The sequence below is a fragment of the Miscanthus floridulus genome, chromosome 17 (genome assembly GCF_019320115.1).
Source record: "Miscanthus floridulus cultivar M001 chromosome 17, ASM1932011v1, whole genome shotgun sequence".
NCBI lineage: Eukaryota > Viridiplantae > Streptophyta > Magnoliopsida > Poales > Poaceae > Miscanthus > Miscanthus floridulus.
This window is the reverse complement of record NC_089596.1, coordinates 2,837,226-2,894,250: the sequence shown is the minus strand read 5'-3', so window position 1 is coordinate 2,894,250 and position 57,025 is coordinate 2,837,226. Positions and strand designations below refer to the sequence as shown.

Here is a 57,025-nt window from a genome sequence, read left to right as displayed (position 1 = left end):
ATGAGTTTCCTTAGGATTAACTTGAAATCTTGCACACATACACACACTAAACATGATGTCGGGCCTAGATGCGGTCAAATACAACAAGCTACCAATCATAGAGCGGTAGAGAGTTTGATCAACCGGGTTACCTCCCTCATCTAGGTCGAGATGTCTATTGATTGGCATTGGAGTCTTGATTGGCTTACATTCATCTATCTTGAATCTTTTGAGAAGATCATTAGTATATTTCTCTTGAGAGATAAAAATCCCTTCTCTCATTTGCTTAACTTGAAAACCAAGAAAGAATGTAAGCTCTCCAATCATTGACATCTCGAACTCTTTCGACATCAATTCACCAAACTCTTTGCATGAATCTTCATTTGATGATCCAAAGATGATATCATCAACATACACTTGACAAATGAAGATATGCCCATCAAGCTTCTTGGTGAATAGTGTGGTGTCGACCTTCCTAATGGTGAAGCCCTTCTCAATGAGGAAGTCCCAAAGGCGCTCATACCAAGCTCTTAGGGCTTGCTTAAGCCCATATAATGCCTTGGACAACCTATAAACATGATTAGGATATCTAGGGTCTTCAAACCCAGGAGGTTGATCAACATAGACTAGTTCATTAATAAAGCCATTTAAAAATGCACTTTTCATATCCATTTGATAAACTTTTATTTCATGATGTGATGTATATGCAAGGAGGATACGAATGGCTTCTAATCTTGCAACCGGGGCAAAGGTCTCTCCAAAATCCAAACCTTTAACTTAAGAGAACCCCTTTGCAACTAGTCTTGCCTTGTTCCTCACAACAATACATTGATCATCTTGCTTGTTTCGGAACACCCACTTTGTTCCAATGACTCTTGCACCTTTTGACCGCTCTTCAAGAGTCCAAACTTCATTGCAGGTGAAGTTGTTCAACTCTTCATGCATGTCATTGATCCAATCCAGATGTTGAAGAGCTTCCTCTATCTTAGTAGGCTCAAAGCAAGAGATAAAAGAGTGATGAGCAATAAATGAAGTAAGTTTTTGAGATCGAGTCATTACACCCTTTGATGGACTTCCTATGATAAGATCTTGTGGATGATCTTGAAGTAGGGGTGTATTTCTTCTATTGACCACTTGAGGGGGAGGTTGTGGAGTATCAATATCTTGTGCTTGTACCACCATTTGTTTATGGGAGACATGAGTATCTTCATTTTCTACTCTCCCAACTTTTTCATCATCTTGTGGCACACTTGATGAAGAAGGTAGATCAATCACTTGTACATCATCTTTAGGCTTGATGTCTCCAACCATAATGTTCTTCATAGCCTCTCTCAATGGTTCATCACCTACATCATCAAGATTCTCATATGCTCCTTGGGAGTCGTTAGATTCGTCAAATTCCATATCATATGTTTCTTCAACCAAGCCGGTGGCATGATTAAATACTCTATATGCTTTGGACTTTGATGAGTAACCAACAAGAAAACCTAATATCACAACGTCTTTGAAACTTCCCTAGGTGTTGTCGCTTCTTGTAGATGTAGCATTTGCAACCAAACACCCTAAAGAAGGAGACGTCCGGCTTCTTCCCATTGAGCAACTCATAAGGTGTCTTGCCAAGAAACTTTTGAAGGAATAGGACAGTTGGATGCATAGCATGTGGTGTTGATTGCTTCTGCCCATAGAGCTTCGGGGGTGTTGTACTCATCAAGCATTGTTCTTGCAAGAGTGATCAATGTCCTGGTTCTTCCTCTCAGCTACACCATTTTGTTGAGGAGTGTATGTTGCGGAGACTTCATGTTTGATTCCAACTTCATCACAATAAGCTTCTATGTTTGTGTTGTCAAACTCTTTCCTATTGTCACTTCTTATCTTCTTGAGCTTCACTTCAAATTCATTTTGTGCTCTCTTGGCAAACTTCTTGAAGCAAGATGCAACTTTGGATTTGTCATGAAGGAAGAATACTCATGTATACCTTGAATAATCATCAACAATCACAAGACAATAAAGATTTTCTTCCAAACCCTTATATGTTGTTGGTCCAAATAAATCCATGTGGAGGAGTTTTAGCACTCTTGCGGTTGACATGAAAGCTTTTGTTGGATGGATATTTGCAACTTACTTGCCGGCTTGACATGCACTACAAAGCTTGTCCTTCTCAAACTTCACATCCTTCAACCCTCTCACCAAATCATTCTTCATAAGCTTCTTGAGTGAGCTCATCCCAACATGAGCAAGTCTTCTATGCCATAGCCACCCAAGTGTTGTTTTGGTGAATAGGCATGTCTTCAAGTTTGCATCTTTAGAGGTGAAGTCCACTAGATATAGGTTGTTGTATCTAAATCCTTTGAATATCACATGATCATCATCCTTCTTGGATACAACAACCTCCTTCTCGATAAATAAGCATTGGAAGCCAAGATCACACAATTGTCCAACGGATAGCAAGTTAAAACTCAATGAAGCAACATATAGCACATTGGAGATGGAATGATCATTTGATATTGCCACTTTGCCCAATCCTTTGACCTTGCCCTTTGAGTTATCTCCAAATGTAATTCTTTCTTGCCCATCTACTTCTTCATCAAGTGAGGTGAACATACAAGGATCACTGGTCATATGTTGTGTGCAACCACTATCAATAACCCAATGACTTCCACCGGTCTTGTAGTTCACCTACACATAAGAGATCAAGCTTTAGGAACCCAAACTTGTTGAGGGCCCTTCACCTTCTCAACAAGTGACTTTGCAACCCAAATTTTCTTAGGCCTATTCTTATTTGGAGGTCCTAAGAACATCACTTTCATCTTTCCACTAGAATCCTTTCTAAGTATGTAGTGAGCATTGAAGGCAAATGGTCTAGCATGCTTGGGCAAGGGTTGTGGTGGTAGAGTTTGGCACTCATGAGCAAAGTGGCCTTCTTGTCCACACTCAAAGCATCTCTTTGGCTTTGGCTTTGATTGTTGTTATTGAGCTTGAGCCTTCTTCTCTTTGTTTGCCATGTACCCAATGCCACTTCTATCCATCTTTATGACGGTGTTCATTAGAAGCTCACTTTGAAGATACTTGCCTCTAGTGAACTTGCTCAATCCAATTTTGAGATGCTCTTTCTCCAACTTGAGCTTCTTATGTTCTTCCTTGAGAGCATCATTGTTCTTTTCTTCCTTGAGCTTCTTGTTCTCATCTTTGAACTTCTCATTCTCAAGGATCAAACCATCATCATGAACAATAGTTTCTAGCACAATAGACTTGGTGGTTTTGAGTTCTTCAAGATCTTTCTTGAGCTTTGCATTGTCATTCTTGAGCTTGACAAACTCATCATAGTCATCGGCTTCAACCACTTGCTTGCCCTTGTTATTAGAACTTTGCTCAATGCTCTCAATAATCAAGTCATCATATGATGTAGCTCTATCAATCTTAACAACATCATTAGTAGCATCATGTGGCTCATTGGATAAGAATTTCTGAGCAATAACAAGAGTATCATGATTCACCTTAAGAGTGGTATATTCTTCTCTTAGCTTGTTGTGGCTAGTGATGAGCTCATTATGTGTCCTCTCAAGTTTATCATGTTTATCTTTAAGCTCTTTCTTAGAAGATTTGAGCTCCTTGAGTTTAGATGTTATAGCATCATTTGCTTCTCTAAGCTCAACACCAGCCTTTTCGGCTATATCACATTTTTCTAAAAGTGCATCATTTTTAGCCTCTAGCTTTTCATTTTTAGCTCTAGTCTTTATAATGATCTTAGTGTATTGTTTTAGCAATCTAGCAAGATCATCATAAGTAGGTGATTCATATTCATCATCATCACTATCTCTATCATTATCACTAGCATGCTCATCATCACTACTATCATCATTGTTTGATACCTTACGATCACCCTTGGCCATAAGGCATAGGTGTGTAGAGGATGATGGCGGTGATGGCGATGAAGATGATGAGTCAATAGCAATGGCGGCCACCTTCTCGTTATCACTTTCATCATCGGATGATCCACTAGATGAATCAATGTCCGTGAGCCAATCACCGATGATGTAAGCCTTTCCACTCTTCTTCTTCTTGTGGAAGTCCTTCTTCTTGCCATCTCTCTTCTTGTATGGCTTGTTCTTTTTCTTCTCATCTTCATCTTCATTGCTTGAGTCATCTTTCTTGCCCTTGTTCTTGTTCTTGAACTTGTCTTTCTTGGGCTTAGTGCATTGGTGTGCTAGATGACCAAGTTCTCCACAATTGAAGCAATCCATCTCGGAGATTGCCTTCCTTCTAGAGCTAGTGAAGAACTTCTTCTTCTTGCCATCAAACTTGATGCCACTCTTGTTGAGCTTCTTTAGCATTTTGGTAGTCTTCTTCACCATGAGAGCAAGACTTTCATCATCAACTTCATCTTCACTTGAGCTCTCATACTCAAGTCTTGCTTTGCCCTTCTCTTGGCTAGCTTTGAATGCTAAATCCTTATCTTTCTTCTTGGTAGAGGATGAGCCATCTTGTGGCATGATGTGTATGTACATCTCATGAGCATTGATCTTTCCTAAGATTTGTGTCGGTGTAGTGGTGGAAAGATCACCTTGATGTAGCATGGTCACAATATGCTCATATTTTTCAATGGGGAGGACACTCAAGATCTTTCTTACAACATTGGATGGATGCATTTGAGTAAGTCCAAGCCCATTGACTTCCTCTACAAGAACATTCAAACATGAATATATTTCATTAGCACATTCTTTATGAAGCATTTCAAAAGAGTTGAGCTTTTTCATGACAAGATGATAGCGTTCCTTACGCTCACTCTTAGTTCCCTCATGGTGCGCACAAATGTTCGACCATAGTGCATGGGCGTCTTTGTGGTTCCTCACCCGATTAAACACATCTTTGCAAAGGCCTCTAAAGATGGTGTTTTGAGCCTTTGCATTCCACTTCTCATAATTAACCTCATCGCCTTATAGGTTACTAGCATCCAGAGATTTTGGAAAGCCTTGTGAGGTGGCTCTAAGTATACCAACATCTAGAGCCTCTAGATACGCCTCCATGCGAATTTTCCAATAAGGAAAGTCATCTCCCTCAAAGATAGGAGGAGGTCCATCCCCATGAGACATCTTGCTCTAGGCGGTTAAGCCTAAAAATGTGAGCACAAGGCTCTGATACCAATTAAAAGGATCAAGATACCCAAGAGGGGGGTGAATTGGGCTAATTCTAAATTTCTTTGCAATAATTAAATCCTATGGTTAGCCCAATTAACCCCTTGTGCCTAGAAAGTGTTCCTAATTGTTCTACCGCACAAAAGACTTGCAACCTAAGTTCCAATCCTACTCTAGCATGGCAATTCTAAGAATGTAAAAACATAAATTGAATTGCTCAAAGTAAATAGAGAGGAAGGAATGCGGTGATGTTTTGCCGAGGTATCGGAGAGTCGCCACTCCCCACTAGTCCTCGTTGGAGCACCCGCGCAAGGGTGTAGCTCCCCCTTGATTCATGCAAGGATCAAGTGCTCTCTACGGGTTGATTCTTCGACACTCCGTCGCGGTGAATCACCCACAACCGCTCACAACTTGAGTTGGGTCACCCACAAGCTCCGCCGGGTGATCACCGAACTCCCAATCACCACCAAGCCGTCTAGGTGATAGCGATCACCAAGAGTAACAAGCACGAACTCTCACTTGACCACGATAAGCCTAATGAGAAGGTGGATGCACACTTTGCTACTCTTGATCTTCACTAATGAGGGCTCTCTTTGGGATTCTTAAATCTCAATCACCTCACTAGGACCTTGCTCTTCTTAGCACTCTCTAAGGTGTTTCTCAGCTGTTGGAAAGAGCAAAAGTACCCCCACACACGAGTGGAGGTTGTATTTATAACACTGGCTAAAAAACGAACCGTTATGTGCCTCTACGGGGTGATCGGACGCTCTGGTCATGTTGACTAAACGCTCCAGTCAGTATACCCTGAACTCCAGTGTTTATAGTGTGACCGGACGCTGGCCAGCGTTCGGTCAGCACTGACCGGACATGTTCGGTCGTGATTTTCCCTCTCTGGAACCTTACTGGAGTCGACCAGACGCTGGCCCTCAGCGTCCGGTACAATGACCTAGCAGCATCCGGTCACTTCCAAACGCTTTCACCTTGGTCAAATGAACTGACCGGACCCTAAGCCAGTGTCCGGTCACACCAGAGCCAGCGTCCGGTCAGTATTTGGCCCTCCATTCACTTCCAACTCTCGAACATATATGAATGAAGTTTGCTCCAATGGATCATAGGGCTGTTGTGGAGCTACCTAGTGCTAGTTTTAATAAGTGTACACCACACCTAACTCACTAGACTCACCTAGGTCAAGCTACCCATTCAAACCCCCATTAATAGTACAGCCAAAGGAAAAACAAAGTCCTAAACTACTATAAGTGTCTCTCCAACTCCAATTGACACTTAGAACTAGTCCATCCTTAACCTTGTCGTCCATCCTTTGAAAACCGAAACGATTTCCATCGTAGAGGCATGACAACCATGATTGCACAATCGATCTCCATTACCGTGACCTAACTCAATTGTTTCTGCAAAACACACGTTAGTCACAGTAATCACGTATTGTCATTAATCACCGAAACCCAACTAGGGGCCTAGATGCTTTCAGCCGGATCCGTCCTCCTGCGCCTGTGGCCACGGCCATGGACTATCATGTCGTGGTTCTACCACACTTGTGGCGCCGTCGAGGAGAGAGACGACGAAAAGAGGACGCATATCTGGGTTCCCTCTCTCCTTCTACACAAAATAGGTGCTCACTTTGCCTATTCTGTTGGACGGTGTTTTTTCACTGTACCGAACCCAAAATGGGTTTGGGTAGCGGTATGCGTGGTTTGTTGGAGACAGTCTCAGGGCATCACTATGCAAATATGCATGCTCGCTGCACCGCGCTAGCGCACTACTGTACACTACTCCCTGCTCCTAGTGCAACCCAACTATAGAATGTAGGGATGGAATTTCCATTTTGGCCCCGTTCGCTTCGTTGAAAAAAAACAAGCCGAAACACTATTCCAGCTTATTTGTTGTGAGAGAAAAACACTGTTCTGGCTGAAAAACAAGCTAAAAAGACGGATTATAAGAGAAGCGAACAGGGCCAAATCTTTGGTTGCAGCGTTAATACGTCCACATTCATGGCAACTGATAATTCTGCCTCTAGTTTCTTTAACTTTATGATCTTGCCACTCCGATTTTAAAATGAAGGGAGACTTCACCTCTATTCTATGATACCAAAATAAAGGAAAATTTTACCTCTATTATGTGAAGTCTTCTTATCTTTGTTCATTTTTGAACAAAAGGACAAGTTTACGCATGTGATTTTGCCTCTATTTTATTTTACTCTTTGTGTTTTTATCCCTATTTTTAGGTTAACGCTTTGCCAAATTTGATACGGATTAGACAATTCAATCAATGCAAAACTTGACAAATTTTAGACAAAAGCCGACAACATTTTAACTAAAAATCCATATAAACACAAATTAATACCACACATAGCATTGGCATCATACAGCGCATTCAACATAAAAATAACATTTTTATCACACCTAGCATTAGTGTCAACATACCAGGTCACATTAGTAGTTGAACTTGGGAATTGTGAACCCCTTGGTAGCACACCACATATTCTTGCCATAAAGCTATGCATGTCAACACCCTTTCCTGGTAAAGTTCTACCCTGCCACCACGACTTTGGATCATCATCTAGCAAGCTAAAAAATTAAAGGACCAAACTCTAACAACTACTTTTTAACTCCATGTGATTTGGCCTACAAATCACATCAGCGAATTAAAGAGGTTAATAAGCATCTAGAGACTGCTGCTATTTCACGCTAATAAAGCACCCATCACAAAGATTGAAGTACCTGGCCTCTTCCATGGTTAGTGCCTCGTATGTTTCCATGCCCATCGGCCATGAGGGACCGACTGCTTGCTTGCCTACTGTGCTCGGCCGGCCACCACACGCCCGCCAAATGCACCCGGCCGCCTACCCCGCCTCCCATGCGCGGCCGGCTGACGGCCCTTGGGCCATTTGCCCGCTCACCTCCCATGCCCAGCCTCTATACCCCGCTCCCGCCGCTGCCTCCAAATCATGCTAGGGTTTCATGGTTTAGGAAGGAGCAAGAATGACTGGACATAAGTTTTTTAAAAAGAATGATTGAACGTGTGAATCACTACTACAATCCACTTGTTTCCCTAGAGTTCCAATTCCTAGGGAAACGGCCAAAAACCGTAGGGAAACCATTTCCCTAGGGTGTTTCGTAGGAAACGTTTCCTAGGGCATGTTTTGACGGGAAATAGGTTAGTGCCCTACGGTTTCCTAGGAAACCGTAGGGGCTCTTTGTTTCCCTAGGAAACACGTTTGTAGGGAAATCTACTAACACCACCATGATCCATCCTACCAATAAAGGTGCTTTCTCTAGGACTTTAAATAATCCATAGGGAACTAATCCTACATGAAAAGTTGCTATCCCTAGGAACAAGATCTGTAGGGAAATTTTATTGCATGGTGAATTGTAATTTGTATGCATATTTGTATTTGAATTTAAATACAAAATTCAAATTCTACCACATGGACACGATCCAATGAGCATCGATTACGTGCATTCATTAACACATATATTGCAGTATCATAATAAAATTATGACGTTCACTAATACATTACAGCTACTAGGCCTCAAAACAATCAAACACTTGATCCAAAAGGAGTTCTTGTCCAATCCATGGATTTTATGGCAACAAAACATAACTGCATGTTGTCCAAGCCATGTTTTAGCAACAAAAGAATGGAAATTCATCCTGCGGCGGAGAGTAGGTACCACCACCACTTGTAGTTGTTGTATTTTCATGGCCACATGTGGTAGAACAACCTGAAATAACACGCTTACGGGGGTGCTCGTCACCCACTAGATAATAAGCACCCTGAAAGCAAGCTACAGTGGGTGGTATCCGTCGGGCACACCCCAAGGGAGAACCCAAAAGATCCCCATTTTTTCCAAGGATCCAATAATGAGAACGAATTATAATACTTGTCCATTTCATACCTCAGAGTTTCTTAAAATTATATTATTACAATACCAAATGTCAGAGTGCGGAATGATAAACAACAGAATTTAAAAAACATCTAACGATAAAAATGAGGATTCGTCTGAGCCCACTAGAAGAATCCTCCACACAACGGTACTTGTCAAGCATCACCTACAACATGGGTAAATAAACCCTGAGTACACAATGTACTCGTAAGACTTATCCGACTAGTGGGAATAATTTCCAGACTCCAAGGGATATGAGAAGCTTTATGGTTTGCTGGTTTTCTTTTAGCAGAAAGCAATACTAATAGTGAGTCCTTATTTATGTTATTATTATCAGCCATATTAAGTTATTATCTAGCCAGTCTATATAAGCACTTGTTCTACTTTCAAGCAAGAGTTGAGCAATCAGTTCCATTTCTTCTCCTTTCAACTTTTAGTTCTTACTACGATGCTAGAGTTAAGACAAGTCATACCGACTTGGCGGTGATTCATGAACCAATGTGCCTAGCTGGGTGCCCCAAAAACACACGCCCTGCTTGTACCCCAGGCACAAGTAGGACTAACCCATCACCCCCCTGTCCTGGGTGTCCAAGTCCCCATCCAAACTTGGACTCCAAGCCCCCACTCCTGAGTCCTAGACTCAGTGCGATGCAAGGACCTCCACCATCCCCGCCTCCAATCAGTCGGTCTAGAAAGAGCCGAATCCACGACAAGAGAGCAACAAGTCTTCCCTATGCCCATAACCAAGTATGCGCTCAGGACAATAGATCTATGACTTGCCTAGTGTCCATTGCAATGATCGGTCCTTAACTAACACAAATAGGGAAAAAATGTAACCGAGTTATGACCTGTTGGCCACAGGACACAACCCCTTACACCCACTAGTACCCCAAACCATATCCCTACCCGGTCACCATTTCCTTTTCCACCATTTTATCATGAGTGGTCATATTTATCACCTAATTGCGAGTAACGATAGGTTACTCACGCTACCAGTATCCTAAGCATAGCAACTACTCGACCTATACTAGTAGGACTCATGGATAGATATATTCATGCATGTAGTTTCCATAAAATGCCTATAACTTAAATGTCCAGTGATCATAAAATGGCTCTGGGGCTCCCTCCTGCACGAGGATCTCCTCCTCATACTCCTCAATGACTTCATCGCACTCCTGTTCATCGATAGGCATGAATTCTACCAGCTCATGATCTACATGCATGAAATGATGATGCTATGCTTAGTAACATAACAACAACAACTCTTAAAATAAAAGTACATCTGTTTAACTACTAAGCTAGTGCTACCAACCACGGTGCTACGTTATCTATTGCTACCAATAACAAGTATGAAGTATGGCATACATTATTATAGCAACTACCAGTATTCTTACTCCTAATGTTGATTTACACAATATATATGATAAAGCAAGGATAATAGCTACTCTATTTATCATCCTACTCTAGGGCTACCAAATTTACAGCAAGTACATAATAATCTAGTGAGCCTACTATAAAATTTTCATAGCCATATCTATCACCAATCTACCACAAAAATTCCTACAATTTTTAATCCACATAATATTAAGCTCTCTAGTTTGAATTTATGACCCCACCATCGTCATAGCTAACTATAATCTAACTATACTAACAAGTAGATGGTATTTTTGCAAACCTAACAAATTGGCCTCACTATTTATGGACAACTACACAATTTACTACAATTTATCAAAGTTTAGCTAGAAATTATATTGAATAAATGTTGGTAATTCACTGGAGAATTGAAAAACAATTTCACCGCGTGACCCGCGAGTGACGGCTCGGCCCACCCTAGCTTCCCGCCAGTGCGCACATGTAGCAATCGGTGCGGCCCACTCAGCGTCGCGCGACGCGGCCCAACACAGGCTCCCTCCCCAACGGTGGACCTCTCCCTGCGACAGCGGACGCGTTCCTGTGAGCCAAAACACAAACAGTGTGAACCAGCTCACGGATAGGCAACAAAGACTCACCCCGAGTCTACCGGTCATGGTGGATTGATCGGTGATTGCCCGAGTGAACCTAGCCATGCGCACACGGCAGACCTTGCGACGGCGGCGATGGCGCGATAGCGGCGATAGCACTGGGCAGGCCATAGCAGGGCAAACTAGGGTGCGCACGTGGTAGAGTGAAGTAGGGCAAAGGTTTAGTGCCAAGGAAATGGACAGCGGTGGACGTGGGTTAGGGGAATTGCACGGCGCTGATGTGGGTCTTAAAATGACCGACGGCGATGGAACCGTCAAATTTAGGCTTGGCAACGGCCGACAGTAGCAGTGGACACTTTTGGCGTGTGGCTAAGTATTCACTCCATCCCTAGGCGCACGCAATCTCACTGCTTTGGTCGATGTAGCGTGTTGTCTCGGCGTGGTTCGGCGATAGAGGAACAGGGGAAAGTAGGCATGTTGGCTCGGTGTTGTCGCCGTAGAGGCTAGCAGGACAGGGGAGACAGTGGCGTAGCGTGGTAGTGGACATGGATGCGTTGGTGAAGTACGTAGCTGTCCCACACACGTGTAGCCATGGTGGGTCAACGGGAGCAGTGCCACGTGGTTTGATGGATGGTGCGCAGCGCGACCGAGGTGCCGTGCGACGTAATGGCGAGGTAGGGCAGCTAGGTCCACCAACGCGGTATGCGTACGTGCACGGGGTGCGTGGTACCATGTAGCAGCGATGGCATGAACTACAGCATGGGACCCGGTGACAAGTCTAGCCCGAGCATGGGTAGGGCGCAGGCAGCGTCGACGGTGCGAGCTACGCGTGGTGGCAGGTGACCGTGTCTAGCAGCGCAAGGGCCATGTGTGTGGGCGTGCTTGCACAGGCGCGGTGGTGAGGACACAGCTGGTGTGGTAGCGCACAGGGTAGGCCAGCAATGATGCTTGGCCAAGCAGAGGCGGTGACCACGGCCAGCGTTGGCTCCATTCACATTATGTGACATGCACGCTTTTTAAAGCTATTGAAAAATCCTACCCGATGATCCCGTAGCTAAACCGGCTCTTCTATCATCAAGAGGATACATAGGGCTATCAAACTAAGCCAAAACATCATGCCACTTCTAAACCCGATCGTTCTACAAAAATTGCCAAACATGGCTTCGTTGGCCCATTTATAGACTTACGCGAAATGACTAAACCTCGAACGGTTTCGCATTGAATTCCATTTCAGAGCTATTTGATATACTAGCTAGCGAACTTTGTCCTCGACCGCACGTATTTCATCACCGCCTACGAAGTTCAGGCTACCAACTTTACTATGTTCTGCCGATATGTTTCGTAGCATTTTTGTTCGATAAAAATTCACTTAGAACCCTAAACGATACAAAGAGACATGAAATGTAACATTTGTTTCTTGTCTCAAATGAACGTTTCACGTTCTGAATATCGATGTATACCCTATATTACACGCATTTACACACAAGTTGATGCTCATGTAGGGTTTAGCAAAAACTATACAATGTAACACCGAGAGTGTTACAAATCTACCCCCTAAAACAAAATCTCGACCTGAGATTTTAGGTGCCTAGTGTGAGAAGGAGATAGAAAATACATTTCAGTGCAGCAACTAACTATCGAAACCACAGAGGAGGTGGGGGTAATGCTTCAATAGGTAACTCTCTTGCTCCCACGTGGCCTCATCCTCTAAATGCTTTTGCCATTGCACTTTGTAGAACTTTACCACCCTATTCCACATCACTCTTACTTTCTCATCTAGGATTTTTGCAGGGTGCTCAACATAAGTCAAATCTGGTTGGAGTGGAAGCCTTTCAATTTCCACAGCTTCATCTAGAACCCGCAAACATTTCTTCAACTATGATACATGGAACACATTATGTATCACAGATAAAATATCGGGAAGCTATAGACGATACGCAACTGGGCTACACTGCTTCAAGACTTTGTAAGGACCCACGTATCGGGGAGCTAGCTTGCCATGGATACCAAACTGATGCACCCCTCTCATAGGAGACACCTTGAGGTACACATAATCCCCAACTTCAAACTCCAAAGGCCTTCTACGCTTGTCTGCCTAGGCTTTCTATCAGTTCTGAGCTGCCTTCAAATGACTTTGAATAAGGATGACTTGCTCATGAGCCTCCTTAATGAATTCTAGCCCAAAGTATCCACGGTCTCCCACTTCAACCCAATTGAGTGGTGTCCTACACTTTCTTCCATATAGAGCCTCAAATGGTGCCATGCAGATGCTTTATTGGTAGCTATTATTGTAAGAAAATTTAGCTAACTTCAGGCATCCATCCCACTTTTCAAAAAAAGAAATGGCACAAGCTCTCAACATGTCTTCAAGCACTTGATTGACCCTTTCAGTTTGGCCATCGGTCTAGGGGTGATAAGCTGAACTACGGAGGAGACTAGTTCCAAGACACTCCTAGAGTTGCTCCTAGAAGCGAGAGACAAAAACTGATCCCCTATCAAAGATGATAGTGAGGGGAACTCCATGTAGAGTCATAATCCTGTCCAAGTATAACTCAGCATACTATCTGGCAGAATATTTAGAATTCACTGGAAGGAAATGAGTGGACTTGGTGAGGTGATCCACAATGACCTAGATAGAGTTATAGCCCTTGGTTATGCGGGGTAAACCTACAATGAAATCCATGGAAATATCTTCCCACTTCCAAATAGGAATGAGCAAGGGCTGTAAATATCCTAGGGTGCGCATATGATCTACTTTAACCCTACCACAAATGTCGCACTCTGCGATGTGCCGAGTGATGTCCTGCTTTATGTTGGATCACTAGTACAAGTGGCATAGATCATGATACATCTTGTTGCTGCCAGGATGAATAGATAGCTTTGAATGGTGCACTTCATTCAAAATCTTTCTTCTCAGCTCCTCACTGAATGGAACCACCAGCCTATCCTTGTATCTTACTACACCATGCTCATCAAGCCACGCCCTTCGATAATCAATTTTTTGATGTGGGGAATTTCTTCGGAGTCTTCCTTTTGCTCCCGAATAATCTGCTCCAGCAATTTTAAGGTCAATGCAATGTGAGCCAACACCTCTATGTGGTCGAGAGACAAAGGTGTTTCCTCAACCTGGTGTGACTTTTGGCTCAACGCATCAGCCACTACATTGGCCTTTCTTGGGTGATAATGGACTTCCAAGTTGTAATCCTTTATCAATTCTAACCATCTCCTTTACCTCATATTTAGCTCTGACTGAGTGAAAATATACTTGAGTCTCTTGTGATCCATAAAGATATGCACTTTGTTACCCAACAGATAGTGCCTCGAAATCTTTGAAGCATGGACCATAGCAGCCAGGTCTAAGTCATGGGTGGGGTAATACACCTCATGCTTTTTTAGTTGGCACGAAGCATAAGCTACCACATGCCCATCTTGCATAAGCACACACCCTAGCCCCATCTTCGAGGCATCATAATATACATCAAAGGGTTGGTCAATATCTGGTTAGGTCAACATAGGAGCAGTGGTTAGAAATGTCTTTAGAGCTTGGAAAGCTTCTTCACAGGCGGGGATCCAATCAAACTTTGCTTCTTTTTGGAGCAGCTTGGTCATTGGCTGGGCTATCTTAGAGAAATCCAGGATGAAACACCGATAGTACCCAGCTAGACCAAGGAACTGACGAATCTAGTGCACAGACTTGGGGGACTTCTAATCCAACACATCTTGCACCTTGCTGGGATCTACCGAAATGCCATCAGGTGTCAACACATGCCTCAAAAACTACACTCGATCTAGCCAAAATTTGCACTTGCTGAATTTAGCATACAACTTGTGCTCCCTTAGTCAAGCCAGTACTATCCGTAGGTGTTGGCCATGCTCTTCATCATTCTTGGAATATATCAGGATATCATAAATGAATACCACAAACTTGTCTAGCTCCGGCATAAAGATTGAATTCATCATGTACATGAAGAATGTAGGAGCATTAGTGAGATCAAAAGACATTACTAGGTACTCATACAGCCCATACCTAGTAGAAAAAGCTCTCTTTGGTATATCATGTGGTCTGATCTTAATCTGATGATAGCCTGATCGGAGGTCAATCTTCGAGAACACCTTGGCATCGACTAATTGGTCGAACAAAGTATCTATGTGGAGCAAAGGGTACTTGTTCTTAACTATTATGTCATTACGAGGATGGTAATCCACACACATCGATAGAGTATCATCCTTCTTCTTCACAAAAATGGCTGGGCAACCTCATGGTGAAGAACTAGGATGGATGAAACATTTTTCCATCAACTCTTTCAGCTACTTCTTCATCTCAGCCAATTCTTCATCTCAGCCAATTCCCTTGGAGCCATGTGGTACGGGCGTATGGAGATAGGAGCAGTACCAGGCTCTAGCTTAATGGAGAATTCTACCTCTCTATCTGGTGGCAACCCAAGAAGATCTTTAGGAAAAATGTCCGGGAACTCATATACCACAGGGATGGGGGTAAGATCAAGAGACGCTTCTGCATGGGCAGCAACATGTAAGACTGGATCTGAGGGTACTAGAAGAGACATCCTATCCTTAGAAGAAGGAAGCCGTAACTTGACACTTCTCCGCTTCATATCCAAGACTACCCCATACACCCGCAACTAGTTCATTCCAAGAATAGCATCAATGCCTTGCCCAAGCATTTCCATGAACTGTAGGTGGTAAGTGTGGGTGGCTAATATCATGCTTACTATGTCCGTTCGGGTATTGATGAACATTTGCAAACCTGCAGTATGGATTCTATAAGCATACGGTATAGCCATAAGTGGTAAGTTGTGCTAGTCTACAAATCCCATGTTCATAAAGGAATGTGATGCTCTAGAATCAAACAACACATAAGCTAGATGGGAATCGATGGTAAACATACCAGCCATCACCGGTTCCTGCAGCAATATCTACTCAGCATCTGTGAAATGCACCTATCCAGGTCTGTTGGGCACTTTCTTCTTGATTACGGTCCTCCTGACAAGCCTGGAGTTCACCGATGGTTGAGCAGACTGAGCTGACTGATTCTAGGGACATGCTCAGGCATAGTGGCCATCTTTGCCACACTTGAAGCAAGCACCAGGCTTGTTCCCAAATCCCTGGTGAGGTGGAACCTATTATCCCTGAGGCTGCTGAGGCTGCACCTGCTGAGTGGGTGCACGATACTATGTGGAAGAAGTCTACTAGGGATGCCGAAATGAAGGCCCACCTAATGATTGATAGGGCCCCCACCGGACAACTTGTACCTTCTGAGTATGAGGGTGGTTGGAAGACCCCGTAGCCACCCGCTTCCTCTTCCACTCTGCCTAGGAATCCCGCTACAAGCCCTCCATGGCAATGGCAACATTCATTAGTGCCCTGAAGGTCTGATAGTTCACTGTGTACAGCTTCTCCTAAAGGATATAAGAGAGGCCACGAAAGAAGTGGCCCTTCTTCTTCTCATCAGTGTCCACATGAATGCTAGCATACTAGGACAAGTGATTGAACTTATTAAGATAATCCATCATTGTCATACTCCCCTAGCGTAGCTCTAACAACTCAGTCAGCTTCCGGTTGATGACACCAGCAGGAATATAGAACTCTCTGAATGCTGTGGTGAACTCCTGCTAGGTTGCCGGATGATCTGGCTGCTGCATGGCATGGAAGGTATCCCACCATGCACTTATGGACCCCAATAGCTGTTGCGCTGCAAAGCGCACTTTCTGCTCGTCGGCTACATTGAGCAACAGAAACTTATGCTCTAGAATGTGAAGCCAGTGCTCCACATCTAGAGGCTCATCTGTTGGCGTGAAGGTGGGTGGGTGGGTCTTGAGGAACTCCTGGTAAGAGGAGGGTCCCTCAGGATGGCAGGCACCACCCCCGTTCCCACCATTGCCCCCATGGCCTCAGTGGGTGAAGCCAGCAACAGCTTGTGCCATTATCTCCATGGCACGGGCTGACTCTCAACAAGCAACCAATAGCTCTGCCATCATCTCTGCGTGAGTCATTGGAGGCAGCGGTGGTGGTGGAGGAGGAGCCAGAAGGGGAGCTCCATGGCTCTCCCCATTGTGCTCATGGCCCTAGTCGCTCTCGCCTTGGCCCTCGCCAAGACCGTGAGCCGCCCCAGCACTGGTCCTCTCACATCCGGACCTTAGATTCATCTATAAGAGATAGGAACCATCCATGTAAAACAACCTTCTCGGTCAGGAGCAAGGGATTAGACAAATGACAACACATTTAATTAAAGCATTCTTTTAATTAAGCCTATCACTTTACTAATCCAATTATATGTGTAGGGGGGTTTTAGTTTAAGCAAAATGCTACTATCATGATGCATGTATCGTCCTATACGTTCACTCAAGCCAGAATATAGCGGCATTTATAAAAAAATTTGGCACATCGCACACTCACTTTCCGTATGCTAGACGATTCCTTATGCAACATAGGTTAGTGTACCTGTAGAAAACTGATTAGATAAAACCAGTGTCGCTATCATAGATAGACCATATTGCTATGGCTTATACTTATTTACATAATGTAATCGCATCCTACTTTTCACAAAACTTTTGTTGGTCAAATTTTTAAGTTTTGAAAAAGAGTGATGAACTCGTAACCATTATTGGCTCTAGTACCATATGTGGCAGAACCGCCTAAAATAACACGCTTACGGGGGTGCTCATCTCTCACCAGACACTAAGCACCCTGAAAGCAAGCTACAACGAGCGGTATCCGTCGGGCACACCCCAAGGGAGAACCTGAAAGATCCACATTTTTCTCAAGGATCCAATAATGAGAACGAATTACAATACTTGTCCATTTCATACATCAGAGTTTCTTAAAATTACATTATTACAACACCAAATGTCAGAGTGCAGAATGATAAACAGCGGAATTTGAAATAAACGTCTAACTATAAAAACAAGGATACATCTGAGTCCACCAGAAGAATCCTCCACACAATGGTACTTGTCAAGCATCACCTACAACAAGGGTAAATAAACCCTGAGTACACAATGTACTCACAAGACTTATCTGACTAGTGGGAATAATTTTCTGACTCCAAAGGATATGAGAAGATTTATTGTTTGCTGGTTTTCTTTTAGCAGAAAGCAATACTAATAGTGAGTCCTTATTTATGTTATTATTATCAGCCGTATTAAGTTATTATCTAGCCAGTCTATATAAGCACATATTCTACTTTCAAGCAAGAGTTGAGCAATCAGTTCCATTTCTTCTCCTTTCAACTTTTAGTTCTTACTACGATGCTAGAGTTAAGACAAGTCGTACCAACTCGCCTGTGATTCGTGAACCAATGTGCCCAGCTGGGTGCCCTAAAAACACACACTCTGCTTGTACCCTAGGCACAAGCAAGACTAACCCATCACCCTCCTATCCTAGGTGTCCAGGTCCCCGTCCAAACTTGGACTCCAAGCCCTCACTCCTAAGTCCCAGACTTAGTGCAGTGCAAGGACCTCCACTATCTCCACCTCAAATCAGTCGATCCAGAAAGAGCCAGATCCACGACAAGAGAACAACAACTCTTCCCTACGCCTATACCTAAGTATGCGCTCGGGATAATAGATCTGTGACTTGCCTAGCGTCTATTGTAATGATCGGTCCTTAACTGACACAAACAGATGAAAAAGTGTAACCTGAGCTATGCCCTGTTGGCCGTAGGACACAACCCCTTACACCCACCAGTACCCCAAACCATATCCCTACCCGGTCACCATTTCTTTTCCACTATTTTATCATGAGTGATCATATTTATCACCTAATTGCGAGTAACGATAGGTTACTCACGCTACTGGTATCCTGAGCATAGCAACTACTCGACCTATACTAGTAGGACTCATGGATAGATATATTCATGCATGTAGTTTTTATAAAATGCCTATAACTTAAATGCACATATATATATATAGGGGTTATGCATCGGGCTTGCCTTGGGCAGGCGATGGGTCAGTAAGGTTAGCACCAAACGGCTCTGGGGCTCCCTCCTGCATGAGGATCTCCTCCTCGTACTCCTCAATGACTTCGTCGCACTCCTATTTGTCAACGGACACGAATTCTACCAGCTCGTGATCTACATGCATAAAATGATGATGCCATGCTTAGTAACATAACAACAACAACTCTTAAAATAAAAGTACATCTGTTTAACTACTAAGCTAGTGCTACCAACCACAGTGCTACGTTATCTATTGCTACCAATAACAAGTATGAAGTATGGCATATATTATTATAGCAACTACCGGTATTCTTACTCCTAATGTTGATTTACGCTATATATATGATAAAGCAAGGATAATAGCTACTCTATTTATTATCCTACTCTAGGGCTACCAAATTTACAGCAAGTACATAATAATCTAGTGAGCCTACTGTAAAATTTTCATAGCCATATCTATCACCAATCTACCACAAAAATTCCTACAATTTTTAATCCACATAATATTAAGCTCTCTAGTTTGAATTTATGACCACACCATTGTCATAGCTAACTGTAATCTAACTGTACTAACAAGTAGATGGTATTTTTACAAACCTAACAAAATTGGTCTCACTATTTATGGACAACTACACAATTTACTACAATTTATCAAAGTTCAGCTAGAAATTATATTGAATAAACGTTGGTAATTCACTGGAGAATTAAAAAATGATTTCACCGCATGGCCCGCGAGCGATGGCTCGGCCCACCCTGGCTTCCGGCCCGTGCGCACACGCAGCAACCGGCGCGGCCCACTCGGCGTCGCACGATGCGGCCCAACGTAGGCGGCCCACAGCGGAGCCGCGTGCAGCTGGCTTTTTAGCGAAAACCCCCTGTTCTCTACCATATTCGCACAACCCACTTGAGTACTATTTCACCGAGTCATAGATTTTTCATCTACCACCCTCCCCTTTCCCTTCTTCACCATGGCCACATCCTCCGGCACCCATGCGCGCACCGACGCGACGACACAGGCAATGGGCGGCTACGCTGGCCATACCTGACCCTCCAATTCCTATCTAAGGAGCCAATGCTCTCCTTGATGTCAACGCGATGTGGTTGGAGGCGATACGGTGAACAGGGATGCTATCCGAGCTCCCTCCAGCAGTGGACCTCTCCCTACGACGGCGGACGCGTTCCCATGAGCCAAAACATAGATAGCGTGAACCATCTCACGGATAGGCAATAGATACTCACCCCGAGTCTACTGGTCATGGTGGATTGACCGGTGACTGCCCGAGTGAACCTGGCCACGCACACCCGGTAGACCTTGTGACAGCGGCAATGGCGCGACAGCGGCGGCAGCGCTGGGCAGGCCGTAGCAGGGTGAACTGGGGCACGCACATGGTAGAGTGAAGCAGGGCAAAGGTTCAGTGCCAAGGAAATGGATAGCGATGGATGTGGGCTAGGGGAATTGCATGACGCTGCTGCGGGTCTTAAAATGACCGACGATGATGGAACCGTCAAATTTAGGCTTGGCAACGGCTGGCAGTAGCAATGGACACTTTTGGCGTGTGGCTAAGTATTCACTCCATCCCTAGGCGCACGCAATCTCACTTCTTTGGCCGACGCTGTGTGCTGTCTCAGCACAGCCCGGGGATAGAGGAATAGGGGAAAGTAGGCACGTCGGCTCGACATTGTCGCTGGAAAGGCTGGCAGGTTAGGGGAGACAGTGGCGTAGCGTGGCAGTGGACACGGACGCGCTAGCGAAGTAGACAGTCGTCCCATGCGCGTGCAGCCGAGTTGGGCCAATGGGAGAAGTGCCACGTGGTTCGATGGACGGTGCGCAGCGTGACCGGGGTGCCATGCGACGCGACGGCGAGGCAGGGCAGCTAGGTCCACCGGCGTGGTGCGCGCACATGGGCGGGGTGCGTGGTACCATGTAGCAGCGATGACGTGAGCTCCAGCATGGGACCCGGTGGCAAGTCCGGTCTGAGCGTGGGCAGGACGCGGGCAGCAGCGACGGTGCGAGCTGCGCGCCAGCGCGTGGTGGTAGGCGGCCGTGGCCAGCAGCGCAAGGGCCACAGGCGCGACGGTGAGGATGCGGCTGATGCAGCAGCGCGTGCAGGGCAGGCTAGCAACGGTGCCCGGCTGAGCAGAGGCGGTGACCATGGCCAGCGCTAGCTCCGTTCACATTATGTGACATGCACGCTTGTTAAAGCTATTGAAAAATCCTACCCGATGATCCCATAGCTAAACCATCTCTTCTATCCTCAAGAGGGTACATAGAGCTATCGAACTAAGCCAAAACATCATGCCACTTCTTAACCCAATCGTTCTACAAAAATTGCCGAACATGGCTTCGTCGACCCATTTACATACTTACGCGAAATGACTAAACCTCGAACGGTTTTGCATTGAATTCCATTTTCGAGCTATTTGATATACTAGCTAGCGAACTTCGTCCTCGACCGCACGTATTTCATCACTGCCTACGAAGTTCGGGCTACCAACTTTACTACGTTCCGCCGATACACTCCGTAGCATTTCTGTTCGATAAAAATTCACTTAGAACCCTAAATGATACAAAGAGACATGAAATGTAACTTTTGTTTCTTGTTTCAAATGAACGCTTCATGTTCCGAATATCAATGTATACCCTATATTACATGCATTTACACACAAGTTGATGCTCATGCAGGGTTTAGCAAAAACTGTACAACGTAACACCGAGAGTGTTACACCACGGAATCTTCCCAAAGTAATTCTACTCAATGTTTCATCAGGAGTTTGTATTCCAATGGAAGAGCCACCAGTACAAGCCTATTCAGTTAAACAAGGAAAATAATTAAATAAGTAGAAGTGTGAGGAAAAATTATAACAAGTTTGAATATATATTGCACTGAAAGGTAATACCAAAGTTCTAGGTCCTGTACATGTGAGGTACAACTGATATTACTAAGCCAAATATAGGCTAGTTATGCAGCTGACATTACTAAGCCAAACATAATAAACTAGTTGAAATGTACTACTTGTGTGAATGACATTACAGCTGACACTACTAAGCCATATCTGACTAGCAAACACAATGTTCTACCGGAGAAATAATGCACATACCAAGCAGGTGAAACTCTACAGGACTACTAGATAGAAACCTCAAGTCCTAGTGCACATACAAAGATAAAAAAATAAGCATGCTAATCATCAAACTTACATTGTTGGGAGAGGGATTTGAAGATGGTGGATCGGCATATATACAGGAGGCGCGGGTCGGGGAGGCAGAGGAGGAGGAACTAATGTTGCAGGCATACCAGTGTGCTGAACAACACTCTGCATTTCAACAATCCAATCCAATGTATACTAATTAAAAAGTTGTTCATGGGCACTACTAAGATGAATAAGGATGCACGTGAGATGTCGCCTCCATAAACTTTTGGATGTTCTCATTGTGAGCATGCACCATTCTACCCCATTCCAACATATTTTGGGCATATTCCTTGGCCACATGACTATCATGAGCTTCCTTACTTGATCGTTCCTCTTCCTCTTGGCGTTGACGTCTAGCAGCCACTGCACAGGCATGACTTCTCCTTAAGTCAGGGAGGACATCTTTGTCATTGATCATTCCATTAAATGTGGACCATTTTCCATGTGGGCGACCACAAGAGCATTCATAAAGAGCTCTAGCATCCACTAGAGAATGCAACCAATCAAAATCTGGTCCATTTAACTCAATGGCCTCGGCTTTGTATTTATCCTGTACCATATAAATTAATGTGTGAATAGTTGCTAAAGGATTAAGAAGGATCAGTAGAAAAGTGGATTTTTTGCTTCAAATAAAAAAAAATTGTATACATGGCATCTACTGGCGGATCAACCTATTATGTACGTATGTATGATGTGAACAAAATATTAACAGCAACCAAACAAAACATTAACTGCAATATTAGGATCTTCATCTCGCACTTACCAAGCATGCAGTTGCTTCTTCAGTGTTTAGTGAAGTAATATCTTCAGGATTTGAACCTCTATGTGTATGGACCCATGCCTCGATATTAGATATTGGTCTTCCTAATTTCTTTGACTATAACAAAAAGAATCTAAATTTAATAGTGTTGCTGTAAAAAAAATACCAATAGAACTTTAGTAATTGGACACTAACCAATTTTTGCCTTATTGCTGCAATAGAGTTAGATCCTCCCTTGTGAGGTTTAAATTTGTGGCTATAGCGATTTGCCTGGTCTAGAAAAGCATTTGTATTTCGCACCCATTCCAAGGAATGACAACCATTGTCATTCCAGCCTTCATACATCCAACTATGGTCTTCTACTGACATGGCTCACGTTGGGACAGTAAACTGAAACAATAGGTTTATAAATTATTGCCCATGTGATGAAGTGCAAATATGTACTAAAACTACCAAGCAAAGAAGTCTATGCAAAACACATACTGCTTACTAGTAACAAAGATAGGGAGATGCTCCAAGTCCAAACGAACACTAAGAAAAAATCTAGATTACATCTGAGGATTTACAGTAGTATCTGAACTCAATAGTTAAGTCATTAAAAATAAAAACAATTATAAACAGTTAGACACATGAGAGGACTAAGTATTCACCTATTAGGTTGCAGCACAAAATTATTGCTAAGCTTCTGAATTTCTAATTTTTAAGAAATGAACAGAACCTGAAATCAGTTGCACAAAGGCTAACATTAGAAAGGCCTTCTTTGTTCAGCATTCACGAACAAATCTATGACTATTGAGTGCACCAAAAATACTTATTTCCTAGATAAAATTCAGAAGCTTAGCACTTACTAGTCAGTCTATCTGACTTTCTGATTTTCGGAAATAACCAAAGACTAGTTCAGCACCAAACAAATTCAGCAATTGCAATAGTCTCTGTCACTCTCAAGTCAATTAAACAATTTCTAATTTTGTTTTCACTTAAGTAGGAATACAAACAACACCAAGAAAAGGCAAATTCACTACTCACCTTGCCCTCCTTGTTCCTGCAGATGTTGGTTCAGCAAGCGACACACAAACTATCACGGCTTCTTTTCTACAGACGTTGTGTTCCCTTGCACTCCTTCTCTGCAAATGGTTTGATGGTACAATCATGACTCTGGTTATTGTACAGGAAGATTCAGGGGTAAAAAATAAAAACCCATCTAGTATTTTCCCTGAACAAATAGGAGGGAACGTGTGCCTGTAAATTTAGTATGCGCAGAGTCATGTATTGATTTGATGCAAGTAACAAGAAGTGGCCTAGATGTATGTATGTATGCGCAGAGTCTGTTACTCAACCATTCGTATAGGAATACTAGTGATGCGCAAGCACGTCATTGTTTCGCAAATTTGGTCAAATTTTTAGCGCACAGTTTTTTCCATCACTAACAAAAGCAACTTACTATGTTCATTGATGGGTCGAGCTGGAGAGGAAATAGCAAAGCCCAGTGGAAACGAGGAAGCAAATTATTGGTCACTTTCACCAACAGCAACTTGACTGAATCCGAACCAAAATTCCTAGCCAAAAACAAGGAAAGAAATTATTGTGGTTCTGAAATCTAAAGCTTTGGCACACTGGCGGCGAAGCTGGGTACAGTAGATGGATGCACAAGCAGTGGCTGGGGTGAACGGGCGGTAGTACCTGGGGCTGCAGCGCCTGGTCGGCGGTGCGCCTGGAGCGCGTGGGCGACAGCGTCTGGGGCCGACGGTCGGTGGCATATGGGCGGCGGTGCGGGGGTGCGCCTGGAGCCCACGAGCGGCGGCGCTTGGGGCACGTGGGAGTAGAAAGCGCTCGGACGGCGGCGCCCCTCGCGTACTCTGGCTGGAGATTTGGTCCACGGAGACGGCGCGGGTGCGAAATGGATAGGGCGGCTGGGAAAAAATGGTGGCTGGGACAGTGGGAGAAGTTGGCGCCATAGAGATTGGGGTCTAGGGTTAGACTCTGCGGAATTGGTTCCCTAGGATTTCTATTTCATTCGTAGGGAAATACGACATGCAAGCGCTGCAGCAGAGCCAACACTGCTGCTCCCCCTCTGGAGATTTGGTCCACGGAGACGGCGTGGGTGCGAAATGGATAGGGCGGCTGGGGAAAATTGGTGGCTGGGACGGTGGGAGAAGTTGGCGCCATAGAGATTGGGGGTCTAGGGTTAGACTCTGCGGAATTGGTTTCCTAGGATTTCTATTTTATTCATAGGGAAATACGACATGCAAGCGATGTAGCAGAGCCAACACTGCTTCCCCCCCCCCCCCCCCCCCCCCCCCGACGAAACCAAAGATCTCCTAGGGACAAAGAGGACTCTAGGGAAACAAATCTCTCTCTTGGAATATCATAAAACGGTAGGGAAACAAATAAACCGTAGGGGAACTCGTTGATTCCAGTAGTGAGTGTGGGGGTGGAAGAGGTAAGTTAAGGGTAGTTTGGTCGTTTCACATGGTCTGTTTTTGGATTATTTTTTTCATCGTCGGCACCTAACGCCGGTACAAAACAGGGGCAAACAAAGCGTTTGTTTCGAAACTTTTAGATGGTTTAGTCTGGCGGCCTATTTAATGCACATGGAAACGACCCATTGAATCACGTTGGACTGTTCTAAACCAAATTAAAGTGAGAGGCAGATGATGCATGGGGCGTGAACTCCACGTTGTCTTGATGGACGTGTGGTTAATTATTGGCCTATAAGCCAAGCTTAGTGAGGAAATGATGGCCTGGCTACTTGGGAAGCCTAATCCATCACTAGTGCGTACAAGTAATGGAAACGCACCGAGGGGAAAGTTAGTTGCATTTGCAATATGGCAAAGCTAGCTATGCAGCGCACAAGCACGAATAATACTCCTAAGCTTATATATATAACTATTACCCTGTAGCCATGCATAGAGTTACTTGCATGTAGCAAATGTTGACATGGTTATAAACGCATAATTGTCTCGTGTTTTAGCAACATATATGGCATGCATACATGTCCATTTTTCATTAGATTGGGTGTCATGCCATTTTTTATGAGGCGACAAATTAGCCATTAGGAAAGAATGATCGGGGAGAAGAAATAGTAATGTTAGAGCATCTCCAAGAGCCTCTCTAAATCTCATTCTCTAAATCATCATTTGGAAAGTCATTTGCATAAAAACAATTTTCTATATCTTTTCACTCTCCAACAGTTTCCAGTCTAGAGAGTCATTCTCGTCTTCTATGTTTGGTTAGCGAAAAATTCAGAATAGAAAATGGCTATATTTGGATAACAATTTAGAGAAGCTGTTGGAGAATAGTTTTTCATTAAAATCTCTATTCCTAGCATTTAGAAAGAAAATAGAGATGTTCTTAGCGTGTTTGTTTGGATTTTCTGGAAGCTTTTGGACCTTCCAAAAGACAAAAAAAGGCTCTCGGAAGCAAAAGCCAGAAACTCACTGCATTGAGCTTTTTGGCTTTTTCCTTATGCTAGCTGTTTGACTTTTGAAAAATCTATAAGGTAGTATTATAAAAGTGGCCAAAAGCTCAAACAAGTGGACTTCTAGAGTTGTCCGAAGTAAAACTATCTTTTAAGACGAGATCTATATTTTTTTTACACTTCTCCTATATTTCACGTGCTTGAATTTTAAGATGATTTCAGGCAACACTCTTGTACTACCCATTAATACAAGTAAGTTGTTACTTTTGTAATTTGTTATTTGTATTTGTGTTATAACATACCAAAATTTTGTCCTTGTCTAACGATAGAAATATTTTTTAAATTATCTTTGTGCCAACACATATCAATTTTTGTCAGGTTTGTGGTTTTGTCTAACGGGTTTTTTATTCTTCGAACAAAAAAATGCAGATTGCGTCTACAAAAATTGCAACAAACTAAAACGACTACGATTTTATTAATATAAAATATATGCAATAACCGCCGCCAAAAAACTCAAATTCAGGCATTTGAAATTTAGCAAATCTCTTTTTTTTAAGACGGAGGAGGTGTATATAGTAATGATAACTAAAAGAGTTATACTTGCGTTTGGAGGGCGGCATATATGGAGCACACTATATACAATAATATATAATGAAACGTTGGATTATTACTTATGGCGTTTGTGCATGCCAATGATAGTGCGCTAGTGTGTGTATATATATCATGCATCATCTCCATTGAAGCAGCTGGTGCTAATGATCAATGGAGAGGTGGTGGTGGTGATGGTGGGCTGGCCTCATCTCCGGCCCGGCCACCATCGATCGTCGTCAAAGACTCAAAGTCGTCTCGCGCGCGCATGGGCATCATCATGCATGCATGGGCGCACTCCATCATCATATCTTAACCCTCCTGCTGTAATGTAATGTGATTTCAAGTGGAAGGCATGCGCCAATTAGCACCTTCATGCGCCCAGCTGCTGCTCGATCGATCATGCATCATCGATCACCTCTTTATTTCTTCCTGATACTTCTCCTTCTGAACATCCACGCACGCACCTTGCTTTTTTCTTCTTCTTCTTCTTTAATATAATCCTGGATATATACATGCAGAGTACCAGGGGCGGATCCAAAAGGTCTAAATCTTCATTATTTAGTCCCCTTTGTTCCCATCATGCATCCGCCACTGTAGAGTACAGACATACAGTAGAGGAGGTCACGATCGAACGCACACGGAGACACGAACTACGTACGAAGGGAACGCAGAGACAAATAAATAAATAAACACAAGGAGGAAAAGGCCCTTCTGGTGACTGTCGACAGAATATCGTTGGCAGTCCTCCGAGGGGTATCCCACGAATGTAGATTGATCGGCAGATAAGCGTATGATCAAGAACAAGAAGGCAATAGAGACACACGAGTTAGACAGGTTCAGACCGTCAATATGACGTAATACCCTACTCCTGTAGTCTGTTGGTTTATATTAGCTATCGTATGATATTGCGTGATCAGATGCCTTAGGCTAGGCCTAGGATCTGTATGGGGATATCGATTAGGGGACCCCTGTCTCTCCTTATATATTCTGGAGGAGTAGGGTTACAAGAAAAATATCATATTTGATACTATACAATGTCTTGCGGTGCACGACTACCAGTGTCGTGCACGCCTTGATCTTGTGGGTTGGGACACCTCTGATGGTGCGGCCCAAGCCTTGTCTTGTGGATACCAAGGGCCATACCCCCACAGCTAGTACCCGAGCCTGACAGTAGGTGACGTAGTCACGTGATGCCAGGGTCAGAAAGTACAAGAAAGGCAGAAGACCGGCTAAGCAAGCAACCAGTCCACGAGCGGAGCCCCGAATCAAAAAGCGCACATTCACCGTAAGGTGAAGTGTGCCCACTTAGTCCCTGAGCCTGCTGAAAGCTGAAGAATGAATCTTGTAGCAGGGTCAAAGAAAAAGAAGTCTGAAAGCTTGTCGACGCCGTCTGACATGCGTGTATCAAGACCCCAGACGTGCTACTCAAGAACAGCACTAAAGGGTCGAGATGGCAACTAGAGGGGGGGTGAATAGTCTTTTCTAAAACTTAATCGCGTCGGCTAACCGATACAAGTGCGGAATTAAAACTATCGGTCTAGCCAAGACTATACCCCACTATATATGTTCACTAGCACCTTGCAAAGATAACAATTATGCAACAAAGGTGCCGGGCTAGTTATAGCTCTCATAACCAATTCTAGAAGCAAGGTCACACAAACCTGTGCCGCTAGTACTTTAAGCAACAAGGGAGCTCCTACACTTGCTAGTAAGCAAAAGCACAAAGCTAACTAAGCTCACTAGCAATGCTCAATAACAAGGCAACCAATGCCTAATTAGAGAGCGCAAAGACTTAGCTACATAAACTAAGCAATGTGACTAACAAGATTACTAAAACTAAATTAGCCACACAAGGGAGCTACTTCTATGCTACACAAGCAAGAAGGTAATTAGCAAGCTACACAAGCTATCTAATTACAAGAGCAACTACACAAGCTTAATATGTATAAAAGTAATTGCAATCTTGTGTAATGGAGATGCAAACCAATGGGAAGAACAAGGTTGACACGATGATTTTTCTCCCGAGGTTCACATGTTTGCCAATACGCTAGTCCCCGTTGTGTCGACCGCTCACTTGGTGGTTCGGCGGCTAATTAGCATCACCCGCTAAGCCTGCACGTCGGGCGTCGCAAGAACCTACCCCTTGAGTGAGGGTAGCTCAATGACACGCTTTACTAGAGTTGCTCTTCGCGGCTCCCGCGGGGCGAGCACAATGCCCTTCACAAGCACTTCTCCGGAGCGCCGCACAAGCTTCTTGCGGGCTTCGACGGAGACCACCACCAAGCCGTCTAGGAGGTGGCAACCTCCAAGAGTAACAAGCACCACCGGCTTGCAACTCGATCACCTAGTGCCACTCGATGCAACCTCACGATGCAATCACACTAGAATCGCTCACTCACACAATCGGATGATCACTATCAAGTATATGTGTGATGGAGGGCTCCCAAGCACTCACAAGCATGGACACTAAGTCCCTTGAGGTGCTCCCCACTAGCCATGGCCGAAGGCCACTTCTATTTATAGCCCCAAGGGCTAAACTAGCCGTTACCCCCTTCACTAGGCAACGGTCGGGCCGACCGGACGCTCCGGTCGTGTTGACCGGACACTAGACCTCAGCGTCCGGTCGCTTGCAGACGGCCACGTGTCCCGATTCCAACGGTCACTTGACCTGACCGGACGCAACAGCTTTAACTGACCGGACGCTGAACCCCCAGCGTCTGGTCGTTTCCAGTAAGGTACCAACCTCGACCGGACACGTCCGGTCACACTTGATCGGACGCAGCCAGCGTCCGGTCGCACTCCAGCTACTGCGTCACCGTACGTCAGCCTGACCGGACGCAGCCTGCCAGCGTCCGGTGCATTCAGATCCAGCGTCTAGTCAGTTGACCGATGCCAGCATCTTTGCGACCAACTCGTTTTCACTTCTAACTTCTTCACCCTTGCTCCAATGTGCTAACCACCAAGAATTTGCATCCGGCGCAATAGAAAATAGGCATTCTATTTTCCCGAAAACGCCGAATCCATCTCACCCCTGCAAACACTACCTCCTTTGTAAATGTGCCAACACCACCAAGTGTACACCACCATGTGTATGTGTGTTAGCATTTTCACAATCATTTCCCAAAGGATGTTAGCCACTCAACTTGCCACGCCACTCGATCCTAGAGACAATACAAAGTTAGATCACTCGAGTGGCACTAGATGACCGATATGCAAACAAGTTTGCCCCTCTTGATAGTACGGCCATCTATCCTAAACCTGATCATAAACTTCTCTACACACCTATGATCGGTTAAATGAAATGCCCTAGGTTATACCTTTGCCTTGCACATTCCATTCCATCTCCTTTAATGTCGATGCAACACATGCACCAACACGATCAACAATGATATGATCCACTTCATATCATCACATGATCATATTGGTTCATCGATCTTGACTCTACTTGCTCTTCACCATTGCTATCGTCCATCGGCACCAAGTCTTGCTCAAGCTTCACCGCCACGCGGTCCATCACTCCAAAGCCTTTGACTTGCCCTTCACACTTGCAACCGGTCCATCAAGCCAAGTCTTGTCTTGATCTTCTCCACCTTGATCACATGACTCAATGTCATGTCTCATGTGCAATAAGCTCCTTCATCATCACATGTGTGAGCTTTGCAACATCTCCAAGCCATTTTCACCTCCATGGCATATGTTGCTCATACACATGTACCTGTGGACTAATCACCTGTGTATCTCACATAAACACAATTAGTCCACCTAGGTTGTCACTCAATTACCAAAACCAACAAGGACCTTTCAAGCACCCTGATCCGAACAGCATGGAGCAGCTTGATAGCACACCGATGAAACGTGGCAAGATACGACTATCAAGGGAGTCCCCGGCGTCGCTAGCGATGTCCGAGCACCGAGGAATCCAGGTGTAGCTGTCGACGTCCGAGCACTGAGAAGTCCCCAGCGTTGCTGGCGATGTCCGAGCACCGAGGAGTCCCCGGCGTCGCTGGTGATGTCCGAGCACCGAGGAGTAACCGACGTAGCTAGCGATGTCCGAGCACCAAGGAGTCCCCGGTGTAGCTGGCGATATTCGAGCACCGAGGAGTCCCCGACGTCGCCGGCGATGTCTGAGCATCGAGGAGTCCCCGACGTAGCTGGCGATGTCCGCAAGGTGAAGTGTGCCCACTTAGTCCTTGAGTGCGAAGAATCCAAGCGCCGAGGAGTAACCGGTGTAGCTGGCGATGAAGCACGAGCGACAAACAGTCTGGTCAACTGGTCGGCGGCGAAGTGAGCGTTGAGTAGAAGCGACCGACGAACAGTTCGATCAACTGGTCGGCGACGAAGTCCATGAACCTAGCGGTCCGACCAGTTGATCGGTGGAGAAGTCCGAGCACCAGGTGGTCCGATGATCCTGTAATACAAATATGTAGAACGGGTAGTACATGATGTACAAATATATGAACTCCGGAGAAAAATCAGCAATGACGATGAAATAGCATATGCAGCTCGGCGATTAGTTGGTGTGAAGATGTACTTATATTTAATACAAACCGTCCGAACAGTTAGTGTGTAGCTGAGTCTCCAGCCCTAGCTAGCCTGTTAACCATAACGATGAGCGCGGAGCCCGTGCACATGTAGGAGGAACATGTGTGACCAAGGAGCCGCTGCCGACCACCCATAACGTAGAGCGCGGAGCCCATAACACTTGTAGGGAGGAGCCAGAGATAGGGCCATCTCTGGAGGCGTCCGAGCATCAACATGACTGTTCGGGGGTTCGGAAAATCATTTGGAGAGCAAATATGGAGAAAACAGCTCGGAGAAACATTATGGTGAAATATGGAGATTGGGGAATAAATATTAAAGCGTGACTTAGCTTTAGATAGAAAGTCTAGTCAGCGCCGTATGGCGTTATCTGGTCGGCGTAAGGATGGACATCTCCAACCTGGTCGGCGAATTTGCCCCTGAGGGCATCTTGGTAGGAGGCGTGCGACGTTGGTGAACCCGAAGGGTAGGGCCGTAACCCCTAGAGTTTTCCGAGCAGCCTCCGATAGATTTGGATCGGTGGGTGGTCGGCGCTGAACCAGAGTGTCCAGAGCCGATTCGGCGATGGAGACTTGGAGAGGCAATCGGCGAGCTTCTGACCAACCTGATCGATAGATGCGATCAAATCGTCGTTGTTGATCTGCGGTTACAAGAAAAGTATCATATTTAGTACTATACAATATCTTGCGGTGCACGTTGACCAGTGTCATGCACGCCTTGATCTTGTAGGCTGAACCACCTCTAATGGTACGGCCCATGTCTTATCTTGTGAGTGCCATACCCACAATGACCGTACGTATATAGTGCAGGCACACAGACACAGCTAGTTAGCAGCTAGGACGACCATGGAGGAGGTAGCAAGCGGCCGACCAGACACGGCAGCGCATACAGAGACGGAGAGCAGTAGCCAGTAGGGGAGATGCTGCATGGGCATGTGTGCTCTGCCTTGCTGCTTGGCAATTGGCATGCACCTTGCGTTGGGCTGGAGCGGAGTTGTAGCTAGTTATAGTTATAGAGCACCGCACGCACGCAGGATCTTCACTTCTCCAGCTCCATCCATCAGTTCAGGGTGTACAAGTCGTTTATAAGCTTGTTCGTTTCGGCTTATATGATCGTGGATTATAAGCTACAATAGTATTTTTCTCTCACATCAAACCAGTCAGCAGTACTTCTGGCTTATAATCCACGATCATTTCAGCCGAAACGGAACAGGCTCTATAAATTTCAAATTCAATCAAATTTTAAGAGAAATTTGTATCTGCACCAGCGGCCAGCTCATCATCAGCTAGCTGCGGCGCATGCAGATAGGTACGAGCACGCATCGGAATGGATTCCATGGATGGATCGACCGATCCAGTAGGTAGCTACGTAGCTGGGGGCTAAAATAAGGCTGGTGGTACGGTCTTGCGCGGCTCCAGCAGGCCATGGGCTGGACCGCTTAAAATCGGTCGTTCCACCACGAAAAGCAAGGAAATCCTGCCAAATTAAATGTCCATGTGGCACTGACGATTCTTCCGTTCCTCGCGTTTTTCCATGCCGAGGCCGGTTACGGTCGCCTTACCGCACCGTGCAATAACAAAAAAATGTCATATGAACAACAACGGCGACAAAACCGAACATAAAGGAATATACTCTTCGTACCAAACTGCAATTGTAGGAGTATGGAGTAAAATCTGCGGGAGCGAGCGAGTACATAGGCCCTGTTTTTTTTTTTAAGCTCCCACCGCCTCTAGCTTCTTTAAGATATGCACTATTTATGTACTGTTCATCATAGACACTCTTCATTCTCCTTTGAAGAGCAGGTGGAGCAAAAAAAAAAAAAACTAGCTCCAATGGCTATATGGCCCTGTTCGTGTGCCCTTGAATCCGGTTTGATCCGCTTCTTTTTTTATCCGGAACAGTATTTTCCTTTCACAAATTCCTTCAGAATTTTTCCAAACTATTCAAATTCGTTCAAAACCATACCATCCGAACGGGGCCTACGTGAGAGGAGAAGAGAGTAGAGAGAAAAAGAGCTCGTGCTTGAGTAGTGTATGCGTCAGAGAAGCTATATATTGCGCATTCCATCACTTGCTGCACCAGCACCTAATAGGATCCTATCCAAACTTGCAAAGGCCGGAACACGGCAGGAGCGAGGTAGCTAGCTAGCCCCGACCGTACCGTACCAGTGGCTGCTCGCTGGACATTTTTCCCTTGTTCCATTACCCTTTCCCATATATATATAAAATAGTATAGCTAGTCGTCTTCTTCCCCGGGCGGAGCCGGAGAGCGTGCTGCCTGCGTACGTCACACACGCACGCACGGTAGCTGTACTGTGCGTCTAAACTCTGGACTACGAGTTGAAGGTGTACATACATCAAACAAGCTAGAGGCAGGCCGGCCGGCCGGCGCCCAGCAGCAGGGACGGGGAGAGGCGGCGGCGGCGGCGGAGGAAGCCAATAGAACAAGATGCTGGCCTGCATCGCGTGCGTCAAGGAAGAAGGCGGCGGCCGAGACCGGGACCGTGAGGAAGGCGCGCGCTCGGGCGGCGGCGGCACCCCGACATGCAGCGACCCTGTGAAGTCGCTCACCTCCCAGGTGCGTACGTAGGTCCAGCTCTAATCACTAGTTATAGGCATAATCTTCTTTTCTATATAACACAACCATACAATTCTAGTGGAGAAGTTTGTAAGCTAAATAAAATATATTATTAGACAAAGTATAATCGGAACGTATGCAGTCTACTATACGTTACTCGATGAGTGTAAGTTGTTGCAAGATGACTCCTGCTAATTGTCATTGTGTCCTTGCTGAAGTCTTAAGTAGAAGAAGAGAGCCAAACAGACGTACTAAAGTATATAACAGAGTAATAAGTGAAATATTATAACGCAGTTGCATGCAAACAGCGGAAACAACAGCAGTACCCATTTGAACCGGAAAGATGAGCTAAACACAAATGCTGATTAAGTTATGTAATAGTGCTGAAATATACTTCCCGCATCGTCAGGATGGAAGCTAGAATTTAAAAAAAAAGGCATAGATGTGTGTGCGGTAGTGGTAACTTCAAGTGTGCATGCATACTAATCTGTCCGAGGAAGGGGGGGCGCCCAGGATCGCCCTAACGTGGCTCCGCCAGTGCTTGCCACCACCAGAGAGAGCTCAGCTCGCTAGCTTGTTTCTTCATTGCTCCCTGGCGGTTACGGTTATCTGCGTCCGACGATCAGTCCTCCTGCATCCGTAGGGAAGAGGAACAGGAACAGGAACAGGAACAGCTAGTGTCACCGATCGACTAGCGTACGGCTTCTGTACGTACGTACTCCACTCCTATGTGGTAGCGTAGCGACGAACGTACAGTAATATAATGTTGTGCTGTATGTCTGTATCACTAGTTTTGCGATTAAGTTTGAAATAAATTAAAGCGATCGAGGTACCGTATGCACGTAGCGTGTTTGTGGAAACACTACACTAATGATCGAGTAAACAAAGAGGTTAGTGTAGATCGATTAAAGCTAGGCTTTTGGCATGACGCATGATTATGCCAGGTACTAGGTAGCTTAGTGGGGAAGAAGAAGAAGAAGCAGGTAGCTGATGTCTGAATCTGTGATGAGGATTGAGGTTGAGGCGTGGTGATGGTAGCCGAGGTGGCGTCGCTTTCGTGGGCAGCGCCCCCGAAACGGGCGACATGTCTTCCACCTTTGTCCGGCGTCGGCGTTGGCCCCTCCCCAGACAGTCCGGCACCGGCAGTCCCCCACCGCGCGGCGCAGGCGCAGGCGCAGGCGCAGCCACCAGCCATAGATGATCATGGTCAGGGACGACGACGACATCCACCTCTCTCTCTCTCTCTATGCATTACATGGTCCCTGCCGCCCCTGCATGCATGAGACTGTTGGCGTCGATCCCGATAATGGATGTGGATGTGGATGGGGCCGGGGTGTTTAAATCAAGGAACTAAACGGCAGTGTTCGGCTGGTTGGAAAAAACACTGTTTATGCTGTACACGCAGCCAAATAAGCCAAACTTTAGTCCAGCCAAACACTTCCTTTAGTTCGGATAATAATAATAATAAAACAAATTACACAAGGCCTCAGTAATCCGCGATACGAATTTATTAAGCCTAATTAATCCGGCATTAGCATATAGTTACTGTAGCACACGTTATCAAATCATGGACTAATTAGGCTTAAAAAAATCCGTCTCGCAAATTAGTTTCAATCTATGTATTTAATTTCGTAATTAGTCTATATTTAATACTCTGTCTAAACATCCGATGCGACCGGAGCTAAAGTTTAGGGGCGGGGAAACAAACAAGCTCGGCCTGCTGCTACCTTGTGTATATACACTACGCGCAAGTACTGTACTATACACTAGTATACATACTCCAATTTAGTACTTTGGTATATATATTACCCATTCTCATCCATTGGCCTGCATTGGTTGGAGTATATAATATTGTAGATACAAAATCATTAATATTTATCAAGCATTTAGTAATATATATACTTGACCCCACTTTTTGCTTTGCTTTCTTCTTTAATCGGATATGATGATCAAAGAAGAAGAAAGCAGAGATGCTGCTATAGCCTTCTCCTAGGCAAGGCAGCTCTGCCTCCTCTGACTGAGCGTCACCAAGGAGTTCAAAGGAAAGAGGGAACAAAAGGATGATGCCAAAGAGCAGCGAGAAGCAGGAAGAAGGCATCAGCATCATCCACCTCTATCTCTTTCTCTTTCGGCAAATTAAAGCCACACACCGTGCATGCATGCATGAGCCTGAGCCCTCTCCAGGCCCTTTCTTTTTCCCTCTCTCTTTTTGTTAATATATGTATATATGCACTTGCTGCTAAAATGCTATGCCTGTGGGCTTGTGATCGCCAGCCTTTTAAGTTTAAAGGGCATACACATACACATACACATACACAAACACATATGGAGAGCTAGCGCGACCTTTTCCCCCTGTTCACGACCGTTGCTGTTCCAACTCCAACCGGGTTCATATATAAGTATATAGCAGGCTTCTCAAAGTTCAAAGTACCCACTATAGTTTTTTAGCTACTCTACATCTTCAGTTTGACAGTGCAAAGCTTGTATTTTGTTATTAAACCTCACCGTGCCCGAACTACCTCATGATCGCCGTGCAGTACAGCTTGGGTAGGCTTACAAAAGTTCAGATCAGATCAGTAGTTGTGAGATGCACGGAGGCCCATATTCAAATTTTTCATCACAACCAACTGATCTAGCTCAGCTTTGATCTCTTGAACTTGGTTTATATATGAACCACAAGGAAAGTTTTTTCCTACTTCCTCCATAAAAACTACAAAGTCCAGCTCCACAATTTTGACTGAACAATTCAGTTACTGAACCACAATTCAGTGTCTCCTGGTTTAGTGAGTGGATACAGTTGCAAGATGTTCAAACTGGACTGAACAACACAGTCGCCAAACTCAAATGAAAGGCGGTCAAAATTAGGGGGCAGATAGTGTAGGCTCAGCAGGCCTGCCTGTGCCTGGTAGATATCACCTTTCGCTTTGTGTCATCTCCTTCCATTCTCTTGGGGGAAGAGAAGACATCCTGGAACAAAGGAAAGCACAAAGTGTGGCCACGGACTATTTCCTTGTTCTTTTCTGATATAATCAATCATACTTTCTTTCAGCTCCAACCTCCTAGCCTTCTATATATGATGAAATAATCTTTGATTAGTTTCTACTATTACTATATTTCTCTACTTTGGGCTTTTGGGTCACTAAAGCATGCAGGCATGCATGTCCAGATGAGATTGATATAACGATACATGGGTTCTTTGCATTGCATGCATTGCTTTCTCGAAAGCAGAGATGGATTGGGGGTGCAGTGCTTGCAAAACTGCAAAGAAAAATGCAAAAGAGATCCTCTGGATGGGTGGATGGGGATGTTGCATTGCTGCTTTATTTGCATTGCACCCGGAAGCAAGGCAAGAATCCTCCAAGCACTGCATTGCATTGGGATCAGGATCACCAGTTTATTTTAAACCCTGTGTGGAAAAAAGAGTTATGCCATTGCCAGCAGGCCTGAAAAAGATGCATGCATGGTAGGGTTTGAAACCTGAACTGTAGATGAAAAACACAATACAAGCGAGTGTTTGAAGCTGAAAAGAGGGTAAAGTAAAGTGAAAGCATCGCCAATGCCAGAGAAGAGAATCCATCCTTGTTTTGAGTGGCCCCCTAACCGTACCTCCAAACAAACCTGTGTTCTTTACTTTTGTTAGTTACCCCATGGTAGAAGTAGAACAGAGATTTACCGCACAAATATCAAGTCAAGTGTGAAAAGAACCCTCAGTTTTCTTTGTCACCTAGTCGTCTAGGAGTAGTCATGTGCTCAAGTGTGGGAGTGTGAGCAGCATGACATTCTAATAAGGTCTGAACTGAACAGAGATTAGTACGTAGTAACTAGTAACTGATTCGGTGTAGGTCAAATGGTAGACCCAGAAATGCAACACGACCTTTGAAAACATGTCATTGCCTGACCCCTAAAGAGGTGACACTAGCATTCATATTTTGACCCTCCATCAAAAGATGCAGCAGCTCCACCGGCACAGTGATTGTGAAATGCCATTTTCAGTGGCAGTCAAAGATTAGTCTGAACCTAATGGCTAATGCAGATAGGTGGGAAATGGTATGTTAACAGCAATGCAGATAGGTCAGATGTGGACTGGTTCTTCCACAACCAAAGACAATTACGGGTTTAAACTGAACCGAACTTCCTTAATTTTGATTAGTTCATAGAAAAAATGTTAATATCTATGACTTCAAATATGTATGCATTGAAAATATACTCTATAACTTATCTGATGATCCTTATTTGTTATTATAAATGTCATTACTTTTTTGTATAGATTTGATCAAACTTAAAATTGTTTGACTCACTGAAAAATGAGAATAACAAACTTTTGGGATGGAGGGAATAGATAATGATTGGCGCAAGCTAATCTGCAGCAGTAGTACTGACTGGTGAAAAACTCTGCTTTAGTATGAGTGGTCTGAAGAACACTGAATCTAGATGACAATTTTTGTGTCTGCCTGCTTTCGATGAAAATCCACATTAAACGGCTAACCCAATTTCTCTGAATTCTGAAACCTGATCCTGAAATGATTCCTTGGGAACACCGACTGAGGATCCGTGTGCAAAGTTTGGCAATACTGATCATTCTACTCTGAATGTAGTTGGTGATCAGAAACTGTTGGTGTGCACTGATGGATGTGTTGTTGGTGCGCACTGTGCAGCTCAAGGACATGGTGCTGAAGCTGTCCGGCACGCACCGGCAGCACGGCGCACAGCACAGGCGCGGCGGTTCGCCACCACCTCGGGGCCGGGCCACCTCCCTGTACCGCAGTGGCTACTACCGCCCCGGCGTGGTGCAGGACGACATGGCGGTGCCCCCGGCCACGTACCTGGGCGGCAGCGCCGGCGTCACCGGCGCGTCGAGCGCGAGCTCCACCCCGGCGTGGGACCTGCCCGTCCGTGCGGACGGCGAGGCCAGGGAGTGGGTGGCGCAGGTGGAGCCCGGCGTGCAGATCACCTTCGTATCCCTCCCCGGCGGCGCCGGCAACGACCTCAAGCGCATCCGGTTCAGGTTCGTTGCGTGCTTTGCCCGTCACGCCCGTCGATGTCGATGCCGATCACCTGATTGGACTGATCACTGACGACGTCCTGTATGCGATCGATCTGCGATGCATGCAGCCGCGAGATGTACGACAAGTGGCAGGCGCAGAAGTGGTGGGGCGACAACAACGAGCGCATCATGGAGCTCTACAACGTCCGCCGCTTCAGCCGACAGGTGCTCCCCACGCCGCCGCGCTCCGACGACGGCGAGGTCAGTCGCTGCCTGTGCCTGTGCCTGGCTGCTGCATGCATGTCTCTCTCATTCCCATGTCCCATGATGTGAACGTGTGATACGGTGACGCTGACATGTCATGCCACGCCACGTCATCGTTTCCCACCTTACGCCGAACAAGACAAGAACAGACCTGTCGCTCTCCTCTCCTCCAGTCCAATTCTTGGAGCTGGAGCTGTCCGTCCTCTGCATGCATGCATCCATCCATGGCGCTTTCGCATCGAAAGACGCAAAGATCAGAGCATTATTAGTACTAACATAACAAAAATTGTTTGTGTTCCGTAGAGGGAGTCGTTCTACTCGCAGTCTCAGGTGGGGTCGATGGTAGGGAGCCCCGCGGCCACCCCGTCGCCGGCGCCACTCACGCCGGAAAGGATCAGCTGGGGCGCGTTCGCGCGGCAGGTGGCGGCGCCGCCAGCAGGCGCCACGGGCGGCGCCGCGCGGCAGCACAGCTTCCGGCCGATGTCGCCGCCGCCGCCGTCCTCCTCCAACCCTTCGGAGCGGGCCTGGCAGCAACAGCACCAGCAGCGACAGAACGGTGGTGGAGCGTCTGGCAAGAGCCCCGCCGCCTCTGAGGCCGCCACTGGCACGGAAGCGGCGAGGACGACCACGTCGTCCAGGGACGACGTGTCCGTCAGCAACGCCAGCGAGCTGGAGGTGACGGAGTGGATCATCCAGGACCAGCCCGGCGTGTACATCACCGTCAGGGAGCTCGCCGACGGCAGCCGGGAGCTGCGCCGCGTCAGGTTCAGGTCAAGTTCTACAGCTCTGATGAGTAGTTCATTAATTGTTACTGATATTTTGTCACCATGTCATTTGGCACAATGGTTACTGACAATGGATGGTTTGGTTTTGCACTTTGCAGCCGCGAGAGGTTTGCGGAGCTGAATGCCAAGCTGTGGTGGGAGGAGAACAAGGAGAGGATACAGGCTCAGTACCTTTGAAAGCTCTAAACTGGAAGGAGACTGAAACTGAATTTTAATTCAGTTGAGCAGAAGCTGGTGATAATTATGGTGTTGTGCAAGGGCTAGGAATCAGACATATAATTAATCTGGTATAAGTATATATAGAGAGTTTATTAATGTTTCAAGTTAATTTGGAGATGGGGGGAGAGATAGGGGGATTCATTTGGAGCTGGGAAAGATAGGAGGGGATGAGAGGGAACAACAGGGACAATATGTTCATGCATGTTTAGGGCAACCTGACCTGCCAGTGGCAGCCCAGGTAACTTGTGATTGGTGTACCGTACTAAAGTTTTACCAATCCACCACTATTGTGTCTAATCTTCAGTTTCACTTTCTAACATGAGTGCCAACATGTCGGATACCAGAAAAAGGGGTACCCCAAGCAAAGACCGAAAAACTGCTTAGACCCTAAAAGGACTCGGCCAAAATCTCCGATTCGCCCGAGGCCCCCTCGCCGAGGCCTCAGAAGAAGTACCGATTCTCCGATTCGTGCGAGGCCGGCTCGGCACCAGCCCCGCGACCGCCGCCTTGACCAAACTGCTCTGGCTGAGCATCACATCCAATCAAAGCGCTCAACTACTCCGGCAACCGCACGACGGCACAGTACAGCGAAGTGGCCGACTATACGTCAGTCGCGTCAACACCCTGCCATCTGCGACAGAACGAGGCAGGGGTTACCGACCACTGTGCTGCCTAAACTCCTGCACCAAGGATAAACGCGACGTGGGGAGTCAGGGCTGGGTCCCTGTAACCTTGGAATCAGCGCACCAACCGCTCCATCTCGCCCGAGACCCCTCGACAAAGCCTCGGACTCACTGAACCCGCTCCGTCTCGCCCGAGACCCTCCAGAGGGGCCTCGGACAAACTATTCGTGCTCCGCCTCGCCCGAGGCCGGGCTCGTCCCGCAACCTCGTCGTCTCCGCCCCAAACGTCTCTCTGACAAGTTGTCGCATCCAATTAATGCGCCCAGCTGCACCCACTACATAAGCCACAATCAGCAGTGCACTACTACAGGAGCGACGGGACAACGGTCAAATCTCCTTTTTACCATCCCTTGCTGACAATACAGGTACCATACCCTATAGACACAGGTCTCGCACTGTTCCGCCTAAATCAACTACGAGATGGCCACCGAGACCCCCGCATTGTTGCTTCTAAAGGCCTCTGCACAGCGAGCCTCGACGCGACCAGCTACAGCAGCCGCCAGGCCTCGGCACTTCACAAGTCAACAAATCCACAGGAGCACGGCATGTCGCCTGCCCGACCATACTGACTAGACTTCTACGAGAACTCCCACGACGGCACATTGCCCCAGGAGTAGAGTACGTCATCAAATAGTCCTTTACGTATAGCTCTCTCATGTATGCTGGCTTCCCCCTTGCGGCTATAAAAGGAGGTAGCCAGTACCGTTTTGGGGGATGGCCAGGAAAACATATCAAATCGGCTCACGAATGCCCACACAAGTAACGCACCTCACTCTGTAATTCATATTTCCCCTCGCAGAGACCTGGGACGAACACCCTCTCTCGCCTAGCTTGTAACCCCCTACTACAAGCACCCCGGTGCGAGGAATACAAGAACACTCTCTCAGACTGGACGTAGGGCATCCATTGCCTGAACCAGTATAAGCCTTGTGTCTCTTTGCATCACCATCCGGAATCGGGAGCACGCAGCACAAATTCACCCGTCGGTTGAGGACCCCTGGTCCGAAGTACCGACAGTTGGCGCGCCAGGTAGGGGTCTCTGCGTGTCAGCTTAGTCATCCTAGCAGATTCCGGATGGCAGATCCCGAGCGACCGCTGCGTCTCAGGACGATCGTCTGGTTCAGGAGCCTAGAGTTCATGTCTCTAGGGCATGAGTACGACATGGTACTCCTCTCACCCAGAGCACCGTCGATCGACGACGACGTCATGCACCGGCAGCCCACGCGCGAACGGCGCCCGGGCCGCCGCTCCGGTCAAGCTCGCCAGGCGCGACGCGAGCAGGGCCACCCCAACGCCACGCGAGTTCAGAGCAACGCTCCGCGCTCCGCCGATGTCCCGTGCCCGGCTACTGGTACAGAGTCCCTGCACGGGGACCTGTCCGGATTAAGCCTCGACGGGGGAAAAACACCGGTGGTCACCCCATCATCAGGCTCTGTCCCGTCTCCTCCCGAGGAGCCAGCTCCGGCGGAGCAGGGCCCGACGACGACACCATCCCCGTAGTCTTTCGGGCTGACCAATGCCGCCGCCTCCTACGCCACCGCTCTCATCTCCATTCATCAATGTCATGCCCTTGACCCCATTACCATAACTCCGATCCACGCCCACACTGACTCCTCGGAGGAGGATGAAGCGTGGGCCGGAGCAGACTTCACCGGGCTTCGCGACCCCAAGGCGATGTGTCGCTTCATGGTCGCAAGCGACTACTACTTCGGCTACTCCGACTCCGACGATGAGGACGCTCACGACCCGACTCGTGAGTGTTTCCAAATCGAGCTTGGAATGCCGAGCACGGGCAACGAAGGTGGAGCGGCAGCCGAATGCCACCCCGTCACGCAGAGGGTCCCCGCCAGCGCTAGCGGGTGTCCCCACCCCCGATGAACTTCGACGCCTAGACCTAGAGCAGCTCCGTGAGCTTTAGGCCAAGGTCGAGCAAGACCGCCTCCTCCTGCAGCAGCTCTGAGCCACCCTCGAGCAAGAGCAGCAGGGTCGCGGTGATGGTGGAGCGGCCCGACGGAGGGCTCATGACGTCCACCGCCGCATCATTAACGACGAGGGGAGTGAGCAGCCCCTAGTCTTCAACCGCGCTAGCCAGAACATCAGCGGCAGCGGCAATGCTAGTCAGAGCGATGCCCGAGCCCTCTACCACGGTGGGACGACGGGTCCGCGGTGAGCTCCAGGAGCTTCTTGAGACCGCCGCGGTACAGCAAGCCGAAAGCTCCGCATCTCGACGGTGCGGGGACACCCCAAAACAGCCCTCGGTGCACGACCGTCTTAGGGCTCCCTCGGTGCACGACCGCCTCAAGGCTTCCTCGGTTCATGACCGCCTCGACGACCGACGCGAGGCGCAAGATGACCACAACGTGGTCAAGAGGCGATGGCGCCACAACCACGATGGGGCCACCCGAGGCTACCATGTGCACCGAGGCAGCCGCTACGACAGTGGGGAGGACCACAGTCCTTCTCCCGGGCCACCTGGCCCTCGGGTCTTCAGCAAGGCCATCCACAATGCCCACTTCCCGACTCGGTTTCGACAACCGGCCAACCTCTCGAAGTACAGCGACAAGACCAACCCCGAACTGTGGCTGGCCGACTACCACCTGGCGTGTCAGATAGGCGGCGCGAACGATGAGCTGCTCATCATCCGTAACCTTCCCTTGTTCCTGTCAGACTCAGCGCGAGCCTGGCTCAAACACCTTCCCCCCATGCAGATCCACGACTGGCGAGACTTGGTAAAGGTCTTCGTCGGGAATTTCCAAGGCACCTACGCGCGCCCAGGGAATTCCTGGGACCTCAAGAGTTGTCGCGCAGAAGCCAGATGAGTCTCTCCGAGACTTTATCCAGCGATTCTCCAAACAATGCACCGAGCTGCCTAGCATCGGCGACTCAGAGATTGTCCAGGCGTTCCTCTCCGGCACCACCTGCCGTGACCTGGTCCGGGAGTTGGGCCGGAGCGTGCCAACCATGGCATCGGCACTCCTCGACATCACCACCAGTTTCGCCTCAGGCGAAGAGGCCGTTGGGGCCATCTTCCCCAACAACAATGCCAAAGGGAAGCGGAGCGATGAGACCCCCGAGGCCTCGACATCTCGCCCCGCCCAGAAGAAGAAAAAAGGACATCAGGGGAAGCGGGAGGCCCTCGAGGCCGGTCTCGTCATGGCCGCGGACCGCAAGAACCCCTGAGGCCCAGGGCTCTTCGACGACATGCTCAAGAAGCCCTACCCTTACCATCAGGGCCCGGTGAAGCACACCCTCGAAGAGTGCACCATGCTCCGGCGTTACTACGCCAAGCTCAGACTCCCCAACGACGACGCCAAGAAGAGGGGCGCAGGTGACAGGGAAGACGACAAGGACGATGGGTTCCTCGAGGTTCAAAATGCCTTCATGATCTTCGGCGGACCTTCAGCGTGCCTCACGGCGTGTCAGCGGAAGAAGGAACGCCGAGAGGTCTTCTCGGTTGAGGTAGCCACCCCCCAGTACCTCCACTGGTCTCAGGAGGCGATCACCTTCGACCGAAAGGACCATCCCGATTATGTCCCGAACCCAGGGCAGTACCCACTTGTCGTCGACCCAATCATCGGCAACACCCGGCTTACCAAGGTGCTGATGGACGGAGGCAGCGGCCTCAACATCCTCTACGCCAACACCTTAGAACTCCTGGAGCTCGACCGGTCACGGCTCCAAGGCAACGCCGCGCCCTTCCACGACATCGTACCAGGGAAGCGCACATGACCTCTCGGACGCATCGACTTGACTGTCTGCTTCGGCACCCCCTCCAACTACCACAAGGAGGTTCTTACCTTCGAGGTGGTTGGGTTCAAGGGAACATACCATGCCATTCTAGGGCATCCGTGCTACGCTAAGTTCATGGCAATCCCCAACTACACCTACCTCAAGCTCAAAATGCCGGGCCTAAACGGCGTCATCACTGTCGAGTCCACGTACGAGCATGCATACGACTGCGACGTTGAATGCGTCGAGTACGCCGAGGCTGTCGTTGAGGCCGAGACCCTCATCGTCAACCTCGACCAGCTCGATAGTGAAGCACCCAACTCCAAGCGCCGAGCCAGGACCTTCGAGCCAGTAGAGGCCGTCAAGCTCATCCCGGTCGACCCACCTGCTCCAGCGACCGAGCACTAAGGATCAGCGCCACCCTCGACAACAAATAAGAGGCTGTGCTCATCGACTTTCTCTGCGCGAACGTCGATATTTTCGCATGGAGCCCCTCGGACATGCCGGGCATACCGAGGGAGGTCGCCGAGCACGCCTTGAACATTCGGGCTGGCTCCGGACCGGTGAAACAGCGCCTGCGCCGATTCAACGAGGAAAAGCGTAGGGCCATCGGTGAGGAGGTGCAGAAGCTTTTGGCAGCCGGATTCATCAAGGAAGTGTCCCACCCAGAGTGGTTAGCTAATCCTATATTAGTTAAAAAGAAAAATGGAAAGTGAAGGATGTGTGTAGACTACACCGGTCTAAACAAGGCATGTCCAAAAGTTCCGTTTCCATTGCCTCGAATCGACCAAATCGTCGACTCCACTGCGGGATGCGAGACTCTGTCTTTCCTTGATGCGTATTCCGGTTACCATCAGATCAAGATCAAAGAGTCCGACCAGCTCGCGACTTCTTTCATCACCCCATTTGGCCTATACCGCTATATGACTATGCCATTCGGCCTCAGAAACGCAAGGGCCACGTACCAGCGGTGCATGACCCAGGCCTTTGGCGAGCACATCGGGCGAACCGTCGAGGCCTACGTGGACAACATCATAGTCAAGTCCAGGTAGGCCAGTGACCTCGTTAAGGACCTGGAGATAGCCTTCGAATGCCTCAGAGAAAATGGCATCAAGCTCAACCCCGAGAAGTGCGTCTTTGGGGTCCCCCGAGGCATGCTCTTGGGGTTCATAGTCTCGGAGCGCAGTATCGAGGCTAACCTAGAGAAGGTCTCGGCCGTGACCAACATGGGACCGATCTGGGACATCAAGGGAGTTCAGAGGGTTATGGGATGCCTTGTGGCCCTGAGTCACTTCATCTCACGCCTTGGCGAAAAAGGTCTGCCTCTGTACCGCCTCTTGAGAAAATCCGAACGCTTTTCTTGGACCCCCGAGGCCGAAGAATCCCTCACCAAACTCAAGGCACTGCTCACAAATCCTCCCGTCCTAGTGCCACCAACTGAAGGCGAAGCCCTCTTACTCTATGCCGCCGCAACGACCCAAATGGTCAGCACGGCCATAGTGGTCGAGAGGCAGGAAGAAGGGCACGCTCTACCCGTCCAACAACCTGTTTACTTCATCAGCGAGGTGCTCTCCAAGACCAAGACGCGCTACCCCCACATCCAGAAGCTAATCTACGCCATAATCTTGGCTCGACGCAAGCTGTGTCACTACTTCGAGTCCCACCCAGTTACCATGGTGACATCTTTCCCCTTGGGAGAGATAGTCCATAATCAGGAGGCCTCGGTTAGGATTGCCAAGTGGGTCGTGGAACTCATGGGGGAAGCCCTGTCTTTCGCACCCCGAAAAGCCATTAAGTCTCAGGTCTTGGCCGATTTTGTGGCAGAATGGACCGATGCCCAAATACCGCCTACTCAAGCCCAGGCAGAATACTGGACCATGTACTTCGACGGGTCTCTGATGAAGACTGGGGCAGGAGTGGGTCTGCTCTTCATCTCACCCCTTGGAGTACATATGCGCTACATAATCCGACTCTACTTCGCCGCTTCCAACAACATGGCCGAATACGAGGCCCTCGTCAACGGCCTGCAGATCGCCATTGAACTTGGGGCACGGTGTCTCGACGTTCGAGGAGATTCGCAGATCATCATCAACCAAGTGATGAAGGAGTCAAACTGCCATGACCTCAAGATGGAGGCATACTGCATGATGGTACGTAGCCTAGAGGACAAGTTCGATGGCCTCGAACTCAACCACGTCGCACGAAAGTTCAACGAGGCCGCGGACGAGCTGGCAAAGATGGCGTCGGCACGGACCCCGGTCCCCTCGAACGTCTTCGCTAGAGACCTCCACAAGCCTTCCATCAACTACGTGTCAACGGTAGAGGCAGGCCCCTCGGTTGAGCCCACCGCAGGGCTTGAGGCCCCCTCTGTCGTCGAGACCTCTGCTGCCGAGCCCGAGGCCATGGCAATCGATGCAGAACCTCCCATGGGTGGCCAAGGCACGGACTGGCGAGTCCCGTTCCTTGATCGCCTCGTTCGAGGGGAGCTTCCTGCTGACAGGACCGAGGCCCGATGGCTTGCGCGACGAGCCAAGTCCTACATCCTCTGCAACAGCGAGTTGTATAGGCGTAGCCCATCTAGTATTCTCCAACGATGCATCACCACCGAGGCTGGCCAATCCCTACTTTGGGACTTGCATGTGGGAGCCTACGGGCACCACGCGGTGCCTCGGGCGCTCGTGGGAAACGCCTTCCGCCAAGGTTTATACTGGCCAACAGCGGTGGCCGATGCCACAAAGCTAGTACGCTCCTGCGAAGGATGCCAGTACTACGCTCAACAGACGCACCTCCTGGCCCAAGCCCTCCAAACCATCCCCATCACATGGTCATTCGCCGTGTGGGGGCTGGACATGGTTGGGCCTCTGCAGAAGGCACCCGGGGGCTATACCCATCTGCTGGTAGCCATCGACAAATTCTCCAAGTGGATCGAGGCTCGCCCAATCACCCAAATCGAATCCGAGCAAGCAGTGCTGTTCTTTACGGATATCATCCACAGGTTCAGAATCCCGAATACCATCATCACCGACAATGGGACGCAATTCACTGGCCACAAATTCCTGACGTTCTGCGACGACCACCACATCCGTGTGGCCTGGTTGGCCGTAGGACATCCCAGGACAAACGGCCAAGTAGAACGTGCAGACGGCATGATCCTACAAGGTCTCAAACCTAGAATATACAACCGGTTGAAGAAATTCGGCAAGAAATGGCTTGCCGAACTCCCGTCGGTCATCTGGAGCATGAGGAATACACCAAGCCGAGCCACGGGGTTCACACCGTTCTTCTTGGTCTATGGTGCCGAGGCTATCCTCCCCACCGACTTGGAGTACGGTTCCTCGAGGCTACAGGCCTACAGCGAGCAAAGCAGCCGCACTACCCATGAGGACGCCCTCGACCAACTGGAGGAAGCCCAAGACGTCGCACTACTACACTCGGCCAAATACCAGCAAGCCCTATGACGCTACCAAGCCCGGCGTATTCGGAGCCGAGACCTGAAGGTGGGCGACCTGGTGCTGAGGCTAAGGCAGAGCAGTAAGGGCCGCCACAAGCTGACCCCGCCATAGGAAGGACCGTACATCATCGCCCAAATACTGAAGCCCGAAACCTACAAGCTAGCCAACGAGAAGGGCAAAATCTTCACCAACGCTTGGAACATAGAACAGCTACGTCGTTTCTACCCTTAAATTTCCAAACGTTGTTTACATTGTTTCTCGAAATACAATAAAGAAGCGTTCTTTAGTTGTTATAGTCTTTCGAGGAACCCCCTTATAGATGAGTCGATTGTATGGAACCTAAGGACCGAAAGATCGTCCCAAAGGCAAAAGGCCGACCGAACTGTGAGAACGGCCTACGCCCCCAGGCTACGGCAGCTCCCTCACCACCTTTTCACCCAAGGGACAGCATAGGCTCCGAGGAAGTTCTTTGCAAAAAAGCTGTCTATCGATAGGGGCTCGACGTCACAATAACGTTACAAGGGAGACTCGACTCTGCCTCTGCAAAGCTGAGCCTCCCTCGGGGGATATAAGGGGGAAACCCCCCCTAAGTCCCGGACACTGTTTTTTAACCATCTTTCAAAAATTTCTACGCCAAGCTCTCTCGTGCTCCGATAGGACCATCGCAAAAAACCTAAGGACCAAAAGCTTGTCTCGAGGCCAAAGGGCCGGTCGAGCCACGAGAACAGCCTATGCCTCTGGGCTACGGCAACTCCCTCGCCACCCTTCGCCGAGGGACGGCTTACGCTCCGAAGAAGTTCTTTGCGTGTGTCCAAGAACGAGACAGAGGGTGCAGGCTCAGAAATAGAACAGAAAACGGTTAAAAACGCACACGCGCAAATACTTTAAAGGCCTCGACGACCACAAAACGTCACGATATGACAATTAACCCAATCTGGTTACATGGCCACTTTTGGCCCAGGTCAAAGCTTAAGGATCGACGCCTGGCGCGGGAGGGACCACCTCTTCTTCAAACAAACGGGCCAGCGCCGTGCCAGGCGCCTCGGCCGCCTCCATCAGCTTCGCGACCTCTACATCGGCCTCCTCGTCATCTTCCGGCAAGACGTAGCCATCGTTGACAGCCTCGAGGTTGACGATGTAGTGCGAAGAGACAACGGCTAGGGCGCGCTTGACACCCGTGTGCAACGCCCCCCGAAGTCGCACATCGACGCGGCCGCTCAACGTAGTCAGGCGGCTCCCAAGGGAGTCAGCTGATTCGACCCCCTCAACCTCCAGAGCCTCGCAGGCGGTACGGGCGGCGCTGTGCAGCGCCTCGTGTTCCCGGACCTCAACGTCTAGCACCGCTTGCATTGTGATGGAGGCCTCGGCCGCCCGGGAGAACTCTGCCTCCAAATCTATGACACAACAAAGAGTCAGGAGTCAAAACGCAAACCAGAGCAAATGGAACAAGGGGCGCGGCTCGATAGAACTTACCCTCGGCTTTTTTCTTCCAGTCTAAAGCCTCAACTCGAGAGGCCTCGGACGCCTTGGTAGCCTCTGCGAAAGCGACTTTCGTCAGCTGGTGTTCACTTTGCTCCGCACCCAGCTGCCCGGCGGTGGCCTTGGTAGAGGCCATCGCTTCTTGGGCCCAGGACCTGAAGGAGTCCCGCTCCTCCTCCAGCTCCTTGATCTTTGCCACCAAAGGGGCAGACTGCTCCTTAGTCGTGGCCACCTCGGCCTGAAGGTCAGCACAGTGAAGGCAGAGGTCCCCCACTTCCACACTCTGCGCCAACAAGAGCCCCTGGGCATCGGCAAGCAGGCCCTTCTGCCGCCGGAGCTGGTCCCAGATGTCCCTCTCCTTTCGTAGGAACACCGATTTCCCAAGGGGCCGGGCCTCGAGCTCCTAAAAAGGCAAAAACGCACGTCAAATGCTGCGACGGGGCTCGGAGAGAAAACAACGCGGCACGAGAGAGGAAAGTACTTACCTAGGTAACACCAGGCAAGTCCCCTTCCATAATAGACATCGCTGTCTACAGCGACTTCACTGCCAGTTGGCGGTACTGCTCGAGGGTGTCCCATCGCCCCCCCTCCGCAACATCTTCAAGGGCGAACACGGGCTCCCCCTCAGGGTCGGCCCGGTCCCGCCAGAAAACACGCGGGAAGTTCCACCCGCGGGGCTCAGGTCGAACCCGGACGAGGACCGAACTCCCCTCGGCGGGAGCCGGGACTGGCTGCTCCGCGGTACTGACCGCCTCGACGTCCGCCGCCTCCTTCCCATGGGAGGAATCATTAGACGAGATCGCCTGAACCAGGGGCGGGGCCAAAACTTGCCCCATCTCCGTCTCCCCCGCCTCAGCCTCGACGGAGCCGGGGGCTCTGGCCTCTGCCATCTCTACCTCGATGACCCCCGCATCCACCACCATGGCTTCAGAAGTCTTGGGAGCTCCGGCCTCACCCTCGATGGCCTCGGTAGGGGTGGACGCCTCGGCCTCATTCACCCCAAGACCCACGACACCGCGGGGCGTGGGCTCCTCCTCCCCCACTCGTTCCATGGCCACCTCGGCCCCCTTTTCTTGGGCAGCCGGTTCCTCCGGGATGGCCTCGCCCGACGCCGCGCCACCCTGCACGCCAGCCTGTGCCTCCTCTGCCTGACGCACGGTGGAGCTGATGTCCACCTTGAGCGCCTTATGGGGTGCCAAGGCAGGTTCCTCCACCCGACGCTTCAGGCTGGACGCAAAGACACTCCCAAGGTCAGCGTACAACCAAGGGGTGAGCAGGGAATACTGCAAACCCCGCCAAAAACTACACTTACCGTGAACGGGGGACACAACCGCTTATGTATGACGTCCCTCCTCTTCAACGACGGTGGTGGCGACGGTGGCACGGCCTCTGTATCCATCGGTACCGGCTGGTCACCACCGAACCCGGCACCCCCTCAACCGTCCGCAGAGACGGTTGAGGCACCCCCGCCGTTGCTCGCTCTACCTCCGTCGTCGAGCTCACCGAGCTGACAGCCCGCTTCCCCAACACCCGCGCCTCGGGCGTATTGTCCTCGACAACAAGACGGACGTCTCCTAGGGACACCCCGGGCGCCACCTCCCTAACGTTGGGGAGGTGGTCTAGGGTACCCTTCCCCGCCTCGCTCTCGTCATCATCGCCCGAGAATTCCGACGACGACGGCATCGGCGACGACTCCATCGGGAGACCCTCAAGCTTCTGACGCCGGCGACGTTCGTCCAGCTTTTCACGCTCAAGGATCTTCCTCGTGCGCTTGGCCTCCTCGGCATCCTTCCGCTTCTTTTGCGCCTCGGCATGCGTCCGGTTCGCCGCCCGTCAAACCGCGTCCTCTAGAACAGGCAGCGGGGAGGCTCGCACGTCTCTCATCCCCTGCAGGAACGACGAAATAAGGCGACGGACAAAAAAGATAAGGAGCAAGAAGGCCGTGAAGGCCTCGGCAACACCCAACTTACCAGTGGGATGTACCCCCGCGACGGGCGCATCGGGAAAGGCATCAAATCATCAAGCTTCACCTTCCCATCCACCGCCTCTCTCACCCGACGCAGGGTCTCGACGTTTGAAATGGCGAAGGCAGACATCTTGATACCTTCGATCGGATCACTCGGGGTCATCTCAAACAGGCGCCGCCGTCGAGCCATCAGCGGCAGCACCCTCCGGCGATAAAAAGCCGCCACGACCACGGCCGCCATAAGGCCGCGGTCACGCAGCTTCCCCAGGGCCCTTAGGAGCGGTTCTAGCCTGGGCTGATCGACCTTGATAACGCCGTAACCCCATTTCTCCGGCTGACTCTCCACAATCCGCCCAGTATAGGGGGGAAACCCGCCATCATCATTGCGGAGGTAGAACCATCCGTTATGCTAGCCACGGTTGGACGACGCGAGCTGAGCCGGGATATAGAGGGGCTGCCGGTCTTGGCGCACTTGGAGAGTGCAGCTGCCGGCCCTCAACGCCTTTTGAGCGCCCTTCATGCCCGCCGACTTGGTGGTGAAAACCACCCGAAACAAGTGGAGCCACAGCTCCCAGTGGGGAGCGATCCCCAGATACCCCTCGCAGACGGCGACGAAGATGGCCGCCTGCGCGATGGAATTGGGGCTGAAGTTGTGAAGCTCCACACCGTAGTAGTGCGGGAGCGCCCGCATGAACTAGTACGCCGGCAAACCGAGGCCTCGCTCGTGGAAAACGACGAAGCTCACCACGTAGCCGTCACGTGGCCTCGGCTCCGACTCGCTCCCCGGAGCGATCCACTCCGGCCTATCAGGGTCGATGATCGGGCGGAGAAGACCAGCGTCGACAAGCGCCTGCAGCATCTCCACCGACGCGTCGGAGCGACCCCAAGGATCCGCCTGGAGGATTCTGACGCCCGCCATCGGTACAGTGGAGAACACAACTGCAACGGTAAGACGAACCCTCGACTACTCGCTCCCTCTTTCTCTCTTTTCCCCTCTCCCCACTTCTTCCCGGCGCTCTCCTCTGCTCTTAGCAAACGCTCGAAGGCAAAGAGGGCGATTGCGAGCGAAAAAGGTAAGGAGAGGCAGAGCCGCGGCTCGTTGCGTATTTATAGGGGAGAGGGCGAACGACGAACGACGAAATCGAAAATGGGTGAGCGACGAAATCGGGGTGATGATTTTCGTAGATCTAGCGCGATTAACGCAGATCCGGTAAAACCGCCCACGCGTCCGTTTTTTACTAACTACGCATAGTAACGTCCCGTCCGCAGACAGCGCGACAGAGTCTATCCGCAGCAATGGCAGTTGCCTTTTTCGCCCCCTGAGGAACCGCCGAGAAAGGCGCGCCTGCCGTTGTCAGTCGATGGAAAGGGAATATCCCCCACGCGATTCCTTCCAGACTAAGGAACTGGGCACCGAGCCCATTACGGACCAGAGGTTCAAAGGCTGGGCCCCTGAGGGTCTCGACAGCCGCCTTAGGACAACAGAGTCAGGGACAACTATGGGCGAGCCCGTACATGGCCGAGGCCCAGGCAAGCGATTGCTTGGGATGCCCTATGTCATGTCCGAGACCAGCAGGAGTTCTCTAAAGGGGATCCCATCGTAGGGAGGCACCGAGCCCCTAGGGCCAATCGAACGGCCCTGGCACCCACTAGAGAAGCCCTCTGGTACCTTTTGGGAGTGCGTCTCTGGATCACTAGCCGACCCCTATCGAATGGGGCACGGGCCTCCACTCGGACTTACCCGATAACAGCTCACCGGAAGTGTCACCGCTCGCACCCACCGAGGGTAGCCTGGCATATTCCACCCCTCCTTCCGAGCGAAAAGGATGCGCGAGGGTCATACAAAAAGCCAGGGGAACTCCTGATCGCCCTCTCGCTCCATGTGGAGGCTCGGGGGCTCTCTCTGCAACTTTGCCGAGACCCAGCGACCTAGGCTCGCACGCGAGGGCTCGGCAAACAACCCCTCTGTCCAAACGAAAAGGACGCACGAGGGTCGTACAAAAAGCCAAGGGAACTCCTGATCGCCCTCTCGCTCCGTGCGGAGGCTCGGGGGCTCTTCCTGCAACCTTGCCGAGACCTAGCGACCTAGGCTCGCACGCGAGGGCTCGACAAACAACCCCTGTGTCTGAACAAAAAGGACGCGCGAGGGTCGCACAAAAGGCAGGGGAACTCCTGATCGCCCTCTCGCTTCATGCGGAGGCTCGGGGGCTCTTCCTGCACCCAAAAACAAAAACGAGTTACCCAAGCTCACACCCCGAGGGTCGGAAAAACGCGACAAAAAAGGCACCGAGCCCGTTACGGTCCAGGGGTTCGAAGGCTGGGCCACTAAGGGTTTCGACAGCCGCCCCAGGACAATAGAGTCAGGGACAACTATGGGCGAGCCCGTACATGGCCGAGGCCCAGGCAAGTGATTGCTTGGGATGCCCTATGTCGTGTCCGAGACCTGCGGGAGTTCTCTAAAGGGGATCCCATCGTAGGGAGGCATCGAGCCCCTAGGGACAATCAAACGACCCTGGCACCCACTAGAGAAGCCCTCTTGTCGGATACCGCGAGAAGGGGTACCCTAAGCAAGATCCAAAAAACGACCGCTTAGACTTCGTAAAGATCGAAACCAGCTAAGCGCTGCTGGCCTCGGCCGATTGTCCGACTCGCCCGAGGCCCCATCGCCGCGGGCCTCGGCCGACCCTCCGCTTCGCCCGAGGCCCCTCACCACGGGCCTCGGCCGATTCCCCGTCAAAGGCCTCGGCCGGGCCACCGACCCTCTGTCTCGCGCAAGGCGGGCTCGGCAGCGCTCCGCCACCTCTTCCTTCTCCCGTCCCTCTGGCAAAACGTCGTGTCACGACAACTCTGCCAACTGCTGCCCCTGACAACAGCCGCGCGCCCGGCACAGTACAGCAGAATGGCCGATGGGACAGGAGGCAGGACTGGGCAGGGGTTACCCGCCACTGTACTAACCACCGTGACGCCCATACCTCACTATGCTGCCAACTCCTGCACCGAGGACAATGCAGCGTGGGGAGCCACATCTGGGCTACTGTAGCCTCGGAATCAGCACCCAAGGCCAATAACTCCCCCCAAGAACCTCGACAGTTTGCTTCACGGGCTCGGCAGCCTGAGGGTCCATGACCACCGAGCCCCCCGCGATGGCTCGGCCTCGGCATAGCCGCTGCCCCCTACGGCGTCATTACACGGCAACCCGCACGTCGCCCGCCATGTCCTGCATCAAGCCGTACTGGAGCCCCACGACGCACAAGACCGAGTACGACCAGCATGTCACTTCCGCACGTCCCATCGAGGCGCTCAACCACTCCGACAAATCACACGACGGCGCAGTGCAGCGACGTGGCAGACCAGACGTCCGTCACGCCAGCACCCTGCCATCCACGACGGGACTGTGCAAGGGTTACCGGCTACTGTGCTGCCTAAACTCCTGCACCAAGGACGGACACGACGTAGGGAGTCAGAACCGGGTTCCTGTGACCTCGGGGCCAGCGAACCGACCGCTCCGCCCCGCTCGAGACCCCCGATGAGCCTCGGATTCCGCCTCGCCCGAGACTCCCGGTAGGGCCTCGGGCGAACTGGCCATGCTCCGCCTCGCCCGAGGCTGGGCTCGTCCCGTAATCTCGTCACCTCCACCTCAAAAGTCACTCTGGCAGGCTATCGCATCCAATTAATGCACCCAGCTGCCCTCACTACGAAAGCCACGATCGGCAGCATGCCGCGACAGGACAACGGTCAAATCGCCTTTTTACCATCCCTTACTGACGGTACAGGGCACCGTATCCTGTAGACGCATGTTCCGCACTGTTCCGCCCAAATCAACTATCGACGATGGCCGCCCAGACCTCACATTGCCACCCGCTAAAAGCCTCGGCACAGCAGGCCTCAGCACAGTGGGTCTCGGCCTCAGCGCGATAGGTCTCGGCACAGCCTACTACAGCAGCCACCAGGCCTCGGCGTTTCACCAAGTCAACAAAAGTACAAGAGCGCGGCATGTCGTCAGCCTTGAAGACCATACCGACTAGACATCGATTGGAACTCCCGCGACGCCATACTGCTTCAGGGAGCGGAATACGTCAGCAAATAGTAGCCTTCTCATGTACCTCTCGCTTCCTCCTTGTAACTATAAAAGGAGGTAGCCAGGGCCATTTCTGGGGGGGCGAAAGGAAAAACACGCCGATAGAATCACGCACTTCCACGCTGCTTGGGAGCAACGTCCCAAGCAGTTCGCACCACCCTCGCCGAGACCTGGGGCTAGCTCCCTCTCTCACTCAGCTTGTAACCCCCTACCACGAGCACTCCGGTGCAAGGAATACAAGATCGATCTCTCAGACTGGACGTAGGGCCTCGACTGCCCGAACCAGTATAAACCTTGTGTCTCTTTGCATCACCATCCGAGATTAGGGACACGCAGTACAAATTCACTCGTTGGTTGAGGGACCCCCGGTTCCAAAACACCGACAGTTGGCGCGCCAGGTAGGGGCCTCTACGTGTCAGCTTCGTCATCCTAGCAAGTTCCGGATGGCAGACCATATACGACCATTGCGCCTCGGCACCATAGTTTGGTTCGGGAGCCTAGAGTTCATGTCTCTAGGGCATGAGTACGACATGGTGCTCCTCACTCCTCGAACCCCACCGTCCGACGACGAAGTCGCGCCCCGGCAGCCCAGGCGTAGGCGGCGTCCGGGCGGCCGCTCTCGCCACGCTCGCCGGGCACGGCGCGAGCAAGGCCACCCCGACGCTACGCGAGCCCGGGGCAGCACGACACTCCCCGCCGATATCCTGCGACCAGCTGTTGGTACGGGGTCCCTGACTGGGGACCTGTCTGACCTGAGCCTGGACAAAGGAAAATCGCCGGGGGATTACGACGATGCCCAGTCATCTAACCCCGCTCCGCCACTCCCTGAAGAACCGACCCCGGCGGGGCAGAATCTAGAGACGGCCCCGTTCCCATACCCCTTTGGGTTGAGAAATGCCGCCACCTCCTACGCCTACGCTTACGCTGCCGCTCACGAGCACCCCTCGGAACGCCGCCAGCGCTTCGCTCTCGACCTGAGCACCCACTCCGACCCCTCGGACGAGGACGAGGCGTGGCCCGGGGTGGATTTCTCCGAACTCCACAACCCTGGGGCTTTACGCCAATTCTTGGCCGCAAGCGACTACTGCCTCGGCTATTCCGACCCCGACGACGAAGGGACTTACGATCCATCCCGTGAGTGCTTCCACGTCGGGCTCGGGATGCCAACGGTGGGCGAAGAGGAAGAAGGGACAGGCACTCGTTCACCGCCCCGGGCGGGGACGGGTGGTGCCACGCCTCCGCGTCTCGCAGCCCCGGCAGCACGAAACGAGAATCTCGTCCACGGGGGGCATCGTCGCCCAGACCTGGAGCAGCTCCGCGAGCTTCAGGCCAAGGTCGAAGAGGACCGACTCCTTCTGCAACAGCTCCGGGACACTCTCGAGCA

General features: G+C 49.5%; 1 protein-coding gene across 1 annotated transcript; it reads left to right on the top strand.

The window, feature by feature from the left end:
• Positions 1–33,576: 33,576 nt before the first annotated feature.
• On the top strand, positions 33,577–40,330 carry LOC136518985 (protein Brevis radix-like 4). Its single transcript, XM_066512655.1, has 5 exons — positions 33,577–34,002; positions 38,658–39,007; positions 39,115–39,247; positions 39,554–40,020; positions 40,134–40,330. The coding sequence occupies exons 1-5, from the start codon at positions 33,874–33,876 to the stop codon at positions 40,210–40,212; spliced, it is 1,158 nt and encodes a 385-aa protein (XP_066368752.1). The 5' UTR covers positions 33,577–33,873; the 3' UTR covers positions 40,213–40,330.
• The last annotated feature ends 16,695 nt before the right edge of the window (positions 40,331–57,025 follow it).

Bases quoted from the DNA above. Each gene is read 5' to 3' on its own strand.
- LOC136518985 (XM_066512655.1), top strand. From the start codon at position 33,874: ATGCTGGCCTGCATCGCGTGCGTCAAGGAAGAAGGCGGCGGCCGAGAC. The intron at 39,248-39,553 runs GTCAGTCGCTGC...TGTGTTCCGTAG, and splicing joins CGCGCTCCGACGACGGCGAG to AGGGAGTCGTTCTACTCGCA. The intron at 40,021-40,133 runs GTCAAGTTCTAC...TGCACTTTGCAG, and splicing joins CTGCGCCGCGTCAGGTTCAG to CCGCGAGAGGTTTGCGGAGC.